Here is a 72,089-nt window from a genome sequence, read left to right as displayed (position 1 = left end):
TGCACTATCTAAATCTCGGCATACACTATCTAAATCTCCAGTAAGGAGTTCTGGACAGTGTATCATTTCATTTTTGTGTTTTACTTAAAATGTGTGGATGTATTTTCCAAAACTATTTATTCGCCTTAATTTTTCACCAGTTCAGCCTCTGCCATCAGCAAAGACAAAAATTACTTTTAAGGATTTTTTTAGTTTGTACAATCAGTGACATATATCATTAAATTCTCTAGTACAATGTACCAGAGATAAATAGTAGGGATAAGAAGCTGTAACAGAGATTTGAAATTATATATGTCTCTACATGGAAGTAAAAAGGAAGAATGAAATCAAAGAAATATTCCCTTGATGGGATCGACATGTTAAACAAGCCTATACTGAGCATAAATTTGAGAAAGATCCCTTCAGTAATTTCTGAGAAATTGCAGTAATCAAATCTCAAAATCCAAGATGGCAGCATGAAACGAGACTTAATAATCTGAAACCAAAGAAGATCTTAAAGGACCGATTATGTTTGGTATATACATTAATGTATATATGAGCAAAAATGATATATACAAGTACCCACCAGGGATGCGATTGATCCTATCAGGAAAGAGACCAGATATCTCATCAACTAATATAATATGAGGTAATCTTGGTGTTTAAAATGGTTATTCTATGATGTTCGAGATCACACCTGACATTATATTTGTTTTTCCTAAATATTGCTCAATCATACAAGAAGAATCATGTCCCCGATCTAAGAGCATGAAATGGCTGGAAAATGGAAAACTAAATAAACCATATAGAAAATTATGCCAGAGTGATTCCTAAGAGCAGTGCTTCACTAGGACCAATAGGCACCATTCCATACCTTGCCATAAAGTTGAGTAGATCAGGTATGCATATTGTCTTAATGGTTCTAAATTCAACTGTGTCTAAAATACATTGTAGATTCCTTTCCTTTCAAGAGTGATTAAAACCAGTCTATATATATATGCCAGATTAGTTAACGACCCCACCAAGTGCAACCCGATTATTATTAACCTTTTTTTTTGTTCCAATGCAAAATTTAGTTCACTTGCATAATGACACTAATTTACAATATTTAGTTTTGGAAATTGAAATAATAAAGAACAAATAACAAAGTACCAGAAGTTGAAATAGAAATCTTCATCATTTATTATTCAAAACTTAACTAAAATCACCATAGGAAAAATGCAATGAAGGCTATTACTCAACATACTATGATACCACTAGTGTATAGAGTACACTAAAGTTATTTCTAAATGGACTTTATGGTATAGTGTAGTGGTAATATCAAGTCATACTTGAAGTATAAAGTTTTCTTTACAAAGGTTCATCACAGAAATGTAACAAATATCAAAGAAGAAATAAACCATGTCCATGATTTTTGACAGAAAAAAAAAGGTTTTTTTTAGCCTTTGATTCAAGTATGCTTTACATTAAGCACCTCATTCACACAAATACAATATTGATCTGTATCCATAGACAAAATAAACAAGTCCGAGTCCAGTCGTTTTTCCTGTTCTGCAATGTATGCTGTCCTCCCTGAAGAAATAATTTTCGGCTGTTTTAAAGTCTCACATAGGTACCAGCACAAATAACTTAAAGAGATTTTTTTTGTGAAATCGTAAAATTCAGTTTAGATCTCTTTCTAAACATTTATAGAATTGTCCTAGTGTTCATGGAAAGTAGAGACACATTTGGTTCCTCTGTGCAGCTTTACTTCAATGTACAGTTGACTTGGAAATTTTTCTATCTGTCAAAGTCTGACCCCTACACCATCAGTATGCCTGCTTAGGCTGTTGTGTTGGAAGAATTCCAAATCTCTTTTTGATTGTGACACGATGCCTTGAATATTTGTCATCAGGGGAAAACCTAGCTGGGTGGGCTGAGAAAGTAGGCTTTCCTTCAGGATCCTCTCTCTGTAAATACATATGCAGAAGTTTCATGAATGACAAATCAAATTGAAGGTTAAACTTACCGTAACACAAAGACTCGTTATACAGAATAGATAAAAATATTTTTGATAACAGATTTAAAAACAGATCGAAATAATGAAAAAGACAAATAGAGATAATTTCTATTGTTTCTTAAAATTAAAAAAATGACACTGTCTAATATATGGCTTCATCCTCTATACTCCAGGGGTTACTATTACTGTTGCTGTTGTTATATATACACCCCTGGACTATCTCAGAGTAAAACTGGAGGCAACAGTCAGAACAGGTAATTTAGTCCTTTGATGTATGTCAAAACAATCATCATATAATAGTACCCTTTGGTTGACTGTGGCTTGAAGCTGGGTTTCACTCTTTATAGTCTTCAAGGAAAGATTTTGCAGGCCTGTAATAGGTCAGATATTTCTCCTGAACTGCCTTCAGTTTTACTACCAGATAGTCCAGAGGTGAATATAATGCTATTTATGCTCATGGAAAAAGTTATAAATAATGTAGCAGGTTTTCATTGTACATAGTGTTACGGTCGCCTTTTAGCTTCGTGCTAGGGGGAATTTCCCTTTAGCTCATTCGGTAGAGCGGTGGACCAGTAAGTCCAGGGTCGCAGGTTCGAGCCTTGCTGGCAGCACACGACTCTCTCCCAATTACATTTGTGCCATAGACCACTCCAAAAGAAAGCTATATGAGATTGCAAGGCTTTGTTGGAGACAGAACCTGGGTTGGTCCGTGTTCGGGGGCGAACACGTTTGATAGGGGGGAGGGGCAGTGGTGTAGCTGGTTTTACAGCGCCGTTACAATAAGCGTACATCTGACAGCCAGTCTAGTAGGTTATTCGCTTGATTGGTAGCTAGTCAGGTTGCATGGTAGCTAGTCAGTTTGCCAACGACATTCAATAAGCTGTGTAAGCACGGCTCTCGTTGGCTGTCGCTTCAATGTAGGGGCGGAGCTAAAACAGCTAGTTGAAAATGTCTGTCGTCGATTACTATATAAAATGATTGGCATCGTAAGCCCCATAATTTAACAAAAGATCCCAGAGGGATCTTGGCGCCCACCAAAGAATTATCTATATCTGACAAAGGAAAGATGGAACTTTTCTCTACTTTTTAAACTTTTTCATACATACTACATATAAAATTTGAGACAGATCGCTTCAGTACCTTTTGAGAAATAGCGGTAACAAACTTCAACTATCAAAATCCAAGATGACTCCTCGGCGGCCATCTTGTTGATCAATTGGTCCCAAATCACAATATGCACAACTAGGCCCTAGGGGAACCTACATGTGAAATTTGAGAAAGATCCATTCAATACTTTCTGAGAAATAGCGATAACAAACTTTGAACATAAAAATCTAAGATGGCTGCCTGGCAGCAATTTTGTTGACCAATCGGTCCCAAATCACGATATGCACAACTAGGGCCCTAGGGGAACCTACATATGAATTTTGAGACAGATCCCTTCAGTACTTTCTGAGAAATAGCGATAACAAACTTTGAATAACAAAATCCAAGATGGCTGCCTGGCGGCATATACATATATACATGTATATGTTTCTGGACAATGTAAGCTAAATAATATTCAGATCGGATGATTTTTGTGGTGTTCAGAGTATTTCAAAATTAATTATCCATTTTCTGGAAATGGGATACAGGGCTAAGTACACAACCATTCATTTTAGTTTTTTTTTCTTCTTCTTTTTGCGCGTCGTAAACCTGTGATCCATGTAAACCTTTTATTCGGGTCTATACAATAAACAATATGAAGATACATGCAGGAATACGGCATGAGTGTTACCATATAATATGTATGCAACTCCTTAACTAATTACATGAGCTGCGCTCTTACAAGGCTTTGCCATAATTCATTTTAATTTCACCCCTTAGAGTAGTGTCTGTGTGAGAGCGAGTGCGTGTGTGGCGGGAGGGGGGGCTATCGCAGATTCGTGTCTATTCAGCCAAGGCCAATGCATTGTCTCTAGTAAAATAATATTTTGCTTGATTGTACAACATAATTACCTTCAACGTATAAACCCTGTCTCCCTTTTCGTTGAGGTAATACATCAGATACATGTCGTCAAAAATATATGAGAACACGGCAAGCACGAGGAGCAATAATAGAATCTTTGTCGTTGGCACGCGTTAAAAGTGTGTGAGTTTCAAGCGTTTTTAAGATCACACAAGAACATTCTAAATAGAGAGTAGGATTATGTAGTCAAAGTCCGGTTTCGGTTGTGGTTCATTTTAGTCACTAATAGCTTAGTTTAAAACATAACATGGACATATAAAGTCCCTGCAGTGTTTAAACCATATTAGAAAATATTTGCTGAAACAAAACGGTCCGAGAAATCCTACCTTCATGAGGTGAGTAACTGTGTACAGTACACTATTGTAAGCCTATATAGCTACTGTATACAGCATTGGCTCAGCATTGAAGTCAAATAATAATGTAGCCATATCCAACGTTAGTAGCTAAAATGCACCATAAAACATGACCTTTTGACAAGATCTCTTACAATATATTTGTTTGTTTAGACGTTCAGAAGATTTTTCTCAATTTAAAAATCAGAAACTGCTGGAGGCGGAGGCGAGCAAAGCAGGTGAACGGGAGGCAACTCCCAGTAGGAAGTTTTTTAATCTCATAAATCTAGGTTTTAAATATGATCTTACACATATTATTATTTAATTTGAACCAAGGAGACAAAAATAGTTTGGACGAGTAATAATTACAAAATAATTTCAAAAACACATATAAACTATGTTTCTGATAAATACATATTAGAAATTACATTTAGTAGATTCTACGTATTCCGCCCTCGGAAACCCATAGTTTAAACTACACTACATAACGTTACGCTCCGTTTATAGACCGTAAAGTGGGTAACCGAAGATGATTTAGTATATAATTTAGGCCGAAATCGGGTATATAACTGTCTGTCTCATTCATTGTTCTCCGACTTTTTGAACAGCACTGGTCTCATTTTTAATAAATAGGCCTATACATTGTCGTTCAACCAGTGAGTTACCGGTAGCCTAGATACCGCCTTAAGGTTCATGTAATGGCTTTAACAGTGATATTTTGCAAGCCTAAAACGCATTACTGTGCTGCAATTGAACAGAACTAATTTCATTAATTGTTGGTATATACCCTGGCTAACTTTCAGTCTTACTGTTGATAAGTAATTTGTGAAGCTGCTTGTAAATTTCAGTAAAATAAGAGAAAAATGTATATTCCATCAATGCAATTCACACGAGTTCTATGTCTTCTCCAGAACTATACATTTTTCTCATATTTTACTGTATTTTACACGCAGCTCCACAAATTACATATCAACAGTAAGCCAGGGTATATACCAACAATTAATGAAATTAGTTCTGTTCAATTGCAGCACAGTAATGCGTTTTAGGCTTGCAAAATATCACTGTTTAAAGCCATTACATGAACCTTAATAAGTAAATAACACCACCGTTGTGGTAGTTGTAAAAACCTAATGATGTAGCGATTTAGCAGACTAGTGCACGGAGTAAAATAAACTGATGTTCAGGTTTAACTGGAATTCATGTCTTTGCCCAAGAGTACAGAAACAAAATAAAATTTGTACATTTAAAACTTGCATGTAAATAGTCTAAAAATCAAGTATGGTGGCTGCAAAATCCACTTCATGCAAATTATCGGATTTGTTTACATACAGAGCTAAAAAAATAGAGCTTTGATATTCCACATTAATACTTCACTTAAAACATCAGCTGATCTACCGATCAATTCACATATATTTATAAAACGGTCCGAAAGTAAACAATTTTGGAAAAATATACGCATGTTCAAATAATTGCCTGCGAGATCGCGAGATAATATAAGTTTTTTAACTTGTGCCCAATCCTTTTTGTATTGTAAAAATTGCAAATAAAATATGTTTAAATCGAAAAGATCGCGAGATTGCAAGGCGACCGCGCACTCACAATATCGTGATCTCGCACTTCAGGTCGAGGTTGAGAGGTGGGTGTGTCAGTGAGACTGAAAAAACTGCAAGAGTTACTCTATTACAAAAGGTGAAATATGCCACAGCCTCCCAGACATATATGATGTACATTCACAGACGCAAAAGCGACAACATATTATATACACACACAAGACGTCCCAACATGACCCTAGCTATTACAGTGGCGTAGGAAAATGAAACGTAATGGGGGAGGGGCGCAAAGGTCCTCAATGTTTCGTAACACTCCCCCCCCACCCCTCGCGCGCCCCGCACCCACAGGAGATACTTGATATACTTTTTTTCATATATCATTACATATAATCCTTGTACTCATCTATAGACAGTGGCGTCGCTAACAGGATATTAATGAATACGCAAAATTGCGTGCGAGTTTGGGGGGTCCGGGGTATCCCCTCGAAAAATATTACGATTTATAATGACTGAGATGAGTTCTACGATATATTTTGATGATTTTGCGAGCGCCGAAGACGCAAAATTTTGTTGTTTCTCCCCCGGGAAAAAATTGTACGATTTTGAATGGCAAAGTTGAATTTTACAATGCATTTTTTTGAATTGCGAGCGCCGAAGGGACGAGCTTTTGGTGTTGGGGGGTCTGGGGGTCCCCCGGGGAAAAAATTACGATTAAGAATAGCTGAGATGAATTTAATGATTTGTTGAATTTGCGAGCGCCGAAGGCGCGAGATTTTGGTGATTGGGAGGTCCGGGAGTCTCCCCCGGGAAAAAAATAACGATTTAGAATGGCTGAGATGAGTTTTACTATGTATTTTGATGAATTTGCAAGCACCGAAAGCGTGAGATTTTGTTGTTTTGGGGGTGCTGGGTTCTGCCCCGGGAAAAATTATAAGATCTTTGCAAAATTAGATTAGGTCACTGGAGACTTCATCTCAGGTGACTTCAAAACTGAGTCCTGCATAGACTTCCTTTCAAGATTACAGAGAAACTGGCACCCAACTTCAAACCAACACATATGTACAGTGAACCACATTATACAATTTCTTTGATGTACGTTAAATGATCTGATTACCTGTGTCTTCTGTTGCCTGCAGTTTCATTGACCGATTTATCAGGTGTAATATAGCCACGCCTCTACCCGCAAACACTTGTGTTTCTATTCAATGTCGAAACAAACAATGCGGTTTGATTGACAGCTGGCGATCAGTTTAATATGAAATAGTGCAGGGATAGATAGTATGTCAGTGATAGTAACCCCTGGCGTATGGAGAAGGATTAGGCTATTACTCTGAGCAGGCTCTTTTCTTAAGTAAAGGTATTTCTTAAATAAAATAATGTGGCATTTTATAATTGTCCCTATGACATACAATTAAGCAAGGAGTTCATCATAATTGCTATTGCTGCCTGGAATATGCATTTTCATGAATAATCATGTAAAAGTCTCTGCTAGCTACTCCCATTTTATCGAAAAATAAGTAAAAAAATTGGTAATAATAGACAATATCGCCTAGCTGGACACTCATTCTCTTACAAACACATTCATTTTAGAGAACAAGAAATGTTAAACAGTTTTTTACAAAGAAAAAAAAAACAAAATAAAACTACTGCTATAATCAAGCTAAAATAACCAGAATTCATTTAATATGGACTATTTCGTTTCATAATGACATGGCATCAAAGATTTGAAAAATATCATGTACTTACATGTATACATGTATATACACGAATAATCATGTAAAAGTCTCTGCTACCCCAATTTTATCAATAAGAAACTGTTTTTCCTCATGTAGATAAAAAAAATTGTCATAATATAGACAATATTGGTCTCTGACCGAATACTCAATCCATAACAAAACATACATTTCTCTGTTTTCGCAAATTCTTTTAGTGATATTGTGCATTTTGCTAGAAAAAATACCTTAAAAAATAAACAAATAAGCCAATTACCTCCCTTTATCCAATCCAAATGAAAACTGTTCATGTGAATATTTAAAGAATATAAAGTTTTTAATTAAAAACCAACGTACCCTTTTAAGTCAGTTGTCATTTTCAACCCTTGATGGTATACAAATGTACATGCATCTGATCATACTTACATAAGATATTTAACAATATAGTATGCTTTAATCAACAAATGCCTTGGAAATGTATAATGCTAATTGGAATTTCATGTTTGGCAATTAGGGTAATGGGTTATATAACTTAATAAGTGCCAATCTTTCTAATTATCATAACATTTATGAGACCTTTTATATGAACTCTATTCGTGGGGCCACAGTGGCCGAGTGGTAAAGATGTCCCGACATATTACCACAAGCCGCCCACCTCTGGGTCACAAGTTCGAATCCGATGTGGAGAATTTCCCAGGTACTGACAGCTGGTCGTTGATTTTTCTCCGGGTTCTCCGGCTTTCTTCCACCATCAAACCTGGCACATCCTTAAATGACCCTGGCTGTTAATAGGATGTTAAACTAATAAAAAAAGAGAACTCTGTTCTACATCCGAATTGGAACACATATGGTACCAGGTAATTAAATTATTTTAAATCCTTGATACTGTTGAAGGATATGAAAATCAGTTAAATAAATCATCACATTAAGGATCTTTTTGTAGCTTTTATACATACGCAGAAATGAATTACCTGGTATACCTTTCATGCTTCTCTTTTGTTTTATTAATCATTTACATGAATAGATAACACAGCATATTTATTTTTTATATTGAGGAAGATTACCTATATATACACACATTTTTTTGTATATACATGTAGGTACTAGTATTTAAAATAGTTACTGTTTCCAAGTGTTATTCATTACAGATGAAAAAAATGTCAAGAGCAAGCAAATCATATACATATATTTAAAAGTCTATACCTTAACCGAAATAGCTTTCAATTTATTAATTTAAAAAAAAAATTATTTTTGATTTAGAAAAAATTTGAAAAAATTTCTCAAATTCAAAATTTATCTGTTTCTAAAATGCTTAAAACTGATGAGGCTGTTACAAGTTTGACATTCACTACTGTATAGTGAGTGTTATAACTAGGTCGCCTTTTACCTAGATACTGTATGATATTAAAAAAACCTAGAAAAACTGTTGTTATCTTGGTATATCAAATTTTATCAATTTAAATTTCATAAATTTCAAATGATGTAGCCATGAGTGTAAGATTCTTTTTATCACATAACTAGTATTAATCAAAACATAGTCAAAATTTCAGTAATTCTGACAGGAAAAAAGGGCATCCATGGTGCTTAGTTTAAAGTGCACCTTGACCTCAATAAATGTATTAAATGACCACCAGATCAGAGTACAGGGGGCACCAAGAAGATATCAACAACTTCCTTTACAAGGAAAAATCTTACAAATTTTCTTGAACATTGTTGATTTAACTATAGACCTATTGAATCCTTGAGAGAATAGCCAGGGCTTAAGCTCTGGGTCAAAATTTGGATTACTTTCAATTCTGTTTATGTAAGAGTGGCGAAATCAGGCTTGAATTCAACCGAGATAATCATACAACATCACCGTCGTCATTAATATCTACGAAGCCACAATAGTGTTCGTCTTACAAAATTTATGACATGACCGTATATAACATTGCTAAATGGGTCAGTGTGATATTATACATGTACCGGGGTATGCTAATTTTCACAACGCGGGTCAATCTGAAGATTCCTGTCGGCATCCTAATTATTACGCAGTAGTTGACTATCACTATACACAACACAGCAAAATTGTGAAATGAATTTTCATTGTTAACATTATTACAGCAATTATTATGTGTCATGTAAAACTGCAGTGCATACAAATATACATGTATCTACATGTAATAATGATGATCATATCCATTGTCAAACTTCATTGTTACTATTTTTCTGGTTTGTTTTCTTTAGTTGTCTAATATTCAGATTACTTAAAGGCGTTTCGGTACCTTCTGAAAGTCATTTCGCCATGTTTACTTTATGATACCGAAAAGACTTCCGCATGTACCGAAATGACATGTAACGAAGCTACTGTGTGTGTGTGTGTGTGTACGCTACATGTGAGCCTACGCACTAACGAAACGACATGTGCATTACTTTATGGTTTAACTACTAGCAATTTAATCATATGATCAAACAATATATTAGGAGATACATATATTCAAACGGCATATGCCTCAAAGGCAGTACAAATGTCAGTTTACGTGCTGTTAAGCCACGATTTAGAACGCATGCATGGTCCTGTTGTCAGACAGTCACTCGCGATGATGATCATAAACAGATTGTAAACAGTAGCCTACCTAACGTTATATTTCAGGCCTACAAAAACAATCAAATATATCTGATAATACTAATATCCACCGATAACGATATTGATGTCTATAACAAGTAAAATGAACAATTACTTACCTGATAATGCCGGATTTAACTTGAACATCAAGGCGGCTTCAACGTTTTTACTCAACCGGATACAAACAATACACATTCCTCACAGGGGGCGCGATAGTCTGCGCCATGATTTTGTGCATTCGAGACGGTGCACACAGCTCCATTTCATTGTTGCACTTTTTGAGCGCATTTTGTAACATTAATGTGATGATCAGTGCATAAATTATTTACGCATTTTAAGATTTTTAGTTAGTTCCACAGAAAATTTCATAAATATCACTCATTTTTAAATGGTACATTTGCCGGTCCAATCGTTCAGAATAGCTCCGAAGGAAGGCGCCTGGGACCCCGAAATATCTCGTCTGTTGTGGAAATTTACCGAGAACCTGCGAAATACCACCATTATTCAAGACTGTATTGGGGTCGTTGTATGTAACATTTCCAAAAATCAGACATACCGTTTTGTTCAGAATTACAAGGACTATTTAAATGTAGAGTCTCAGATTGTTAAGTTTTTTAATTATTTCACTAGGACGAATTAAACAGAAACCAGTGATCAAAATGCCGATTTTTGCCTGTTTGACCTAAAAAATATCACCTTTAATGAATTTTCGTAGCTGACACGATTATTTCAATCGATAGATCACGCTGAGATTAACTTACATTCAAAATTTCAGCAAAATATATCGGTTAGTTTCCTTATTACCCAAATCGCGAAAATAAGCGGGTTGATTGGTTTATTTAGCCGTGTTAACATTTCGTTCTAGAACGAAAACTCTGTTGTAACAGAGTTGTCGTTCTATCTCTTCATTTCATACCTGCGTATGGATCGGTTATGTTGTGTTCTGTGTATGGTTGTGTTGTGTTCTGCGTATAGTTGTGTTGTGTTGCTTTGTGTTGTGTTGCATTGTGTTGTTATGTTGTTTTGTGGTTGTGTGTTTTTGTGTTGTGTGTTGTTTGTTGTGTGGTGTTGTGTTGTGATGTGTGATGTTGTGGTGTTGCGTGGTTGTGTAATGTGTTGTTGTTTGATGTTGTGTTTTGTGAGGTTGTGTTGTGTGGTGTCGTGTGTTATGCTGTTCTGTGTTGTTGTGTTGCGTTAATGTTGGGTGGTGTTGTTGTTGGGTGTTGTTGTTGGGTGTTGATGTTGTTGCATGGTTTTGTGTTGTTGTGTTGTGTGATGTTATGTTGTGATGTTGTGTTGTGTTGTGGTGTTGTAACGTGGTTGTGTTGTTTGTTGTGTGATGTTTTTGTTGTGATGTTGTATTGTGGTTGTGTTTTGTGTTGTATGATGTGTTGTGTTGTTGTGTGATGTGTTGATATGTGATGTTGTGTTGTGTGATGTTGTGTTGTTGTTGGGTAGTGTTTTTGTTGCATGGTTTTGTATTGTGGTGTTGTTGTGTTGTGTTGTTGTTAGTTGGTGTGATGTTGTGTTGTGTGATGCTGTGTGGTTGTGTGATGTTGTGGTCCCGTGTGTTGTGTTGTGTCGTTTTGTAAAAACGAGTTCTTTTGGGGTCACATTTCAATGGGGTCCATTTTCAACGGGTCGGTGTGAAAAGTGCGCTTAAAGTTCAGTTTTCAACGGTTTCGGGGTCATTTTTCAACATTGAAAAATGACCCGAGGTCAGTTTTCAACGGTGGTCCATTTTCAACGTACATCGGCGCATGTATTCAGATAAGATGACACTCAGATATTAAACTATATATATTACATTGTCGTCTGGCATTTGGTGACCTTTTTCTATGGTTTAAGATGGAATGTTGTCACACTTTTTAACCTTTAGTATGAAATGTGATATTGCACGGTGATGTCATAGAAGAATCATTAGCAGTAATTATGGTGGCTTGGTTTGTCTGATTGGTTCCAGTTAGACGACAAAACTACACAACAATGAGCGGCCACACATTTATGTACTTCTCGTACGGCAGTAACTTACTGAAGGAACGGCTTCTACTCCGCAATCCCACAGCTGTCTTCCAGTCTATCGCCAACCTTAAGGTAGGCCAAATTATTCTAAAACTGCTAATTCATCCATCAGTGTTAACGAATCTTCAGGAAATAGCGCTATACACTAGACTAAGACTTCTTCCTCATCAGGAGGTCAAGAATCATCATGGAAATTGTAATTATTCTGTTTGAAAGTATTCAATTGCATTCCTCAAAATGAAATAAAAATCTTATCTAAAGGTTTAAGTTCTCTGACCCATGACGGTAAGCCTCCAAAATTTGCTTGCAAAGACTTCACGAAGATGTACATATATTTCAGGATTATATCTTGCTGGAATGAAAGAACTAGATAATGTTTTCATACATTTATGAAGATAACTCACAAAATTTAATCATCATTGAAGGAAAACAATGACATTGCAGTTTGTAACGTCAACTGAGATTGGCTAACATAACGATGTAATGATGTTATAGAGCAAAAAGATTTTTTGAAAAAGATTATCTATAGTAGCAGATAGAATCAAAAGGATTAATTTGAATATACATGTATTTAATATGTTATGGAGATATACACAAAATTATGTGTGTACCTCTCGATAAACCGCGAAGTAATTGTAAATTATTGATACCAACTGTTTAGAATTATTCTCCACCAAATAGACAGTATCAACTGCTTTGGGATAATTCTCCACCAAAAACCTTTCTATAGAGTTAGAATGTATAAGCTGTTTTGTTTCTGTTTGAAGGATTATAAACTAGGATTCGAGGCTATCGAGAATCCTAAACAAAGCAGATGGCACGGTAGTGTAGCTACCATTGTAGATAACCCAGGAGCTAATGTATGGGGTGGCGTGTGGGAACTCGATGTCAAAGATCTGGCTAGTCTCGATAAGTAAGTCATTTCAAAAACTTAACGTAAAGGAAGAGTCCCAGTGTTTCAAACTCTCAATACAAGATTAGAAGCATAGTTTAGAATAACAAATTTGTTTGAGAATACTACAAAACATTCATCTATACCGGTGTCACATGTGGCATGTAATTTTTTTTTCATATAAGGAGTGGATCCATTAAGTTTTTTCTTGTGATGTTCTAGACAGTCAGATTAAATGAGTTCGTTTAAGCCCTGTTTGTGTTATGAATTGTATTTTTGAATTAATTGCAGACAAGAAGGTATCTACAAAGGATTTGATGTAAAGGTTGTCTCTCCTGAAGGTCAGGAGTTCACCTGTCGCACATATAAATTAGAAAAGATCGGTAACTCTGACTACGATAGCCGACCATCCCCACACTACAAGGACGTGATACTACGAGGGGCCAAGGAACTCCAACTCCCAAAGGATTACGTCGGTTACCTACAGGACATTCCAGATAACGGCTACCAAGGTAGCGTGGAAGTGTACGAGGAGGTCATGAAAATGCTGGGAGAAAGATGATGGCTAGCTGTGATATTTGTGAAACAATATAGCACACAAGATAGGTGTAATGTTTTACTGTTATATATCCAATGATTTTACTTTTAATTAACTTTGATCTTCAGCATTATTTGATTTCCAGCGTTTATTTTATGTTCTGCTGATCTTTGAATATTGTTTTATTCCTCCAATCCTATTGCTTGTATTCTTTTATAGTATTATAGTGTTATTATCACTTTGCAGATATTTCAAGAGTTCATTTGAAGTGCCTGTGTTTTTATCTGTGGATTTTACATAATAGTGTTTCTTTTAATTGTGACGGTGTAATTAACTTTTAGTGCTGATCATATTCCTTTAAACTCTTCAATCGTGCCATTTTGTTAGTGCCTTCCTTAGTGTGTTCTAAATTGTAAAATTGTAATGGTGCATTGTTAGAGATTTATCACCGTTACGAGTGACATTGGTTTTGTCTTTTTCTTGTATCGACTTGAATTCAATGGTTTTGGTATACCTTATTTTCTTGTATCGTCTGGAATTAAATGGTTTGGGTATACCTTATTTTCTTGTATCGACTTGAATTCAATGGTTTTGGTATACATTATTTTCTTGTATCGTCTGGAATTCAATGGTTTGGGTATACCTTATTTTCTTGTATCGTCTGGAATTCAGTGGTTTTGGTATACTTAATTATAGCAAACACCCATAGTTTCTACACAATCAAAGTACTGAAAGTACTGAAGCGGTAGATGTCAATGGTCATAGTATTAGTACAACTTCAAATTAGTAAACGACCCAAAGAAGACAGGACATAAACTAAGGCTGAAAAACAACATATTATTACAAGTTAGTGTTGTTGGTTTTTTTCGTTGTAAGAATTTAAAACATTGATTTATTTTCACACATTCAGTTTTTAGCAATTAAACATGATTAAAAAATATCTGTAACTACAACTTCCACATCCAAATCTGAAAATTATACAATGTATATGTTATTACTGTTATATATAGTAAACAACACTGCGTATCTTAACTTATATCAATCTTGTTATGTACTAGTTGTTACTTAGGGAGATAACTTATATAGGTTATGCCTGTTGTTCAATCCTTTTTCAAATATTATTTTGAAATAAAAGGTGTTGCATGGCCGCCCACGATCGATTTTTGTTTTTTTGGTGCGAATACATCAATCGGCACGCAATACGTATCGGAACATTACTTATTCCATGAATAGATTAATCATGCGACTACAGCTCCACCTTTTGTAAGTTTTACGTCCGATTCCTACTTGTGCGCCTTTAATGTATCATATTTAGGCATACAAAACCCAAAGATAAATTATTTTGGTGTAATAACATTGCATTTCGTATTATCTTTTTAACGATATACAATACTTCAATAGATCTGTTGGGGTTTTCTTGCAATTTCCAGTTTTGCTCTTAATTTTTCATGAAAAATAGAGCAATGTTCATTTCATTAGTTTTTAATTAATTCCTTAGATAACAATGACAAACCCCGAGTACCCTAAAATTTTAGCAATCAAAAATATCTTCATATATCATTTCTTGACTCATGAAAATATTGTGCCGATGAATCACTGGATATGCCGACTTTTGGCACTTTTGTACGTCTACCCCCTTTATTTCTTACCCAATATCAAAGTACTGAGAGTACTGAGGGTTAAAAATGTTAAACGAGAAGGCACGTGACCAGTCAATGCAGGTGGACGGTGTTTATATCGCTCTCGTGACACTCAATATTTTTACCTTTTTCCAATTGGATTTTTTACATCTCTTTCTGGATTATGGAAAATGTGACAATGATTGACTAAAGTATCAGGACTAAAACTCGATAACCGCCCGAAATGTTAGTAAACAAGGCATGTTTTGCTACCATCTAATATGAACTGAACTGTACTCACTATATCTCATACGTACACGATACGCTTTATGCTCCACATACATGTACGTTCTCTCGTATATCGTGCGCCTAGTGAACTATTAAGTACTGAATAAGATACTCTGTATCCTGTGATACTGTGTTTAATCTGCTATCGATCTTTAAACATTAATAATGGCTGACAAAAGAAAAACCCTGTCAACGTCAAGCTCTGACCGTAGCTTCCATCATGACGGTCAAGACCACTCAATGAGGCCCACCAAAAAGGTTGTGAAAAAAGTGAAAACTGGATTGAACTCTTGCCAACCTACATTAGCTTCATTTAGATTTGACAATTCTCATCTGAAGAAGTTCGGAGAGGATATGATGAAAGCGATAAGTAATCTCGAGTCCAAAGCCAGCTGTATTGATCAGAAACTTTCCGGAATGGTTACCACAGAAACCTTAAATGACAAATTTAGCAAAATGGCCACCAAGTCAGACCTTGCCAGGGCTCGCGCTGTCAGTCGCCATAGGCGCCAATGGCGAATTTGAAATGCATTTGGCGATTTAAAAACAGCATTGGCGAAAGAAGAATTTTTCATGAACCCAAAATTTTCCTCCCTCTACAGACGTTTCCATACGGTGAAATTCGCCAATTCTAGCCATACACAACACAGTGGGTCACTGACTTGATAATTAGGTAAACAAAAGAGGTGTGAACACTTCCTGACCACCACCCAGATCCAAGTTCCTAATTAGCTGCCTGGGGCTGTTTCCACCTGGGCTTGGTAGTGTCACACGTGTGTATTACAGCTGAAGTTGATCGGCCGATTGGCCACCATTAAAAAACAATTACCTGGCCTTTGAATACATTTTGTGATTACAGCTAGTGAGCATTACATCAAAAACAAGCACAGCTTACAACTGAAAATGATTTACTCACGTTTTTAATGTTTAATAGGCCTAACTGTCCCCCAAGTCACAAAGTTTGCAATCGTAATGGCCGCCATTTTGGATAAAATCAATAGTCGGTCCGGATCGGTACAACTTCAGGATTTCTTTAAAAATCATGTTTAAAAAAATAAAAAGGGATTTTTATTCTCCAGAATTTTTGTGTACATTTTTGAAAAAAAAAAATACATTATGAAAAAAATATTTATATAGTAAATATAATTGCATTTTAATCAATTAAATTTCAAAGAAATTTTCACTTTTTCTCTCTCTCTCAAATAAGATCTATATTTTATTATTTCAACTCAGGTTTGACACATTTTTTTTTAATTTAGTACTTCTGTTGTGATGAAAATTCAGTAAATATTTCCATTCAATTAAGCCCAGTATTTTATATATATATATATATATATATTATTATATATATATATATTTCAATGAAAGATATATAAAATATAAAGGTATTAGGATTGAAATACATGTTTAATTGGCATTGTTTCCCCTTCTTTTAATCAATATAAAAGATATAAAAAACTGTCCCTGTGAAGAATGCCCAGGTAGATTGACATGCGACCCGCAAATTTCAATTGGCGAATCCAATTTTTGACCCAGTGCTAGCACTGACTTTTTCGTAAGATAGTATTTGATCAACTGAATCAGAGTAGCCTACTTCCGTGTATTTTCTCAAAACGGGAAATACATGCATCATCTAATTACAGTAATTGCAGCCTATGTCCTATCGTACATGTATTCAGTAAATAAAATCTTGTTTCCCGAACGTGTTAGTGCTTATTGAGGATCATATTAGCTAAACATGATACATTTAGACATCTACAACATGTACAAATTGAACGAAAAGTAGGGGTAGGGCGATGGAGAGATGAAAATATTTCTGTATCTGTAGTTTTATACTAGAGTATTACTCGGCAAAATTGGAATGTCTTGATTTAATTTGCATCTCCCTTCACAGTTTAACGGAATTGAACAGAAAATGTTTTAATCACTTGATTGTTATGAAATCTCAGTTTATTCAGTACAAGATTGAGACCGTATCGGCATATATCAGTCCGTTTTTATGAGTTATGTAATGTAAGATAAGATAAGATAAGATAAGTTTATTTCTGGTTCAGGACTTATATGTAAAGTCCTCTATACCAGACTCAGACAAAATATAGAGTTTACAGTTAATACATTTTTATCCGGTAATAATAATAAATTAATGATGTATAAAGGCTTTGTAGTTGTATAAGAGTTCTTGTTCTTTCCAATGTTTGTCTAACGCATTTTTGAAGGAGTTTATATTTGGCGCCATCACTACATTCTCTGGTAGATCGTTCCATATCTTAGTAGCTCTTAGTGAAAAAAAGTTTCTCCTAATCTCATAGTTTGATCTTGTATGGAATAGCTTCCTCCTATGCCCCCTGCTGCTCTCGCGGTCCGTTGCATCTTTCCATAAAGATAAAATGTTACAACATTCGGAGTCATATATTCCATCTAAAATTTTGAAGAGTTCTATCATGTCTCCTCGTATTCTTCTATATGCCAATGTTGGTAATTTCAGTTTCTCCAGCCTTTGACTGTATGCTAGATGTGACATTCCTGGTAGACATTTTGTCGCTCTTCTTTGGACACTTTCTATCATTTCTATATGCTTCTGTAGGTAAGGCGCCCATACGGGGCAAGCATAGTCCAAATGAGACCGAACTAAGCATTTATATAGCGGAATAAATGATTTGATGTCTAAAAACTGAAAAGTTCTTCTCAAAAGTCCAAACATGGAATTGGCTTTTTTTACTTTCTCTGATATATGGGTGTCGAAGCTTAACGTGGAATCTACAACTACTCCTATATCTTTTTCTTGGTCTATATGTTGCAGTGTTTTTCCATTGAGCTGGTATTGTATAATTTCCTCACGTTGGTTTCTTGTTCTCTGTTTGTGTATCCTCATGTGTTTGCATTTATCTGGGTGCATTTTTAGAAGCCACGTTTCACTCCATTTCGACATTGTATCTAAATCACTTTGCAGATCTAAAGCATCATCTTTGCCACGGATAGCCTTGAATATTTTAGTATCATCCGCAAATAAGTATACGTCTGACTGCACTATATCTGGAAGATCATTAACAAATATCACAAATAATAAGGGTCCAAGAACCGATCCTTGTGGAATTCCTGATGTTACACTTGACCATTCGGAATTTTTGCCATTCACTGTTACCATTTGATGTCTTCCTTTCAAAAAAGATGAAATCCAAGTTTTCATCTGCTGGTTGAAATTATATGAGTTTAATTTATTCAGTAAACGGTTGTGCGGAACTGTATCAAAAGCTTTCTGATAATCCATGTATATACAATCGACTACGTCACCTTTATCTAAAGCAGTTGTCCATTTATCCAAAACTTCTAAAAGTTGTAATGTTGTTGATCTACCTGATAAGATTTAGAAACCGTATTGTTTGTTGGAGAAGTACTTGTTTTTCCTCATAAATGTTACTATATGATCCCTTATTAGAGTTTCTAGTGTTTTACAAACAACTGACGTGAGACTTACAGGCCTATAATTTCCCGGTTCACACTTATCTCCTTTTTTGAAAATGGCACACACTCGAGCCCTTTTCCAATCATCCGGGAGAGTTCCTGTTGAAATTGATTGGTTGAATAACTTCGTTATTGGATATGATATTGTACCAGAGGTGTTTTTCAGGAACATCGGGTGGAGTTCGTCTAGTCCGGGGGATTTATCCGGTTTGAGATTTTTTAGGATCTTTGATACAGCTTCTTGTTCTATATTCATTTGTGACATCTCTTCGGCGACTTCTCTTATGTACAGATGAGGGGTCGTGTCCGATTCCTGTATGAATACACTGCTAAAAAACCGACATAACACTTCAGCTTTTCCCTTATTTGATGTAACTTTAGTTGAAGTTTTGTCCGCTGGTTTTGCATATAGTTCTCCAATCTCTGATTTCGACGTAGATTTAGATTTTATATAATTCCAAATTGCTTTTGGATCCGACTTTGTCTTTATCGCTATATTGTGCTCATATTCTTTCCTCAATCTGCGTGTTAATTTCCTTACTTTATTTCTGACCCTATTGTATTCCTTTCTCACGTTCATATCCTTTGTAGTTGCAGCCTTCCTTGATAACGAATGCTTCTTTTTTATGGCTTCAAGTGTTGTTGTATCTGCTGGGAAACTATGCTTGTTGTTCCGACCTATTTTAATGATTTTTGTAGGGACATGGCTTTCTTCTATTTCTTTGACCACCTTTTTGAAAGTGTTCCAATTCTCGTTGATGTTGTTAGAGTTCATAATTATTTCGTCCCAGTTGGTATCACTTATCTCCTCGTTTATCCTTTCATAATTGGCATTTTTATAACTCTTTTTCTTCTTGCTTTGTAGAGCTATCTTTACTTTACAAATGACCTTAAACAGTAGTACACAGTGATCACTTTTACCTAAAGCGCTTTGATATTCAATATCTGATAGTGAATGCTCGTCTTTGCGAATACGGGAATTTTCGTACCGGAGAATTTTCGTACCGGGAATTTTCGTACCGGAGAATTTTCGTACCGGGGAAATTTCGTACCGCAAAACTATTGATATACTTACATGATATAATGTTGTGTTATTAATGCTGTGGATGTATTGAGTTACTCTATGAATTACAATGGACGATTTCTTTTGCGTACAGTATTTAGCTTTTCAGACATCGCGGCAGTCAGTGCTTGGTAGTAAACATATATTACATGACGTATCTAACAGTACTTAGTTTGACACAAATTCAAGTCGTAGATTATCTGCTGAACCAAGTAGATTTTTCTGGTGAACCATGATTTAAAAATCATACAAAATGCCATTTATTTTAGAAACATGTCTTAAAGAAAAGGTAGCTGAGTCACCGGTCGGTTGAGGAGACCGCCTTGTCAATCACCTGTAATAATATATTGACTGACACGTGTGGTGAGAGCTCGCCAGCCAATGATATTCAATGGGGGAGGAGTCATACACTTCACGTGCCTGTCAATTATACCTGACTGACTGATTGATCAAAGGAACAGCCACGTGCACGGGAGCACGTCAATATCAAACTGTGTTCTACAATCGTTACACATATATGTATGTTGAATTTATATATTGCTAGGGTCATCCTGTTTTACAGTACCTCGCAAGTTGAAATATGCGCCAGTAAATTATATTTTTTCTAATGTGTAAATTGACGCAATCCGTTTATTCTCAATCTTCATTGTCTCTCTATTGAACTTCTGTTCGAAAGTTACTTTCTAGGGGTTACAGACCTGTTTTACAAAAAGTAGAAAGGCTTTGGCACAAGCAACCGGTTACTACTAAGAAATTAATTTTGTGATACATACATCTTCATTATGTATAGGGTTTTCGGTTATTCAAGGATTTACAAGTCCTTGGTTTATTTAACATCCTCCTTTAATTAAAAATGACGATCTATTCTTTTTACAAGACAGTCCAAAACAAAAAAGGAAAATCAGCTTTTAAAATGATTACACGTGTACACTATATTTATCATACATTTGTATTTGATTACATTGTATATGATTTACTTTTGATAAAACAAAAATTACAGTAAAAATTGGTGCAAGCAATCAGTTACTAATGAAGATCATTTTGTGTGATACCTATGTCTATACATCCTATGTCTGTAAAAACGAAATACTTTTCAAATACATTAAAAGTGTAAGTGCCCTGTAAGATCATAAACAGACTCGAACATGTTTCATAATAAATTTTACACAAAATTATTAAGCTGTTAAACCCTGTAAAATATATCAAAGGACAATTTTATTTAGGCATTAGCTAGGCCTGTAAATATACCCTAATACTTGATTAAGAGTTGTGTGAGGTTTTTCAGTAAAACTACTAGATTAGTGAAAAATAAAGAATATGCGTATACATTGTTTCAAGAAGCGTTTGACAGATAATTTTATTCATGCAGGTAAGAATACATATTTTACGCAGTGTCACCAGCCCAGTTCTTCCGAATTTATAGACATGTATAATGTATATTGATATAATGAAAATGGCAAAGTGCTGAACAATAAAAAAAATAACAGTTAAAATTTAAATAGTAAGCAATGATTGAGGTTTATGTTGCCATAACTAAGGACAGGCAAACATTTTCAACAATTTCTAGTGCTGTACTGTAACGATAATGACATGCATAGAAAGAATAGTATTCATTGTAAAGATTAGATAGACTTCTTTAAACATTTTTCTGATTAATGTGTGCTATATTGGTTCAAGTATTTGAAGAAATAACTCAATAACCATTATATTATTCAATGTGAGAAATTGATACATACGTGTACGTTTTGGACATTTGACAGGGACATGTTTTCTTCAAAATCGTTTAATAGATCTAACTTTTATTATTATTTTGCTTAATTTAAAACTAGAAACTATTCTTTATGCTGTCCTAAATAGACTTATTACTTGCCGAAATTTATGTCTCTGTTTCGTGCATTATATTTGATTAAGAGATAAACATCAAGGACGAAAATTGTCTGCGATTGAGATATTGACCCATGTCCATCTTTAGCTAATCATGATAACATTTTCATCAGTTTCATTTTGTTCTATATATGTACTTGTAATTCATTAAACAAGCACCCAATTAAACCCCAAGGGCTCTAGATGACAACGTAATTACTACAACGACGCTGACACGTGCCAGCAAGTTAACAACACATGTACGTAGAGACTACGTAGTTTCGTAAACTGAATAATATGTACAGGTCTGTAATCGCCTAAAATAATCAAAATAATGTTGTTGACAAGACTAATCATCAATAGAATTAAATGGAACACTAAAAACGAAATAAAAATTTTCGGTACGAAAATACCCGGACGAAAATTCCCCGGTACGAAAATGTCTCCGGTACGAAAATGTTTCGGTACGAAAATTCCCGACACCGTCTTTGCTTATGATAAGATCTAGGACATTCGGATTGTCTTGACCTCGCCATCTTGTTGGTTCTTGGACATGTTGGAAAAGAAAGTTGTCTTGGAGTTTTTGAATGAACTTGTATTCTTGAGAATCTGTATTCTCGCTCTTTGTATTCCATGTTTCCCAGTTTATATTTGGATAATTAAAGTCTCCCATTATCAAAAGTTTGTTGTGTTTTTTTTCTGAGCGGCTTCTTCCATCAAATCTTGTAATTTTTTGTTGTTGTCCATGGTTCCCGATTCCGATCTGTATATCAATCCTATTAGCAGTTTTGTAGTTTTCCCAGTTTTAATTTCTACAAACAGATTTTCACGAAACTGTGTTTCCATTATTACTTCTTTTGCTATGAACTTGGAATTTATTAACATCAGTAACCCCCTACCCGGGGTTTTTCAAATGTGCTTCTCAAAAGATACATGTAGCTTCATGTTATATTATCCTAGCCCATTTCATAGATCTGACAACATTATTTTTTCTAGTTTGTCGAAACTAGGTCCCACCTACCGTACAAACTTTGATTTTCACCCGGTATAAAGCTTTCGGCAAACCGAACTAAATACAATATCGACAACTACGCAGTTTATCGACTACACTATCCTGATTTTAACGTGAAAAGGTAAGATATCGTTAGACGGATAACATATAGATGGCTATTCTTCATAATCTTAGTCACAAAAGAGTTTTCATGTGCAGTTCCGAATGTACTCATTGACCCGAGGAGGTCCGAACGAATGGCGCATTCGACCACTGTTCGGAACGTCCTTAAAAAAAAACAGTACAATATTTAATGCCTCCAGGACACACATTTTACATCTGATAAGGAAAAAATTATTCGTTCTAACTGGGGTTTTGACTGTGTATTCAACTCATTTAATTCTATTTCCAGAGGAACTGCTATACTTTTCAATAATAATTTTGAATATAAAATTTTACAGAAAGATCTGAACGGTAACATGTTAGCTTTAGATATAATAGTTAAAGGAGAAAAAATAACATTAATTACTTTATATGGACCTAACATTGACCAACCTCCTTTTTATGACGAAATATTTGATATTATAGAAGAGTTTGGAAATGACAAATATGTAATATGTGGAGACTTTAACATGATATTTGATCCTAAATTAGATTGTGAAAACTATAAAAACATAAACAACCCAAATGCAAGAAAGAAAGTTTTGGAATATATAGACACTTTTGGACTAGTAGACACATTTAGAGAAAAGAATCCTGAGACTAAAAGATATACTTGGCGTAGAAAAAATCCACAAAAACAGGCCAGATTAGATTATATACTGATATCAGATAGTCTTTTACCAAGTTTGACTTCTTCAATAATTGAACCAGGTTACCGTTCAGATCATTCTTTCTCAATAATTAACTTGTCTTTTAATAACTTTAAACGTGGTAAAGGTTTATGGAAATTTAATAATTCTCTTTTATTCGATAATGAATTTTTAAACCTTATTAAATCTACAATAGAAGATACCAAATCTCAATATGCAGTACCCGTATATAATATTAATAATGTAAAAGATATATCGTCAAATCTTATAGTATTTACAATAAATGATCAACTCATTTTAGAAGCACTAATGATGGAAATTCGGGGTAAAACTATATCATACTCAAGTCATATAAAAAAAACATCTAATGAAAGGGAAAAAAATTTAATTAATGAAATTAAGGCATTAGAAAAAACAGGGCCAAATAATACATCAGTAAACAAGTTAGAAGATAAAAAGAAGGAATTAGAAGAAATAAGAAAACAAAAAATAAATGGTAGCATAATAAGATCTAGAGCGAAATGGATAAGGGAAGGAGAAAAACCCACTAAATATTTCTTCAACTTAGAGTCTCGCAACTATACTAGTAAAATTATTCCTTACATATCTAAAGAAGATGGAACGGTTATCTCGGATAAAAAAAAAAATTCTTTATGAATCTAAGTAATGTCAATCTTGAACAACTTCTAGAATCTTATACTGTTCCTAAATTATCAGAGCAAGAATCTTTAAATATTGAAGGACCCCTTACAATAAATGAATTAAACAACACACTGCTAAAAATGAAAAATGATAAAAGTCCTGGCTCTGACGGTTTTACAGTGGAATTTTTGAAAATATTTTGGAAGCAATTGGGACCATTTGTTTTAAGATCACTTAATTATAGTTTTAGCACATCAGAACTTTCAATAACTCAAAAACAAGGAATAATTACATGCATTCCAAAAGGCAATAAACCCCGCGATAAATTAAGTAATTGGAGGCCGATAACACTTTTAAATAATATATATAAATTAGCATCAGGCGCAATAGCAGAACGATTCAAAAAGGTAATCAGTAAATTAATTAGCAATAATCAAACTGGATTCATCCCTGGAAGATACATTGGCGAAAACACAAGGTTAATATATGATGTTATGCAATATACAGAAGAAAATAATATACCGGGACTTTTACTTTTAATAGACTTTGAAAAAGCTTTCGACTCTGTATCCTGGAACTTTATTGATAAAACTCTAAAATACTTTAATTTTGGTCCTACAATAATCAAGTGGATAAAACTCTTTAGAAATGATATACAGTCAGCAGTAAATATTGGGGGAAATCTGTCCAACTTTTTCCATATAGAGCGAGGCTGTCGTCAAGGTGACCCCGTCTCTTCATATATTTTTATTTTATGTGCAGAAATTTTATCCATACTACTAAGAAATAATGAAAATATTAAAGGTATACTATTACATGAAGATGAAATTCTATTATCTCAATTTGCTGATGACACATCTGTTATTTTAGATGGCTCAAAAAAATCTTTAGATCAAACTCTCAAATCACTAAATTTCTATGCTAATATATCTGGTTTAAAAATGAATTTCTCGAAGACCCAGGTAATTTGGATTGGCAGTATGAAGTACAGTAATAATACATTTAATTCTAATCTTAACTTAAAATGGGGAACCACACGCTTTAATCTATTGGGTATTGAATATGATGTAGATCTAAGCAGAATAATCCAACTGAATTTCGACAAAAAACTTGCAAAACTAAAATCACTAATTTCAATTTGGAACAAAAGAATTCTTACACCAATTGGCAAAATAGCTGTAATAAAAACCTTACTAATATCCCAGTTCAACCACTTATTTATATCGCTTCCAAATCCTGATAACTTGTATATTAAACAAATTAATTGTCTGTGCTTTGATTTTTTATGGAATGGTAAACCGGATCAAATTAAAAGAGATGTAATTATTAAAAAATATGAGGAAGGGGGGCTTAAAATGATTCATCTAAAATCTTTTATAACTGCTCTAAAAGTATCATGGATAAGAAGAATTTATTGTAAAGAAGGAAACTGGGATATTATTCTAAGATCTCTATTTGACAAACAAAAATTAGCGAATACTGGAATTGAACACATAAAAAAACAATCTAAAAATTGTAAAAATTTATTTTGGAGAGATGCTCTAGAGGCTTGGTGTACGACCTTAAGTTCAAATTATATTTACAAAACAAATATTTTAGAAAACCCTATTTGGTTTAATAATGAAATCAGAATAAATCATAAAGTTATTTTTAAGAAGTTATGGTATGAAAAGGGTGTTATATTTATCTATAACATTTTGAAAACAGACAAATCCATATATAGTCTAGAAGAATTTCGTGAAACGTATAATATTCAGACCAATTTTCTAGAATATCAGGGTATGAAAAATGCCATTAATCATGTCATCAGAAACAATCAACAAAGTTTTGACTCTGAAAAAATATAACTCTTCCTAACATACCAATAAACCTCAAATTGATTTTAAGTTGTAAAAAAGGTGTTCAAAATATATATAATGTATTAATTAAAAATGAAGTTATACCTACTGCTCAAAATAAATGGAATCAAAATTTTGAAATTGATCGGGATGAATGGGGAAATATTTATAAACAACCTTTTAATGATACTACTAGCTCAAAGCTTCAATGGTTACAATTTCGAATAAATCACAGAATACTACCTACAAAAACATTTCTTTTAAGAATTGGTAAATCAAACAACAATCTATGTACATTTTGTAAAACACATCCAGAAACAATCACTCATATATTTTGGGACTGTGAAAATGTATCAAATTTGATTGAACAATTAAGAATTTCTATAATTACTAATAAATTAAGTCTTAGATTCGAAAAACAGGATTTTATCTTCGGCAAACAAGATAGTACAAATACTAATTTCCATATTGAAAATTTGATACTGCTTCTAGTAAAACAACACATTTACAACTGCAAATGTCAAGAAAAAGAACTCAATTTAAACAGTCTAAAAAATCATATTAAATTTGAACTAAAAGCTCACAGGATTATAATATCCAACAGTAATTTAAAGCGGAAACCACAAGCACTTGCAGAATTACAAAATTGGTTAAATGTATAAACAGTAATATTTAAAAAAAAAATTGAAAGATCTGTGACCTAGGTTTACTCCCCCCCCCCTCTTTTTTTTAATTTTTTTTTTGTCCTGTCTTTGGTGTAATTTTTTATCAAGAGTTGTCTCCCCTAGTTCAATTTCTCATTACATCTGTAGGAAGGGAAATAACTCTTGATATACCTTTTATGTGAATGTGTGTGTGTATTTGTTACGTTAATAAGTTACTTGTAAATATATGTATGTACATACGTTAAAATATTCAATTTGAAATATCTCTACAAATGTAACTTCTATTGTACTCGTCTTTCATGTATCTTCTGTATATGTTGTGATGTAAATATTTTTTGAAAAAAAAATGAATAAAAAATGAATTAAAAAAAAATGTTAAACGAAAGCTGTCCTTCTCTCGGCTCTATCATGTATCAAAAGCCGCTTTAGCGACGTCATAGTTGAATAAAACGTATCCCATGTAAGTTGGTGTACCAAAGTTCGGTCAAACTGACATGTATATTGACATTTGACCTACATCTAAATAAAAACTTGTTTTGCCTATATATCACAAAATGTTAATTTTAGGGTAATATATGGAACTATACAATATGTTGTGTCATCAAGCAAAATAAGGTCGATATGACTTGTATTTCCTACACCAATCGTCAGAAGTATTTCCTATTTCTGTCTTCATGGGTGTATTTACTTATTACTAAGCAAATGTTCCGTTCAGCGAAACGTATTTCGATGTAACTTATATGTTGACCTTAGATATTTCTCAAAAGGATATACTGTTGTTTTGATGTCTATTACATGTCATGGATAACTAGGATTTATTTCGTATGTCAAACAGCCCATGTCTGACTATTAATCACACAATAAAACATGGTCAAACTATACAGTAATGAAAAAAGAATCCAGTGGACTGAAATTGTTCAACTTTTTTGGGGCACCAAATAATATATTGCACGCTAGGAACTCTTCAATTGACGTTCTTGGTGTCTGATATAGTTAAAAAAAAGGTTACCATGAAAGTAGGTCAAGTAAACAAATCATGCGGAATTTTACAGACCCACTTTCTGAGTTCTTAAGGCCTTTCACATATTGAAAAGCTTTTTCATACATTTGACCTGTCTGAAGCCCTTTATTCCAGCATACTGCTAGGCGTCTTAGTTTTGTCAAGAAGTCGTTTATGTTTGCCAATTTGAACCCTGTGACCTTCAATTAACGTCAAGGTCATTCATTTCACAAACATCTTTGTAACCCTTTATTTGAGAATACGTTAGGTCTAACATCAAGTTTTAATGCCTTTCAGTTATTGAGAAGAAGTTGTTTGAATGAAAAGTTTATGAACGACAGCGCACGAAGTACGATCACTTTAGGTCACCCTGACCTATCGGGCAAGATGATTTAGGAACATTTGCCCTTCACCCAAACATGCTACATGTACAATATCAGGTCTCTAGTCCTCTTAGTTATTCACAAGAAGTCGTTTAAAGATTTTAGTCTATTTGACTCATGCGACCATGAAGATAGTCCAAGGTCATTTATTTGAACAAACTCGGTAGTCGTTTAAGCTATCATTCTACAGTCCCAATATCAGATTCCTATGCGCCTCTTAATTATTCACAATAAGTCGTTTAAAGGTTTTAGCCTATTTGACCCTTGTAACCTTAAATGAACTTGGTAGTCTTTCATGCCAGCATACTACAGGCCTTATATCAGGTATCTAGGTATCTTAGTTCTTCACAAGAAATCGTTTAAAGATTTAGCCTTTTTGAATTCTGTGACCTTGAATGAAGGTCAAGGTAATTCATTTCCACAAACTTGGTGGTCCATCATTCCAGCATTCTACATGCCTAACATCAGTTTCTTGGGCCTTTCGGATATTGAGAAGAATTCGTTTCAATGAAAAGTTTATACGAACGACGAAATGCGTACAGCGCACGACAATGGACAAAGCATGGAGACTCTAGGTCATCCTGACCCTTCGGGTTAGATGACCTTATGACATTAAAATGAACTAACGATGAAAACGCGGTCCTGCAGGTCGGGCGTGAAAATTGTACCTACTGCCCCTAGTGCATGATCGTAAAAGGCGACTAAATTTAGGATCGTATCATAGCTTCTCTTCTTCCTAACTTAAATTATTTATACTTCCTAACGTCTTCCTTGACACCGCCTCATGTTTGGCCTTCGGTTGAGAGCTCGCCCCTGTGAGGTAGGTTCTGGGTTCTGTCACCTGGCAGAAACACACGTTACACCCTGCTTAGCACTCAGCATTAAGGGAGTAGGACGACTGGTTCGCCTGTTGTCAGTATAATGTGACTGGGTGGGAATGTGTTGCTTATATCCCTGCAGGGATTTCTAGGACAGTTCTAGAACTGCTCCAGAACGGTTCTGGAAAGAGTTCTAGAACTATTCTAGAATTATTCTAAAGGAATAATAAAATCTTTCTACAACGTTAAATGAGACTTTTCTAGAACGATGCTCTAGAACTGTTCTGGAACAGTGTTCTATAATCGTACTAGAATAATGTTCTTGAACAATTCTTGAACAATTTTTGAATTGGAAACTGGAGGAGTTCTAGGACAGTTCTAGAACTGTTCTAGAATTATTCTAAAGGAATTCTACAATCGTCCTACAACGTTTTCTAGAACGATGCTCTAGTACGGTTCTAGAACAGTGTTCTAGAAATTGTTCTAGATTGTTCTAGAGTAATGTTCTAGAACAATTCTAGAAATATTCTGGAATTGAAAACTGGAGCAGTTCTAGAACATTTCTAGAATAGTTTCAGAACATTTCTGAAAAAGTCTCATTTAACATTGTAGAACCGTTCTGGAACCGTTGTAGAACTGTCTAGCACTTTTTAGAGCGTTTCTAGAACTTTCATTAGATAATCTAGAAAGCATGCGCTTTCATGAAGGATGTTGGATGAGAAATAACTTGTAATCAGTACCTGGTAAACTTTTTGGTGGTATTATTTCGCGACACTAAAGGTAAAATGAGCCATAGCGCCTCGTCTGATGTCTGATTGACGCTAGCAAAAAAGGTACCAAATTTAGTCGCCTTTTACGATCATGGCATGGGTATAACAGGTGCAATTCTAACACCCTAACTGAGACGATGGCAACATTGATAATTCCCTTTAACAGTGGGCAAAGGACACATACTGTCATATTTATTACCTTAATGCTTATACAGTTTCTGGAATGCAATATGGCATTGTGTATATGTTAAATCATAACTGTCAGTATTATATGTCCCACTGTTTCAAAACAGATAAGTAGAATTTCTGAAAAATATTATAAACATGATTTTATGATAATAATTTCAAGGCTTGGTTGAAATACGCAACTCATCATCACATTCTACTCTTACAGTAAAGTCGGTAATATTTGACAGTGTACTCTCAGTACTTTGATATTATGGAAAAACAGGGGGTAGACGTAATAAACCTAAAAAACGTGGCATATCCAGTGATTCATCAACTTGAGCTGTTTATGGTGAAACGATGATAACCTGAATATAATTTTAAACATCAAACTTTTAGGGTACTCGAGCAGTGCCTACTTATTCTGTTGCTTAAACGAAAAATTGAAAACTTCAAAAAGTCGTATTTTATGTCAAATTTGATATTAACGTTTCATTTGTGATAAAATGATATTGGATACAGCCAAGTGTGATACGTCGTTAAAAAGGCAATTTTATGTGGTATTTTTAATCATAAGAAAAACGAGATTTAAGTGTTTTTACTATGACTTATGCCAGGTAAAAGGCCCAAAAGGCTTTAAATTTACCAGTGTTAATGTAGGGGGCGCTGTAGTCCTAATAATGGTCCAATAGGGTTTTGAGTATTATAGACATATGTGTATTAATGCAATTAACTAATTTAAATTCAAAAATCAAAAAATTATCGTGGGCGGATTTTCACCCTATATGCAACACCTCCTTTGTTGAAATTGGAATTGAAATTGAATTTTCACACATTTTGTACAGGTCCAGTTACAGAGTATTCTATGTACACATAATACATTTCAGTGCAGAACCTGCAATCCAAGTCGAAGTATTAAAGTGAATAGCCGGGCAAAGAAAGGCTAATGTCGGTAAAAATGGTGTTGATATCCAGTATAATTTCTTATGAAATATATACATTCGGTGCGGGATCGGGAGGGGTGTTTAGCTTTGGTGGAGGTCCACAGTCTAACTCCTGCACTGGAAATAGTCCCATCTCACATTTGGATCCATCATGTTAAACCAAGGGCGAACGTTATCCCCAATCATACATCTGTTGCTAAGATCGCTCCGTTGAATGTAGTGATGTGGTGTATGGGGATCGTTGCTATCCCACCTCTGACAAGTAACTCCAAGTACGGTTCAGGTATAACACTCCCTCCATATCCAAGGTTATCTAGATCAGCTAAGCTCATGTTAAAAAGGTCGTTTTCTGAAGTATAGATTTAGTTTTAATTATTAGTTATTTCAAACGCTATAAAGTATCATTCCGGAAACAAATAATGGAACAACACGTACATTCTCCAATCGGTGGCCCTGCAGGTAGGGTGTTAGAACTGTACCTGCTGACCCTATTGCATGATCATAAAAGGCGACTAAATTTAGGATGTTATTTTTTCTCTTCTTCCTAACTGACTATATGATTCCTGATGCCTCCCTTGGCACCGCCTCACTTTTGGCCTTGAGTTGAACGTTCGGCACTGTGAGGAAGGCTCTGGGTTCTGTCCCCTGGCCGAGACAAACCAAAGTCTATAAAAGTGGTAGTTTCTGCTCCTGCTTAACGCTCGGCATACAGGGAGTGGGACGACTGATTTGCCCGTTGTCAGTATAATGTAGCCTGGTGGGGTGTGTTGCTTGGTGTCTTCGGCGGCATGCTTCAGTGATATATCATTATAAAAAGGACAACAGTTCCACTATACAAGAAGACACTCCACTATACAAGAAGACACAACATGTATATACTGCAATCTCCCACAACACGCACCTCGCACAACATACACGCAACACACCGCATAAACGGGAAGCCGTCCTTACATGACCATAGCTGTTAGTAGGACGTTAATTAATCAAACAAGATTGTTATTACAATGCTATTCGGATTTCCATATCCTGTCCAAAGATGTTCTTTGTGTTGAAAATGATATTATAATAGGATGTACATATATCCCCCCCGAAAACTCTAAATATTCGTCTATAAATGCATTCGACGAAATAGAGGATGAAATGAAAGAACTCCAAAAGTCGACATGTAAGGTAGCTTTACTTGGTGATTTTAATGCTAAAACCAAAGCTCTACAAGATTTCATAGAACCAGACAATTCTCTAATGAATATGTTAGATATTGAAGAAAATGAAGATGTTCTTAGTTATATGTATGACTTCGAGAAACTTACCCAACAGGATGTACCCTTATTGAGATCAAGTCAATGCAAGTGTAATGTTAACAATTTTGGCTATAAGTTACTGCAATTGTGTAAACAAAATAATATGTACATTGCAAATGGAAGAGTCGGAAGGGATAAATCTGTTGGAAAAACTACTTGTAATGACACAAGTGTTGTAGACTATTTAGTTGTATCATCTAATTTCTTTGAATTAATCACTGATTTTGATGTAATGGATTTTGACCCTTTATTCTCTGATGTACATAGTAGAATTGTATTTCGTTTAAGTAGTAAAAATAATACTGAAACTTCGCCAAGAGAGGATTATCTAAACTTATCTAAAGATAATGCTTACATTAAATGGAGAGCAGATAAACAACAGTCCTTTTATAATTATGTACAAGAAGACTGCTGTGAACAATTAAATATTATAAATGAACAGTTAGAATCCTTAACTGAGAAGGAGAATAACAATATCACATCTAAGGATATCGATAATGTTGTAAATAATATCAGTGATCTTTTTAAGACATCTGCTAAAAAGGTATTTGGTACAAAAAATAGTGCAAAGTATATTAGCCAAACCAATAATAAACCTTGGTTTGGGAATGATTGTCATAAAAGGAGGAAAGAATTTCATGCAGCTAAAAATAAATATAAACATTGTAAAAATTTAGACAATAAATCAACGTTAAAACATGCGAGCAAAATGTATAGACAAACATTAAATAAACATTTCATGATGCATAAAGAGAAGAAACAGAATGAAATAAGACATACTGCGAAATCTAACCCCAAAGTATTTTGGAGGTTATTAAATGATATTGGAGGTAATTCAAACGAACAAAACGTTGATATTAAAATTGAGGAACTATATGATTATTTTAAAAATCTTAACAAGGGAGATAATACAGACGAACATTTTGACTTCGATGATGTAAATAATGGTTTGTTTGATGATATATTGAATGATGTAATTACTGTGGATGAAATAAAGCATGCAGTTAAAAATCTTAGTAATAATAAGGCAGGTGGTATAGACTGTATTATAAATGAATACATAAAAAACACATTGGACCTATTTTTAAATGTCTATCATAAAATGTTCAATATTGTTTTAAATACGGCATGTATCCCAGAATCGTGAAAAATAGGTGTAATAAAACATTTGTAAAAAAAACAAACGAGATCCGAAGAACTTAGATAATTATAGAGCGATTAGCCTGGTATCTTGTCTAGGAAAAGTGTTCACATCTATTTTGAATACCAGACTTAATAAGTTATCTGATGAACTTCATATCATTAGTGGTGCTCAAGCTGGCTTTAGAAAGCAACATTCTACTGTTGATAATATTTTTGTTTTACATACCCTTATATCTATATATATATATCACTCAAGAAAAAAATATACTGCTCTTTCGTAGATTTCAAAAAAGCTTTCGACTCTGTTTGGAGAATAGGATTATGGAAAAAGGTTCAAAAAAGTAACATAACCGGGAAAATTTTAAAAGTCATAATCAACTTATATGCCAACACGAAAGCGTGTGTCAAGAAAGGGAATGAACTGTCAGGATTATTTGATTGTAATATTGGTCTAAAACAAGGGGAAAATTTGTCACCTTTTTTATTTGCAATTTATCTAAATGATTTAGAAGACTTTTTTGATGAAAATGACGTCAGTTGCCTCCAAACTATGAAAAGCTTGAGTGATGATGTTGGATTGTTTATTAAGATGTTTCTTATCCTTTATGCTGATGACACTGTTATTATTTCCGAATCAGCAGAAGGACTACAGACCTTATTGAATATGTTTGAAATATACTGTAATGAGTGGAAACTTACGGTTAATACGCAAAAAACTAAAGTTGTTGTATTCTCAAAACGGAAGTGTCAAACACGTTTGCGTTTTTTATTTTGCAACGAAGAATTAGAAATATTGGAATCTTTTGCATACTTAGGCATTTTATTTAACTATAATGGTACATTTGCTAAAGCAAAAAGTAAATTAGCGGAACAGGCGAAAAAAGCTTTATTTGCTGTTTACAAAAAAATTAGAAATATTTCTCTGCCAGTTGATTTACAACTGAAGATTTTTGACATTCTGGTACAACCTATTCTTTTATATTCTGTTGAAGTATGGGGTTTTGAGAATATTACTATTATTGAAAAAATTCACTTGCAATTCTGTAAACGTATCTTAGGTTTGAGACGTAGTACACCCAACTTTATGGTCTATGGTGAATTGGGTAGATATCCGTTGAGTATTGAAGTGAAATGTAGAATGGCCATGTTTTGGTATAATTTAATTTCCACTGATAAATTGTCAAGCAAAATATATAAACTAATGTACCAATTGCATGTAAATGGAAACATAAGTTTTAAATGGATCGATTTTGTGCGAAATATTTTTTATGAGACGGGCTTAAATTTTGTATGGAATATACAGGAATCTTGTACATTGAACAAAATATATTTAAAATTTACCATTAAACAAATACTTAAGGATCAATTTATTCAAAGGTGGTTTAATGATATGAATTTGTCATCAAAAGGTAAAACGTATACAGTTTTTAAAAACGATTTTCAAATGGAGAATTATCTATTGAAACTGAATGAAAAAGATAGAAAAAATATTGTTAAATTTCGTACTTCTAATTTATATTTGCCCATAGAAACGGGACGATGGGCTAATATACCACGCAATGAAAGAATTTGTCCCCTTTGTTCCAACGGTATTGGTGACGAATTTCATTACTTATTTAATTGTACTCACCTATCAGTTCATCAAATTAGGCAAATGCATATACCAAAATATTATTTTACGAACCCTAATCGAACAAAAATGAAAGGTCTAATCTCACTGTGTAATGTACGTATTCTTTCGCAACTTAGCAGGTTTATTGAGAAATTAGAGAAATTAATTTATAATAATTAGATCAATTAAGTCCATTATATTCTGTATTATACTTATGTTGTGTTGATTGTATTATACTAATGCTATGTGTTCCGTCATGTCAAAATGTAATATACTGATTTGACCTCTTGTTACACACGTAAGTGTGTCAGAGAGTAATAAAGAAATCTGAATCTGTCAAATACCAACTCAGGTCAAAATGCGAATTGAGGAAATCATGATGGTAAGATGGTTGTCAGATAATATTTGAGTCTCTTATGCGACATGGTACATAATGTATAATCAGTAGTTTCGTTTTTTCATCATACATGAACAAATTGAGTTACATTTTCATATAGGACCGTTTGATGACGCACGCGTTTACAAACCATTCCAAAATAATCTCATTATCAAAACAGCTTTGGAGAAACTTTGGTAGTTATCACAATATTCACAATTGATACAAGACATAACCTTTACATGTATGTTTTCCTTATAATGAATTATGGGTAGGTTTCTATAAACGGGTTATTAAAAATATCCCAATTTAATTTTTGAAAGCGTAGGAAATTAAAAAGAAAAAAATCTTGATTACAATTTTAAGGAAATTCTTGCTTTATTACCGATGTCTGACGGACTGGGTTATATGCAAATGAATCTTCGAAGGGTTTTTGATGTGCGCATGTTCATTATTGTATACTAGAAGTAAACAAAAATGGCTGAACGAAAGCGTATCAGATACAAAAATTGTACCAGAATCGGCAACAAAGGAGTTAATTGGAATGGAATCAGCAGCATCGTAGAATATTACTAGAAAATGAAATGTCATACAGCGGAAGAGACAGAAGCTATATAAAAATGCAATAAAATAATTTGAGCTCGACATCCAAATAGATAATCATATTAATAGCCACCACATATTGAAATGTAATTCATTATCTATGGCGATAATTACCCTAGAATTGTACCTGCTGTCCATATTGCATGATCGTAAAAGGCGACTAAATTTAGGATCTTGTCTTTTCTCTTCTTCCTAACTGACTTTATCTTTTCTAATGCCTCCCTTGGCACTGCCTCACTTTTGGCCTTGAGATGAGCGTTCGCCACTGTGAGGAAGGCTCTGGATTCTGTCCCCTGGCCAAGACAGACCAAAGTCTATAAAAGTGGTAGTTTCTAGTTTCTGCTCCTGCTTAATAGCGCTCAGCATACAGGGAGTGGGACGACAGGTTCGCCCGTTGTCAGTATAATGTGACCGAGTGGGGTGTGTTGCTTGGTGTCTTCGGTGGCATGCTTCAGTGATATAACACTATAAAAAGGGCAACAGTTCCACTATACAAGAAGACACAACATGAATATACCGCAGTCTCCCAAAACACGCACCTCGCACAACATACACGCAACACGCCGCATACATGGGAGGCCGTCCTTACATGACCATAGCTGTTAATAGGACGTTAATTAATCAAACAAACAAACAAACAAACCTTGAGTGCAGTCGTTCCGTTTCATAATGTTTGAAAGCCTGATAAGGTCTTCCCAGACAACAACATAGATTATCGATAATTTTGCCGATAGCCTATCAATAATCACCAAACCTTTACATAGAAAATTAACAGCATTTTTTAATGTGAATATTCTGAACATTTGTTCTGTACATACATTTAAAACCATTCCGGGATTCAATTAAGATAATGCTGACATCAGATGTTGTGATTTTGGGATTTCAAGCTAACGATTATCTGTCAGTTCTTCTCAATTCAGCATTATTGTCCTTCAAATGGTCCATTTGGAAATGTAGAAATGGTATCAAGTATAACAAAATAGAAATTGCTGTTGATCATATATATAGGAAAGTCCAATACCTATTTCTAAGTAATTTAGAAATGTTTATAAAATCAAAGAAAAAGAAAATTTTATCAATAAATTACGTTCTGAATATTCAAGATAGATTTAAGAATTAAGGAATGAGCTACAGAATTTGAGGATGAATTAAGAATGAGAGAAATGTAATAAATGAGTATGAAAGATTCACAGAATGAACGAATTAATGAATAATATCAAGTATGAGAAAGAATAAGTGAATGATTGGAAGGTTAGAGAGAATATAGGGAAATGAATGTTGAATGAAAGCCCTCTTGTAAGAGGACAATTATGTACGGTTTGCAGAATGTATCTATTTATGTTTGTACTTAAAAATATGAACTGGAGAGGACTTAAACAGGCGTAGCCTGATGTCCGATCCTTTTGATGTATATAATGTCAATAAAATATTGTTGAAATTGAAAATGTACGGATGCTGAATCCAGGGTCCCAACCCTGGCAGTCATTTATGCTTATCATGTCTGGAGAATATATATTTTTTTTTTGCGTTTAAAAAAAACCCAACACACACACAGCATTTTACCAGAGCAGGATCCAAGTCTAGTAGTGTTAGAATCCGAGCATTTGACCACAGGGCAGTAGTCAACGGATGGTGTATAAAAAAGTGAAGAGTTTTACGTGCTGTGACGCTATATATAACGTTTCGGGGCATATACATGTACACCTGGCCAGGGTTGGCATTGTACGGGTACTCCAGGGCGTAGCCAGGGCGGCCCGGGAGTGAGCAGGTGTCTAAAGGTTATATTATCATTAATCACACACTGTGTTGAGTACTACATACTGACAAAATGTAATCAGAACTGAAAAAACTATATCGTTGACCAGAATAATACTGTGGATATTACACAAAACGTTTTTGCAATGTAGAAAAAAATAATTTAAACGAATTTACTCCCGATAAACAATTACACTCCTCACTGTCTGCCGGCAAGATCAGTATTTGATTCAATGTCATTTTTCTTTCGCTCAAGAAAGACCATCTTGTTGACCGATCGAACACAAAATGTATTACACACAACTAGAATCATAGGGAAACATACATATGAGATTTGAGACATATTCTTTCAGTACTTTCTGAGAAATAGCGGTACAAACATCATGTACCCAAATCCAAGATGGCGGCCTGTCAACCATCTTGTTGACAGATCGGTCCCAATATGCACAACTAGGGCCTTAGGGGAACATACGTATGGAATTTGAGAACGACTCCTTCAGTAATTTCTGAGAAATAGCTGTAACAAACTTTAACTATCAAATTCAAAGATGACTGCCTGCTGTCATCTTTTTTACCGATCGGCCCCAAAATGTAATATGCGTAACAAATGACCTAGGGAAATTTACATATGAAAGTTGAGAATGGCCTCTTCAGCGCTTTCTGAGAAATAGCAGTAACAAGATGGTCGTCAGGCCGCCATCTTTGATTTTATTAATTGAAAAGACCAAGTTAAGTGACGCTTCTCGGTGGTAATGTTTTGTAAGCAGTCTCAATCGGAGATGACCTGTCCCGACCCTAATTTTTTACCCCCGACCCTATTTCCCCCCCACTTTTCTACAAAAAAAAAAGTCGGGATTTCGATCTCACAATCCGGTTCCGGCCATTATTTTAGACTGAAAGACACTAAAAAAATCCTCCCGACTTACCAACACTATTTTTTGCCAATCATGATGTAACCCTAAACAGACATATTTTTGCCTAATAAACACACTGAACACAATTAAGAAAGTTCAAAGTAATTTCACATTTAAAGTTCAGATAATGAAGTAAAGGAAAGTATTTATTACAATACATCAAGGACGTAAACCATCTCCTTATAATAGTCCCAATGAAAGTGCTACGTACATCTAAATCTGTTACCGAGAATTATTTCATACTGGAAATTAAGGTCAGAAAGTAGTTAGCGAGCACTTAATGTCTAACAGACATATTTCTAGTTTTGTTTTAGGTCATGGTGACCTATTCTAATCGCCTTTTGTCCGTCGTCGTCCTCGTCCGTCGTGCGACGATAAACAATTTACATTTTAGACTTCTTCTCCAAATTTAATGAAATTTTGCACAAACCTTCTAAAGCATAAGGCCAATCAAAATTGTGAATTATAATACCTCCACCCCCAGGGGGCTGTGGGAGGGACCAAAAGGGGCAAAATTGACTAAAATTTCAATGGATCGAAAGGTCTCAAGGCCCTCTACAAATACTGTGAATTATATGACTCTTTGATCTCGGGTTTTCCCCATGGGAGGGGGTTAAGTTTACTATAGTTTATATAGGGAAAACACATTTTTGAGCATTAGTCAAACGTTGTCAGAATTATCCCTATGAAATGGCCATTAAATTATACTATTACTTCAAAAATCTTCTTCTGAAATTCTGGAACAGGTAGAATCAAATACTCTTCATAGATAGAAAGTTAATAAGGTCCTTTTCAAAACTTGTGAATTATATAACCCTGGGTCTCAATTAAAAGTGGTGAGGGGGTCAAGTTTACTATAGTTTATATGGGAAAAACACATTTATGAACAGTCTTTGCTTAGTTTTCATAGGAAATTAGTCAAACTGGGTTAGAATTATTAACCTGAAATACCTTTTTAACGTCATATATCATAACTGGTTCTGGCCAGAGGGGCGGGGCCAAAAGGGGTCAAAATGGCTAAAATTTCAAAAATCTTCTTCTGAATTCACAGATTTGATGGAACCAGCTACACTTCATAGATTAAAAAGTCAAAATAAATCACTGACTGACTTCAAGGGCCTGATGGGCCAATATATTATGAACTCAGGTGACCGCTAAAGGATTTGTGGTGATGCTGTAACCGTTCGCGTATGACTATAAATGTAGATTCGAAACGGTGAAAATACATGCTTAGAATTTTTACTAATACCTTGGAAATTATGGAAGATTGCTATATATGCCATGATTCCGTAATTATAGTAATTGACTGGAATAATTTTTATGATTAAATCTTTAGTTGAAATAGTTCTTAAAACCATTTATGTTTCTGAATAAGTCAACTTCCATTAATGTTTGCTCGCTTTCTAGTCTGTGTACAGGTAAACAACGTAAACAACATCCTGGTCCAGTGTATTACATAACCATCAAACCAAAGGCATGGCTAAGTATGTATCTATATCGGTGTATCTACTCGTATATCGATTAAAATTTGAAAGCGACCGCACGGTCTGAAAAATAGTTTGTTTGTTTTGTTTAATATCTCGATATTTTGATCGTTAATAATATCAAAAATAAATCCTTTTTTCACATGTTGAAACGTATTACGATATCGTAATAAATGTATCTCAATTAATTCGGTTAGCAACACACAACAAAATCTTTGTAATGATTAGTCATCGGTGTGTGCGTTCGTAAAGCAACATATCCTTGATGCTTTAATTAATAAAGGATTTCTTTAATATTGTTACGTAAAAATTCATTGTATAGTCACAAACTTGTCAATTCACAATGTATTAAAGATATCAAAACTTATTCGTTTCTGAACTCAACAAAAATTCCGAAAATTACACGAAGCCTGCAATCAGAGTATTTGAAACATCGAATTTCACACTTTTAGTTATTTATATTCGAGTCAAAGTTATTGTACGATTAACTTCACTCAAAAGTAATCATAAAACACGAGACCCATTGGGCCTGTATCGCTCACCTGGTTATTCAGATTTTATTTCACTCTCAAGACATACAAGTATGTAACAGGAGGTCACTATACATAATATAAACATACAAGTATATTGGGCCCATAGCGCAACAGTGCATTACAATATGTATTAGTGATGTACATGCTCATTCAATAGTTTTTTCAATTTTTTTCAAAAACTTACATATATTTGTCAGAACAGTAATGTTACATATAGTAAACAGGCCTTTCATTTTGATAACACTATGGTTTCTATAATAGTAACTTGGTATATACATTTCTCGTAAACGTTTCACCATTTCATTACTGCATTGAAACAAATAATGATATTCGTTTCCAATATCAGTAAAACATAGATTACAAGTTCTATTTACTTCAGGGCCCCGGTCCATCTTCCAGTTTCTATAGGTAAGTGCATGTTCGAGGTTCTGAATTTTATGATGATTTGTCTATCTATTGGCTTTAGTTTCACAAGATACTTTTCAAATTCAAAATTACTTTTAAAAATAGAATAAGTACGACCTCTTGATGAATTCTCTATATCATTAAACCATTTTTGTACAAATTGATCTTGTAATCTTTGTTTTACGATAGATTTTAAATATTCTCTATTATATGTACATACATTCTGGAAGTCCCATATATAATTCAAACCAGTTTCTTCAAAAATATTTTTAACATTATGCATCCATTTGAATTCCATGATATTATTTGTTTGCAAGTTTAACATCAACTTATATATATTACTTGAAAGATTATCAGTAGTAATCAATTTGTGCCAGAACATAATAATTCTGTTTTTAACCTCTATATAGTGAGGGAATCTCCCTAATTCACCATATACCATGTAATTACACGTACTTTTCCTAACGCCGAGTATACGTTTACAAAACTGTAAATGAAGCTTTTCTATAGCTGTAATATTTTCGTGACCCCATACTTCTACTGAGTACATCAATATTGGTAAAACAAGGGAATCATATACTTTTAACTGGAGATCAATAGGAAGAGGGATGTTTCTTATTTTCTTGTAAACAGCAAACATAGCTTTTCTTGACTGTTCCAACAGTTTCAATTTCGTTTTATGAAAACTCCCATTGTAATTCATCAATATTCCTAGATAAGAAAACGAATCTACAATTTCAATCTCTTTGTTGTAATGCCAAGTATAATGTTCTGATTACAGGTTCATTGTTTCTTTTCTGAAGGAATTTCAGATTTACCTCTAATTTCCCTATTTGGACCCATTCTTTCTGCTCCAAGGGTTCAGAGCCAAAATTCATACAAACTCTGTTCCCCTTCCCGCAAGGATGTTTCTTGCCAAATTTGGTTACATATTCCATGCAGAACTCTGTGACTAGAAGCGATTTAAAGGATTTACAAGTTGTACCTCTATTTCCCCTATTGCCCCCCCTCCTGCCCCAAGGGATCAGAATCAAAATTTATACAAACTCTGTTCCCTTTCGCCCAAGGATGTTTCTTGCCAAATTTGGTTACAATCCATGCAGAACTCTATGACTAGTAGCGATTTAAAGGATTTACCTTTATTTCCCCTATAGGGTCCCGCCTCTCCTGCTCCCTGGGGGTCAGATCCAAAATTTATACAAACTCTGTTCCCATTCCTCCAAGGATGTATCTGGCCAAATTTGGTTACATTCCATGGAGAACTCTATGACAAGTAGCGATTTAAAGGAAATGTTGACGACGGACCCAGGATGGACGACGGCCGGCCGGACGGACGGACGGACCCAGGACGCTGCGCCATGACATAATCTCATCGGCCGTTCGTCGATATAAGTGATAGCACATTAGTTATAGGGTTATATTACATTTTTTATAATATCACCAAGAAGAGTTTTTAATATGTTTTTCATCACGAAAAGTTACAACCATATTGAGAAGTACAATACTTAATAAAATGCAAAGGTTTTAATTCGACTAGAGCTGAAGATTATATCAGTGCATACGATCAAACTATGAAGGCAAGTTGTGGTCTACAGTTTAAAAACAAATTGACGGTGCTATTATATAACTGCAAGTTTGTTTTCATATAAACATTTTACATTTAAAGTGAACAGTCAGGCAAGGATGGCTAAAGTCGGTAAAAATGGTGTGAATGAATCCAGTATAATTTCTTATGAAATGGAAAAATAAAATCTCTCGTCAAAATCTGTCTAAAACGTTCTCCCGGCTCACTATGTCCGTGGTTACATTTCCACGCAGCCTCGCTTTCAATGCTTTCAACTTTCCTTTACTTTAATGGTCAGAACTGGGAAACTAAGCAGAACTTGACCGTCGTACAAAGGCCAATGAACGCATTTAGACTGGTTTTCTTTGCCCGACTATTCACTTTCATGGAATTCTGTATGTGTTATAACTTCATGTTGTAATATATCATATACTTTTGTCTGCCATTTGATTAATTTCCACAATTTATTTAACCAAACCTAATGGCTTTCAATTGATTGCTAAAGAAAGAAAAGCATGTAAAAAAAATCGGCGAGTTATGGCACATATAAGCAATTATTTTCTGGCAATATCATAAACTACGATGTAAATAGTTATTGCGTTACAAATAGGGATTACGGTAGTTTGTTATCCGCGATAACTAGATACGTATTTGAGATAAACAACGTTTACGTTGTTATATTTATCACACAGCTCTGTAGCATGCCAGGTAGATTATACTAAACATTAATTAGTACCCCTCGCGGGCCCCGCTACGTTTTCAATACGCATGCGTTGTAATCAGAAACTAATCACTTCCTGTTCATATCTTGCCCGACTGTCAGAACAACATCGACTGTCAGAACAACATCGAGTTCCAAAGAAGCAGGATCAAGGTATGGCAGACTACGGCAAAGACTACATGGCTAACAATGCCGATCCCAAGAACGTCCAAGACCTTACTGCATTTGTAAGTATATTTCTCTATTTTATTCCACATGGGAGCTATTCTACCTGGGCTAGGTGAAGAGGGGTTGGAAGTAGGGAGCTAACATATTTGACAAGTTCAAACACGCTTTGTTTTCCCTCGAAACTGTGTCAGGATCGGTAGGTCTGTCGATATCCCATGTATCATTTCTATGCCAACGAATAGGTATTTTTGTGTGTATATTTCAATAAAATAAACTAACTTTGCATTAGGCCTAATTTCATGATTTGCTAATAAAACAACACTTGGCATTTTTGATGTTGCACTTATTTTCATTATAAAAAATATTGTAATATCTGGTGAACTTTATCGTGGAGGACATCACATCAACCGTTGGATTGCTGTAATGTAAATATGTTTTACTATTCTGAGTGAGTGAGTTCAAAAGAATTTATGAGTTTTATTGATATGCGCTTGATGCATTAAGATACAATGTAGCTGTACACTGTAACTACTCTACATATAATACAGGCCAAGGTATGCATCAGATAACTAGAAGCAGACCTATGGTCTACTTAAAAGGGTTGGAAAAAAATCTACTTTGGTGTTGGATCAATATCTTGTCTACACAACTATTGAATATTTATTGAATATGATAAGTCATCACTTCGGACAAAGACCTTTTCAAGATAAAAATGCTGATGACAGATTGACAGATCTAGAGACATGCAATACGCTGTAGCAGGAAAGTATAAGACATAACCTAAAAAGAAGTAACAGGAGAAGAGAAAATGTAGCGGCCAGACCGGGATTCGGACCCGGGACCCTCTGAACACTAGCCAAGTGCTCTACCGACTGAGCTACCTGGTCACCTATGATCGACCCAGTCCAATCCCTCTAATCTCCTCCCTCCTTTCTCGAAGTCTTCGCCCTTGAAGACATACAATCAAGACCCTTCCAAACGCCACCACCATGGGTTATTTAGTTGGGCGCCAATTCTGTAACAGGAGAGGAGAAAATGTAGCGGACAGACCAGGATTTGAACCCAGGACCCTTCGAACACTAGCCGAGTGCTCTACCGACTGAGCTACCTGGTCACCGATGATCGACTCAGTCCAATCCCGCTACACATCGCATAACTAGAAACAGACCTATGGCCTACTTAAAAGGGTTGGGGGAAAAAATCTACTGTGTTGGTGGATTAATATCTGTTAACACAACTATTGAATATTTATTGGATATGATGAGTCATCACTTCAGACTAAGACCTTTTCGAGATAAAAATGCTGATGACAGATTGACAGATCTAGAGACATGCAATACGCTGTAGCAGGAAAGCATAAGACATAACCTAAAAAGGCAAAGACGTTTTTTTTTTCACTACAAGAATTATACACTATACTTAAATTATGCGTGTATAGTTTTTGGCCATGTGGTAATTTTAAAACATTTAAGTATGTATAGCGTAGTAGATTTACTATACTTAAACTCCACCTCTCTGCTTCACAAGGTAATGACTAATGTAAAAAGTCCATGAATTTGAAGAAGTCAGCATATACTAATCTATAGACTTTTTCAAACCATGACTCATTGTATATGTGATTCAGTTATGAATTAAATTAAAATTCCCATAGTGATTAATGTTTCTTAAAAAGCTGAGAAATTGTCCTGTAGTGTTGCTATAGTTTTTGTATGTGATTTATTCACTCCTTGAATGACACTAGGCTGACCATACCCACCACAATTTTAATCTTATTCCATCTCAAATTTTAATTATTCGTTGAAATTATAAAAGTTCACATTTTCTCAATTTATATATAGCATTCTTGAACTTTAATCTTTTTAGTTTTACACAATGCAATATAATGTAAAGCGAAAAGGTTATCTAGTGATCGTAAAGGATATGAAGTTTTCTGTTTTTCAAGTTTGCATCAAAGACTACTAACTTAGACTAGGGGAATATGTTTATCATGATAGCATGAATTGTGTACCACCTGGTTTATGGTATATTCAACAGCAGAAAATTAAACCTCCACTATGTTACTCCCAAAATAAATGATTACCCCGGCGGATTGTCCAACAAAGGACAAAGGGCTTAGTTTTTCATTTAAATATTGCATTCAATACTTTGTACAGCTGTGTATAGTGGAATGTTCAGAAAATGAAAGCTTTGAAAAGCAATTTTCACTGCACAATAAATGTCCATAGAAATTAAAGCCTACCTTTAGTCTCATATATTAAAGCTTTATAATGCTAATGTCAGCTAAAGTCTAAAGGTTTTATTAACTTTCAGTATTTAAAGACAACAGTTGAATATATTGAAAGGTTTGATAACATTTACTATATCAAGTGTACACTTCTACTATCATTAGTAATGGATATTTTTTCTTTGGATAATTGCAATATATTTATTCTCAATTATTACTTACAGTGCTGAAACATTGTTTACTGGTACTTACTATACCAGTCTGGAATTAATTAATTAACATGTAATGTTTCAGATTAATATTGTTCTTTGTTTTCGTATTAATAAAAATTGCTTTTAACCAATGCAATATCTTTACTAAATACTCTAAGAGAGCTTACTTCTAGCTTTGCAGTAGGAAATGGTAGCTATATATAGTTTATATTTTTCTTTAGATTAATCTGGATTCATGCTGTACAACCGTCTTGATTCTATGTTATGATAATTAAACAAATGATTAAGCTAATTAAAAAAGGAAAATAAATAGATCTGCACCAGTTACAATAAAGACCAGTGTCATTTTTTTTCTTTCCAGAAAACTTTGAGATAGCACTAGACCATAGCATAGATGTGTAAATTGCACACCTAAGCATAATCTGCTCAAAGAATCAATATGTATGTACTTATAATCATTCAGGCGAGACTGAAACTTGTGTAGGTATAGCAGGGATATGAATTATTTAGATATACATTATAGGTATAGACAATACCTACAAAGGGTTATTGTCATAAAAGGTATCATATACAGGCAGGTATGTTTATTGCATTACCTTTAAACATATGGCGTGCGGGTGGTTGGATACAAGTGTTTGTCAAACTTGTGGCCACATGTATGTAACAGTCAGTATAGAGTCTAGGTAGAGAGATATGTCAGCAAAATCCATACCATTTGGAACATGTTCTAGCCAATTATCTACTTTCTGAAATTTTAATAATAAATATATATTATAAAAAAGGATGTAACATTGTTAATAATTACACATCATACAACATATTATGTAATAAATTATACTTTCACGGAATATTTCTGAACTATAATTAAGCAAAGGGATTGAAACACATTTTTCTGTGAATAACAATGCGATCTCTCGATCTAATATACAAGTGTTACTGGCCAATCCTCATACGGTATTCTATTGCTGAAATTACAATGCATATTGCCATGACCAAGTACACATATACCTTTATAACTGACAGGTGAGATCTTCAACTGAAGGAGTAACTTCTACAGCTGAGATTTACAATACCTTGTGTACTTGTTGTGTAGAGAAACATTTCATCTTAAAGTTTATGCTTCTATAGTATTCTATATGTGGGCAATAAATTTTAGCTCAAAGTTAATGGAGATTTCTGTTTGCTTAAATCCCTGTTATATAGTGGTCCACAGTAAATACTTTGTACATGTGTGGGGAACTATGGGAAGTGAAACCTTGTGTATAGTGCTGTTACATGTAGTGACATGCACAATCAATACACTAGAACAAACACACCATTGTGGGAGTTCCTTTGTTGGAAATAAAATCAATAATCTACAGAGGGTAGAGCCTAAAGTTCCTTACTTTTAAATTTACTTGTGTATTTGTAGGCAACATATATAATCATGCATCATAAAATCAGGAATGAAAAATTCAAAGCAGTTAAACTCTTATTATTTCACATGAAAAGTAACATCACTACAATGACAAAATATCAACATCTACTCTACATATCTTTTTGATTTATAGGTTAAACTATTCTATTATTGTCTTGAAGATTACAGTATTTTTTTTAACTGTACATTAACTTTGCATTGGAATAATGGAATAAAACTACTTAAATATGATGAAAATCTCAAGCAATGTATTAATGATAGAAAACTAATGATTTGCAAGATGGGCACTGATGATTTAAAATTCCTATACCTTTGTTGTTGTGTTACAGGTACAAACCCTTCTACAACAGATGCAGGACAAGTTTCAGAACATGTCCGACCAGGTGATCACTAGAAATATCCTTTACTCTCTATACTAGGCTTATCAACTTTATTCTTAGGAATTTGATTATATTTCAAGGTAACCAGGAATTTGATTATATTTCAAGGTAACCCATTAAGAGAAAAAGGTCAAAAGTGGTGGGGGTTTAATTATCTGTAAATAACTTGCCTGATTACATTGATCTATTAGTATTAGGTCTACATTTTGGAGTTTTTAATGTAATTCATTGTTGTAAAAGTTGTCCATCAGACAGGTAATAGCAAGATTTAGGTAGGGGTCTTATTTTTTATATAAGCTAATCACAAGTCCATTATATTCTCTTTGATATTAAAAGTTGGTTAAGGGTTCAGATTTCTAGTCACATGTTGTGGAAGAAGTAAATGTTGTCAGATGTATTGGACTGTTTTATGAAGAAATGAAACCAAAGAATCACGTTTAGATATTTTGACGATTTATTGAATTTGTATGCTTAGTTAATTACAATTGTACCTGTGAAGTTAGAACTCCTTAACTGCTTGTACTTGATGAGATGGGAAACCGCATTGATGATCTGGAGAAGAACATCGCTGATCTGATGACACAGGCTGGTGTAGATGACCGTGCATAGCTGAATTTTGTCACTTGACTTCATCATGTATTTTGTATGTCACGATGTGTGTGTGTATCATCTTAACCTCTGGTTGTGGCCTATCCTCTCAGCAAGGAGGCATGGCCACTCTGAGGATGCATGTCCTTAATGACAGGGGATGCATCACCGAACACCGAACATTCCACCCAGTATCTTAGTGTGTGCCTTCAACAGAGACTGGACCACAATCTGTAGCGAATTATAACAGTGGCAGACTCATTTATAGTGGTGTTGGAAACTTCTAGAGACAAAACTTGTTGATGTATGCAAAAAGCCATCACCAATGACGCCATCCTGAATTTACATCATATCAATAATCAAATCAATACTGGGTCTAAAAGGGTGGCAAACTCATCATGTCAATCCTGCCACCCCTTCTCCCTGAAGTGGGACAGCCCACCAAGAACCATATATGTGTATACCAATGATACTACACAGGACCTGTTCACCAGGTCAGAGTGAAGGGAGGGTAAGATTGACAGGCGTGTAACAGTGGATGTGTATTATTGGTGTTTTTGGGCAGCTGACAATGTCCATTAATCAATTTGCATAAAAATGTGATCAATTAATGATAACTTTACTATATATATTTAAAGTTTAAACATAACTGTTATTACCCAGTATTAATCAATTATTTGTTAAACATTTTTTGGGTTTTCATTTTCTTTTGAAAAAACAACAACTGTACTTTGGCGGATTTGGGCAATGTTCTGTTCTTAGATGCAATTAATTTATTATTCAGATAATTTATTATACCATTTATTGTTGTACATTTGCTGTTTCTATTAAAACATCTTTGCTTGTACATGTAGTAGAATTTATTAAAACTTTTCATTTCAATTAACATTTCATTAATTGTCTTTTCTCATGATCCTATTAATATAGTAATGTGGTTTGAAATCTTTTTTGAATGGACCATGCCCCAAGAACATGAACAGTAATTTTTTGGCTTTAGTAACCATTTAGCTATGTTTATAAAAAAAACATGGAAACTGGAAAAAAAAGAAACAACAATCGCAGACGACATTAAAAAAGTAACATCATAGTTAGGCAGCCATCTTGGATTTTGATAGTTGAGGTTTGTTACAGCTATTTCTCAGAAAGTACTGAAGGGATCTTTCTCAAATTTCTTTGTAGGTTCCCCTAAGACCGTAGTTGTGCATATTGCATTTTGGGACTGATTGATCAACAAGATGGCCAACTGGCCGCCATCTTGGATTTTGATAGTTAAAGTTTGTTACCGCTATTTCTCAGAAAGTACTGAAGAGATCTCTCTTGAATTTTATATGTAGGTTCCCCTTGGACCCTACTTGTGCAAAATGCATTTTGGGACTGATCGGTCAACAAGATGGCTGCCTGGTAGCCATATTGAATTTTGATAACAATAGTTTTTTACTGCCATTTCTCAGAAAGTACTGGAGAGATCTTTCTCAAATTTCATATGTAGGTTCCCCTAGGGCCGTAGTTGTGCATAATGCATTTTGTAACTGATTGGTCAACAAGATGGCCAATCAGCTGCCATCTTTGATTTTGATAGTTACCGCTATTTCTCAGAAAGTACTGAAGGAATATCTGTCAAATTCCATAAATAGGTTCCCCTTGGGCCCTAGTTCTGCATAGTACCTTTTCGGACTGATCTGTCAACAAGATGACCAACTGGCCGCCATCTCGGATTTCGTCGTTGAAGTTTGCTACCACTGTTTCTCAGAAAGTGATGCGATCTGTCTCTAATTTTATGTGGTATTTTGAAAAAGTTTGAAAGGCAGAGAAAAGATCCCTCTTTCCATTGTCAGACATAGATCATTCTTTGGTGGGTGCCAAGATCCCTCTGGTATCTCTTGTTCCCTATTAAGGTTCCCATGATATATTATCTGTATAATGAACTACCCGGGTGTGTTTAGTACAAAGTGATTTGGTTGGTCCCCAGAGGTTCAATGTAACCAAGTTTTAATGTGGCATCAAATCTAGACAAAAAGTGAAAAATCAAAGATGTCTGTCTGTCTGCCATCTTGTCTGATAGGTTCTAAAATGCAATATGTACAACTAATATGCACAACTAGGGCTCATGGGGAGCCTACATATGAAATTTGAAACATTATCAAAATCCATAATGTCTGTAAGCCATCTTGATACCCTAACAACCAGCCATCTTGACAGCCAAACAGCCAGCCATTTTCACATCCAAACAGCCAGCCATCTTAAAATCCAAACAGCAGCCATCTTAACATCCAAACAGTCTCAAAATGCTAAGTGTACAACTAGGGATCAAGGGGAACCACATGCACCTTTGAGATAGTTCTGATGAGTACCATTTGAGGAATAGTGGTGACAGGCATTGTTTGCAGAATGATAGACAGTGGATGATTTGATCTGTGGATGACGGTAAGGCTAATAAGCAATATGGCGTCAATTTCATCAATATGCCTCAATTTGAAGAAACTATGATTCAAATCCTCCATAGGAAAGCATTACAGAAGTTGTGTTGCTTGTATGAAGATCCTTCCCCCTAACCTTTGTAATGAATGCTATATAGGAAATGTTTTAAAAGTAGTGGAATTTCTTTGAAATTAAAGACATTTGATGAAACTGGAGTCTGGTATTCAAAGTTTCCAGACAACTAAGTCTTTGGAAAATAAATTTATCACAGACTTAAAAAGTTTAAATATGTATTTATTAAAAAAAAAATGAAGTTGTTTATCACAGCCAAAAAAACACCAGGTAGAACAGTGGTCAGATGAGGTCTGAATTCCTGAGAAGTCCTTTCTGTGTTGCAGCTTTCAACCTGAATACAGAAACAATACCCACTTGATGGTACATGACATACCAGTAATACATAAAGCTCGAGATATATTAGTTGTTGGCTTAAATTTTCAATGAAAATGAAATTTGGTAATTTTGTAAATTAAGGCAAGAATATCTTATTTTCTGTGAAACAGGATGGAATGATATCTATGACAACTGGAAGAACAAGTTACAAAATCTAACAGCAGTTTTGTTTAAAAGCTTTTGGTAATGAGGTCTTGATTGCACTGTGAGTAAAGTGAACAATTTTCATGTTGTATTTTCGGCCATATTAACATAAGCTTGTGTGATGACCAGTATTAAATGGACCTACACAAAGTATTACAAAGTACACAATAGGCATCAAAGAGTAATGATTCTAACTTCATTTTGATTCAATTGATACCAGAGGATAAACAACATAAAATGTTATTCCACACATACTGAAATCCTGCACAGTTGGTAATAAGAATAGAATATAGAAAATTAAGTTCATATTCTGGTTAAGGTAGTCTAATATAGTTAAATAATATTTCCTGATTTTTCCAATTGTTGTTTATTTTTAGGTCACTTGAAGCAATTTCAATAAAATTTTGCACAAACCATTTAATGCCTAAGGCTAATCAAAATTGTGAATTATCTGACCCCCACCCCCCAGGGGGTCTATGGGAGGTGTCAAAAGGAATAAAATTGACTTAAATTTTAAACATTTCTTCTCCACTCACAGATGTGGTGGAATCAAATACTCTTCATAGATAGAAGGTTTCAAGGCTCTCTACAAAATTGTGAATTATATGACTATGGGGTCTCAGGTTTCCCCCTAGGGAGGGGGTTAAGTTTACTATAACAGTTAATATAGGGAAAACATATTTATGAACATTATTTGGTCATTTGTAATAGAAAATTAGTCAAATGTTGTCAGAATTATCCCTATGAAATGGCCATTGAATCCTATTAACAAATTTCCCATGACTGACCCCCAGGGGCCTTAGGGGCGGGGCCAAAATGGGCCAATTAGGCTAAAACTTCAATAATCTTCTTCTTAATTCCCTGATTTGATGGAACCAAATAATCTTCATAGATTAACAAGAGGCCCATGGGCCTTACAGGTCATCTGACTCATGGCACAAAATAACAAAGTCACAGTATAAAGTAGTGGTTAACAATTAATATAAACAATACCAGGAACTCCTTAGTTGAATATGTAAGTTTCTGAAATAGGTAAAGGTCTTTTGTTGAACAAACTTGGTAGCCCTTCATCCATATATGGTTGTAACCCATTCAAGGATTAAGGAGGAGTCCGATTTTAAAGCCAAATTTCAGCAAAGCTCCCATTTTGAACCCCTGCCGTTCTATCCCATTGGTCTTTACCTCAGTCCTTTAAAAACATATATGATTGTCCTCACTTACAGCGCCGTTACAACAAGTGTTCCTGTTTACATTCATTCACTCGATAGACACGTTGGCTGGTAGCTGATCTAGTAGGCTGGTAACTGATGCAGTAGATTAGATTTTAGGTGGCATGTAACGAAGGCACTGATTGGCTAAAGCATCGGCAGCCCGACTGATAGCCCGAGATACTCTGGCCCTGACACCAGACTTAGACATTATGACAGATAGATAGATGTCTGGTTTAGGGCCACAGCGCAGTAGTACTCGAAAACCTGAAATAAGCTGACACCTTTTGGTATCGGGCCAAGTCATCTCCGATTTAGACTGACCACCGAGAAGCACCACTAATCTTAGTCTATTCAACAAATGAATATTATATCTACCCAAATATAGTAATCTGTCGAGATTAAGGTGATTTGCATACTACTACAAAATGGTGACGAAGATGAGGGAAATTTAAAGCTGCGGAAAAGAAACTACTGTGTTGACACTAGAACGTGCATTCGTGATGAAATGGATGGCTATGAGAAGATAAACTATTCATTTGTTGAAAAGACCAAGGTAAGTGGCGATTTTCGGTGGTAATATTTTGTAAGTAGTCTGAATCAGAGATGACCTGGCACGATACCAAATGGTGTCAGCTTATTCCAGATTTTCGAATACTACTGCGCTCTGGCCCTAAACCAGACATCTATCTGTCATAATGTCTAAGTCTGGTGTCAGGGCCAGAGTATCTCGGGCTACCCGACTGATTGCCCCCTGACTGACAAGATCGGCGACAACATTGAGAAGTAGGCGGAGCCAGCGGATCTTTGATGTTCATACCCGACTCTGTTGTACAATGTGTTTGATCACGTTGTGTACTATTTATGTTTTTACAATGTATACATTCAATCACTGTATTAAAAAATCGTAATTGTTTTGTTTCACTTATTAAGTGAATGTTTTGTTCATAAATTATTGGCTATTTCTCTCGACTTCGAAGAGTAGTCATACTGTAGCGTAACGTTATGTATCTACCAACGTTCCAATGGATCAAACTTTTCTTATCTATTCTATCCATTCTAATGCTACATGTAATGTCACAGCCGAATCTAGCTACTGTTGTTCCTTCTGACTGACTTTTCCGCTGTGCAAGGTCCGTTTGGTGTGGAAAAACAAATCAGGTACGACTGACAATAGATTATGTATTATCAGAATATATTCCGATCAAACACGGTTTTGATACATACCTGGATGTTACATGTAGTAGGGGATGTTATTCTAGTTGTAGACTTTGAGTTTGAATGCATTGCCTAAATATTTATAATTTAATTTGATTCATATTCGAGGTAATGTTCTCGGACGTTGACGCATGCACGGCGGTAGTTTACAAAATGTAGGTTGATTTTAGCCGAGAAATTGTCAACACTATAGATTCAAATGCATCTCTCTGATTAAATACTGGTGACAAAGTTAAAAAAAATCTACGCCTACAGCTGGAATAGCATCCCCTACTAACATCCAGGTATGTGTCAAAGCCGTGTTTTATCGGAATATATTTTGACAAAACACAATGGTCGGTTGTACATTGTACCCGATTTGGTTTCACACACCTTGCGGTAAAGTTATAATTAGTCAGAAGCAGGTGATTTCTTTTCCGTACAATTTCTGACTGACTTTTCCACTACAACAGTAGCTCTTTCCATAAGTACTTCACTGATTAGCGCTGATTTAGAGTCTATACATGAGGTAATTAAAATGTATTTGTGTAACCTTTTTACATTATGAAGCTTACGATGCCGATCATTTTATGTAGTAATCGACGACAGACATTTCCAACTGTTTTAGCTCCGCCCCTACATTGAAGCGACAGCCAATGAGAGCCGTGCTTACACAGCTTATTGAATGTCGTTGGCAACCTGACTAGCTACCAATCAAGCGAACCACCTACTAGACTGGCCGTCACACGTACGCTTATTGTAACGGTGCTGTAAAGTTCCCCCTTTTGAGCCCCCCCTCCCCTTTCCCAACAATGTTTCAAAACAAATTTGGTCGTCATCCATCCAAGGATGAAGGAGGAGTAGGATTTCAAAGGTAAAATTAAGAAAATTTGCCCTTTTGGGGCCCCACCCCTCTGCCCCTAGGGGTCAGACCTAACTCATTTGTATAAAATATGATTGCCTGTTCCCAACAATGTTTCAAAACAAATTTGGTTGCTATCCAACCAAGGATGAAGGAGGAGTGGGATTTTAAAGCTAAAATTAAGAAGATTTTAGACCTAACTCATTTATATAAAATATGATTGCCTGTTCCTAACAATGTTTCAAAACAAATTTTGTTGCTATCCAAGCAAGGATGAAGGAGGAGTAGGATTTTAAAGCTAAAATTAAGAAAATTTGCCCTTTTGGGGCCCCAGCCCCTAGAGGTTGGACCAGGCTCATTTATGAAAAAAAAGATTGTCCTTCTCCAATGATTTTTCACACCAATTTGGATGAAGGAGGAGTAGGATTTTAAAGATTAAATTAAGAAAATTTCCCATTTTGGGGCCCCGCCTCTCTGCCCCTAGGGGTCGGACCTAACCCATTGATATAAGATATGATTGCAATCCCCAATGATCTTTCACACCAAATATGGATGTAATCCACTCAAGGGTTAAGGATGAGAAGGCTTTTGAATAAATACAATGTAGTCTTTTGTGCGACGCACGGCGGACAGCGCACGACGACGGATAAAACATGATGACAATAGGTCATCCTGGCCTTCGGTCAGATGACCTAAAAAGGCAAATCTATAAAATCACTGACTTCAAGGGCCTGATGGGTCAATAAATAGTGTTTGTATGTCTTTGTGTCATTATTTATCCGCACTCACTGGTGACGGTTAAGGCCCATGGGCCTCTAGTTAAAGCAGTTTATGTTGGATGCTGAAATAACTTCTTCAGGTTGACTGTTCCACAGTTTCACAATAAGTGGGGACAAACTGTAGGTCAAAGGAAACACTTACTTCTGAAATAGCTCTTTATCATCCTCCAAGTCACTTGAATCCGAATCGCTGGAGTCACTACGTCGTCTGTGTTTCTTACTTTTCTTTTTCTCTTTGTGTTTGTCTTTCTTATGTTTAGCCTGAAAGGCGAAATAATATTGATGTCTAGAACTGTTCTTTAATCCCTTGGTAAACATCTCCGGTTTAAAACAGAGAAACTGAAAAAAAATTTGGCAAGGCACAGCTACATACCGGTATGTTTTGAAAATTCAATGCATAAAACAATCTTCAAACAAGGACATAGTCATTCAGATCCCCCGCCAATGGAGATATCAAAGCTGAAGTAAGTTTGATTGTGGAGACTTATGTGTATGAAAAAAAAACAGGAAAAAGGAAGTTGAGCTAAAGAAAGATGGAGTATAATTCAAGTAGAGCGGGGCTGCAATTGTTGAATCAGGTATACAGCCTTGACATTTATATTAGACTATATACACAAAGATGGGTGGAGTTTTGCAAAGTAACATTTACCATTTACCATGATATTTTCAGCAATGTTTCCATGGTAACGGAAAAAGTGCAAAAAATGAAAACCTAAAAATAGCAAAAGGCACTACTAGACCATAAGACCAATGTGTCTATGAAGTTTCGTGGAAATATCTCTTCTGGTTTTAGAGTTATGCTCCGGAAACGAACCTGGTACAAAAATATGATATTTTCAGCAATGTTTCCATGGTTACGGTAAAAATGCAAAAAATGCAAACCTAAAAATAGCAAAAGGCACTACTAGACCATAAGACCAATGTGTGTATGAAGTTTCATGGAAATATCTCTACTGGTTTTAGAGTTATGCTCCGGAAACCATTCGTACGGACAGACGGACAGACGGACGGACGGAACCCATTTGTATATCCCCCGCCAACTTCGTTGGGCGGGGTATAATAAATGTAGGAAACACTAAGAACAACCTATAATGTTGGTAGACATAAGTCATGATAGCAATGAAAGAAATATTTATAAATTGGTGTTGGATATTATAACATGTACTACAAATAATGATTAAGGTAATGCTTTATTCTTGTCAATTCACAGAATTAACACCATGTCCACCTTCCCACTTCATGGAGGGGCATAAAAAGCATATTTAACACAATTATTAAATTGTTTATCGTTCTTCATCAAGCAACATGAAAAGTAAGATTCAGTTTCACATGTTTTATAGATATGACGACATACCTTTTTCTCTTTCTTGTGTTTGTGTTTTTCCCTGTGTCTGTCTTTGTGTCTGTCCTTGTGTCTGTATTTACGACTAGAAGATGACGTCAGATCTACATACGCTGTAGAGGAAGTACTGGAGGCACCTGTATCAGAAGATTGTTATAAGTCATCATAACAACATTAAAAAATAATTTGTTGCACACTCTAGGTGTGAGATTTCTGACACAAGATGGAGAAAAATGTGATGCATATTTTACCTGGAGGAGGAAGGGCTGGGCCATATTGTTCCTCCTCGACCTCGGGGGGAGATGGTGGCTGTGGGGGAGGGTTGAGTCTCTCCTGTATCCCTTTCTCCTCTGTACTCTCAGAGAGATTCACATTCTCTTGTATGGAAGTTGGCAGATGTTTTGTCAATTCATCTAAAATAGAAGAAATGTACTTTATGTGAGAATATTCATATTTCCCATGTTTGTTCACTATATAACATTATCGAAGAAATTTGACATTCATTTTTGTATGAGTTTTATTAGCTTAACGTCCTATTACTAGTAATAGCCAGGGTCATGTAAGGACGTGCCAGGTTTGGTGGAGGAAAGCTGGAGTACACGGAGAAAAACCATCGACCAGTGGTCAGTACCTGGCAACTCTCCCACATGGGATTCAAACTCGCATCCCAGAGGCGAAGGACTTGTGGTAATATGTCGGGACATCTTAACCACTCGGCCATCGCGGCCTCTCATTTTTGTATAAATGTTATTTTGATGTGTATGTATACATAGACAGTGAATGAGATTGAGGTACTAATTGGACAAATACAAACCTGACACGTCAAATTTGGAAATGACTTGTATATAATGTTTAAAATATCTCGAGGTTATTGATAGCTTTTTATATGCTTCGGAATTTAACAGTTTCGACGAAATCTGTCCAATTAGCATGTCGCCTATGAAATCTTTGGTGTGGTTAATTCTCTCGGAATTATTAACGGCCACTACAATGTAATATGTCCCCAGATGTTCATATTCTAACCCAGAGGTCATACTGAGGTGACCCCGAACGAGGAGTTGTTAGATCTTGTATTGGAGCATATCGATGAGCATCGTAGTGAAGTGGAATTACAAGTCTAATTTTGACACACATACACACACACTGAATTACAAGAGGCCCAGAGGGCCTGTATCGCTCACCTAGTTTGTAATGCCAAGTAATGTTCTGAATACAGGTTAACTGTTTCTTTCCTGAAGGAATTTGAATATTTACCTCTTAATCCCTTATTGGGCCCCACCCCTCCTGCCCCCAGGGGGTCAGAGCCAAAATTAATACAAGTCCTCTTCCCCTTCCCCCAAGGATGTTTGTGGCCAAATTTGGTTACAATCCATGCAGAACTCTAGGACAAGTAGCAATTTATAGGATTTACCTCTATTTCCCCTTTTTGACCCCGCATCTCTTGCCGTCTAAGGCCGGGGGGGTCAGCCCTATCATTTGCACAATTTCAAATCCCATCCCTATAAGGATGCTACCATTGCATTATGAGTGCTCTTTCATGCTTAATTAGTTGCAGAGAAAAAGTCATAGAAATAGCTAAATTGACCCCTTTTGACCCCACCCTTCAGGCCCCCAGGGGGGTCAGCCTCATCATTTGCAAACTTTTGAATCCAAACCCTACACGGATGTAACCATTGCATTATGAGCGTAATCCCATGTTAAGTTGCAGAGTAAAAGTCATTTATATGGAAATTGACCATTTTTGACCCCGCCCCTCAGGCCCCCGGGGGGGTCAGCCCTATCATTAGCACAATTTGGAATCCCCACCATATAAGGATGCTACCATTGCATTATGGGTGCTATCCCATGCTTGGTTTCAGAGAAGAAGTCATTTATATGGAAATAGCGCAATTGACCCCTTTTGACCCCTCCCCTCAGGCCCCCGGGGGGTCAGCCTCATCATTTGTACAATTTTGAATCCCCACTCTATAAGGATGCTACCATTGCATTATGGGTGCTATCCCATGCTTGGTTTCAGAGAAGAAGTCTTTTATATGGAAATAGCCAAATTGACCCCTTTTGACCCCGCCCCTCAGGCCCCCCGGGGGTCAGCCCCATCATTTGTACAATTTTGAATCCCCACCCTATAATTATACTACCATTGCATTCTGAGTGCTATCTCATGCATAGTTTCAGAGAAGAAGTCGTTTATATGGAAATAGCCAAATTGACCCCTTTTGACCCCGCCCCTCAGGCCCCCGGGGGGTCAGCCCCATCATTTGTACAATTTTGAATCCCCACCCTATAAGGATGCTACCATAGCATTATGGGTGCTATCCCATGCTTGGTTTCAGAAGTCATTTATATGGAAATAGCCAAATTGACCCCTTTTGGCCCCGCCCCTCAGGCCCCTGGGGGGTCAGCCCCATCATTTGTACAATTTATAGTTAGTAGCCCATAAGGATGCTACCAGTCAAATTTTGTTGAAATCCAACCAGCGGTTATGGAGAAGAAGTCGATTGTTGACGGACGCCGGACGCCGACGCGACGCTGCGGTATCCCATAAGCTCACCTCGGTCCTTCGGACCAGTGAGCTAAACAAGAGGCCCAGAGGGCCTGTATCGCTCACCTGGTTTGTAATGTCAAGTCATGTTCTGAATACAGGTTCATTGTTTCTTTTCTGAAGGAATTTGAATATTTACCTTATTTCCCTATTGGGCCCCGCCCCTCCTCCCCCGGGGGGTCAGAGCCAAATTTATACAAGTTCTGTTCCCCTTCCCAAGGATATTTGTGGCCAAATTTGGTTACAATCCATGCAGAACTCTAGGACAAGTAGCGATTTATAGGATTTACCTCTATTTCCCCTATTGGGCCCCACCCTCCTGCCCTGGGGGTCAGAGCCAAAATTTATACAAGTTCTTTCCCCTTCCCCCAAGGATGAACTCTAGGACAAGTAGCGATTTATAGGATTTACCTGTATTTCCCCTATTGGGCCCCGCCCTTTCTGCCCCTAGGGGGTCAGAGGCAAAATTTATACAAGTTCTGTTCCCCTTCCCCCAAGGATGTTTGTGGCCAAATTTGGTTACAATCCATGCAAAACTCTAGGACAAGTAGCGTTTTATAGGATTTACCTCTATTTCTGCTATTGGGCCCCGCCCCTCCTGCCCCCCGGGGGTCAGAGCCAAAATTTATACAAGTTCTGTTCCCCTTCCCCCAAGGATGTTTGTGGCCAAATTTGGTTACAATCCATGCAGAACTCTAGGACAAGTAGCGTTTTATAGGATTTACCTTTATTTTCCCTATTGGGCCCCGCCCCTCCTGCCCCTGGGGGGTCAGAGCCAAAATTTATACAAGTTCTGTTCCCCTTCCCCCAAGGATGTTTGTGGCCAAATTTGGTTACAATCCATGCAGAACTCTATGACTAGTAGCGATTTAAAGGAAATGTTGACGGACGGACGGACGACGGACGACGGACGACGGACGCCGCGCCATGACATAAGCTCACCGGCCCTTCGGGCCAGGTGAGCTAAAAATTGACACACACACACACACAGACTGGATTATCATGATATATACCAATATTGTGCTGGATAGGTTCATTCAATGATTTAGACTGATTATCATCATCCTCTTCCTCTTCTTTCTCTCCCTCGTTGTTTTCATCCTCCTCTGATTCAGAGTCTGTGTTACCAAATATTGCATTAAACAAGTCCTGCTCAGGCTTCTCAGTCTGTAAGATAAGGATATACAAATGTAATATAATAACAAATAAATAAAATTTCTGTAAACGTGGAAATTTACGTGAGTGGCAAATTTACACTAATTACGCAAAGGTCGCTTGACCACAAAAATTTCCCCCACATGTAATATTTTTGAAATTTTATAATAAAATTAAATCATAAAGGATTAGTACATGTAGCAACTTCCAATTAATTTTATTTCTTAACCAAGAAATTAATTAATGACTGGTAGAGACAAATTTTAATTTTGAAAGAATGATCCATCTACCGGTATTTGGGTAACCCTATCATTTGTGCAATTTTGAATCCACACCCGATAAGGATGTTACCATTGCATTTTGAGTGCTATCCTATGCTTAGATTCAGAGAAGAAGTCATTTATATGAAAATAGTCAAATTGACCCTTTTTGCCCCACTGCTCAGGCCTCCGAGGGGTCAACTCCATCATTTGTACAATTTTGAATCCCCACCCTAAGGGGTGCTACCATTGCATTATGAGTGGTATCCCATGCTTAGTCATTGAAGAAGTTGTTTATATGAAAATAGCCAATTTGACCCCTTTTGGCCCCGTCCGTCAGGTCCCTGGGGGGTCAGCCCGACCATTTGAACAATTTTCAGTCAGTAGCCAATAAGGATGCTACCAGTCAAATTTTTATAAATTCGGGCCAGCGGTTATGAAGAAGGAGTCGATTGTTGAAAAAAGCCTAATAATATAGGCAGGTTTAGCGGATTTGATAATACGCTACTTTATCTTGTATGATGTACAATGATTTCATGTTGACATCAGAACATGAATACAATAATTACAGATTGTAGGAAAACACTTTTCTTTTGCAAACAAACAACAGATATACGGATAATAACTTGACGGGTAAATTGATAATTACACCTTCCCCGTCAAACGTTAATCTTATAATTAGAGAACAAAAAATGGCCTATCCCGCGTCCAGTTGTTCATGGGTCGCTGCACGGCAGGTATGTATAAAAGCACAGGTGACATTGGTCAGAATAAAGGGGCAATTAAAGTTAATGAATAGTACTCAGAAAGGTATACTATAATGTTATGTATTCAGATTTTACAGTCATACACCATCCATAATATTCTTAGACCTATCAAACAGTTAACAAAGGAGGCAATTAACGGATTTCAGTAATATACGCTGAGGTCATTAGATCACGAAAATAACCCCAACACATATAGTTTACAGAAGGAAATTGTGAAATTAACCTTCCGCCAACATTTTCATGTTTACAGTATATCAGAATAAATGTTATATTTAGTGAAAACTATATACTTCTTCCTCCAAGATTACGTAACAGATATATCAGGATATCCTTCACAGATACTGTGTTATTTTACAAAGGACCATTTTGATAATGACAAATGAATTGAAATTTACACAGAAGAAAATTCACATAATATTACTACATATGCACAGTACATGTAAATGAGAAGAGTGGTCTCTATAGACAAGAGGTCTTTATTCACCAGTCAAATTGGGTTTTAATTATACAGAGGTGGTCACTACAGAAAGTCTCACTGTATTTGCATTAAAATATTTCACATATTGTCACAATATGTACAGAATACATACTCATACACATAAATAATTTCTAAGGCATGATCTGTATCAATCTGTCACTAACATTCCCCAGCTGTCTATAGAGACATATGGAGTATTCCTTAAACACAGATTAACCATACCACTAACTGGTTCACACCTGTTCAGTACTTTGTGGAGTACTAGTGATGGACTCCTCTGTATCTGATGGCCTTGGTTTGGATGCTGGGGCATCCATCAAGTCACTAAACACAGATTTTAGAGGTGCACTCATTTTGGAACGATTCTTGATGTCAAAAGTCACTGGTTTGGATCCTGAAGAAGAAAAATACTTCTACTTCAATAAACTTACCAATCTTCCTCAAAGCTATTGGTTGTATTAAGCTTGAAACCTACTTAATAGTTTAAACCCATCAGTATGTAGTTTACTCTTCATGAATTAAGTTACATACGGTAGTACCTAAACCGAAACACCTTTAACTTTTTAAATATAATTGTAAAATGGGTTTGCTAATTTGTTAATACTACACTTATCATCACTTTCTGAACAAGTTCATTAAAATAAATCAAATATTTCTTTTCATAGCAAGGATTGTATGTTTCCCGACCTCATCCTAATTACTTCACGTGAGTTGACTATAACTGCGCCAGAAGGTAAGATACTGAAAAGAATCTTACACAGTAAATCTGTTTGTTGTAACCTCATCAATATAGATTTTCTTAAGTTTTAAAACACTTCCCAAGGTAATTGGCCATTCAGTTGACAACTTTACTGGTCATGGATTTTTTTGAAATTTTGAGAATAGGTTTCTTAAATAATGTTCTAATGACTTACTTTATATTTTTGGTGTACAAGAACCAGAAGTAGGTGAACTGTTAAGACTATGTTTAGCTGCAAATCGTCTATAGAAGTACCCTATCTTTTAGGGTTTAAGATTATATATTTTTTTCTTAGTGTGCGAAATATAAACATTTCAGTGCCTAATATTATCAGAAAATCATTCCAATACTGAAAACATATCCTTTTAATAGAAATATAATAGATTGCACCATGTAATTTATCATAACATTAGCGATATAAGTATATATTATTTTTCTTGAAAAAACTACCCCACAGTAATTTCAATTTAAGATTACAACTTTACTGGTCATGGATTTTTTTGAAATTTTGGATAGCTTTCTAACATTATGTGCTAAAGGTACTAAATCTCTTTGGTGTACAAGAACTGGAAGCGGGTGTACCATTTTGGTGAAAATTTGATATTGCTAAAAATTGACCCCCAAATTTGGCTATGTTTTAGTTTCAAGAACCTGTAAATAATTATTTCAATTTTTTAAGTTACATATGTTCAATCACATTTTGCGTGAATGTATACTTTTGAAAACATAATATCGGTTTTCAAAATTGAACATTAATTTGATATAGTTTTGGACCTAAAAGGGAACCCTGGTGTACACCTCGGGATGGCAACATTAAACCATCCCTGGGGCCTTTTGAATTTTTTAAAGGTATCTTACAGGTTCTCTGCCATAGTACCACAAAATGCACCTGGGTTTTGTTAAATCGATTCTTGGGCAAAATTCAATGGTAGGTGTAACAGGTCCTTTTCTGCCTCACTCGATGAGTTATAACTGGTATTCATCAAGAAACAAGGAATATCCTCTTTATGTCCCAGATTATTTGGCTTTGCCTCAGTATAAGGGAGATAATTTGAATATTTGTTCATGTTTACACTAAACTTTTCTTTTACATATTACATATATTCCTGTTTTACCCCGAAATTATAAAAAGCAAATGAAGTCAGGAAATAATAAATTGAATACAGTTTGGAACTGAGTAGCTGAAAAAAGTTCAATATTGTAAAGTGACGAAGTGCTATAGTTATATAAAGTACAACATACTTATTTAATATGTACCTAAACATAATAGTACCAGGTATGGCATACTATACAGATTCAGGTAATCCTACCTGTAGGACAGTCCGGTGCTGGTAAAGCCTTCATCTCCTCCGAGTTAGGAGACGCTGTCGGTTCATTAGAGAAGTTGAGGAAATTAAACACAGAGTATTTCTCCCTCTTCACTGTAGGTAACCCTACAACCGAGGATCTGTAGCAAAAGAACAAAATATCATTTACAAGGTCGAAATCTCATGTCATAAATCTGATTAATTCATTAGTGGATCATAAAGTTGTTAAAAAATACTTATGAGTTATGGCTGCTGTAACAGGAGAGAGAGAGAAGTGTTCCTTTTCCATAAATTAAATTCATGACATTCAGCAAATTGACAGCCTCATGTTGAAATATACTTATAACAGAGGTCGTACCCAGCATAGGGATTGGGCACGTTGAACCTCCAGCATAACAGTTTGTGTGGATGCCATTCAAACTCTTCATGTGTCAGCTGACCATACATCTTCATCTCTGCTGCCTTCATCTGGTCAGTCTTGTCTCCCTGGTAATGAAAGGTCAAAATCAAGTATATATCAAATATTGGGAAAATGTCAGTTGTTTGGAGTGCTCCAAATCACATAGAATATTGATCAGTTTGTGTTACCAGATACACACAAATAATAACTGTGGTCAAATTTAATAAGTCTGTAGTGTATTTCAATCATACAGCTAAAAGAGCTTCATGATTACTAATTTTGAGACAAGAGTTTCATGAAAAATTCAAATTGAAGTTTTGACTTTTAAACTTTAAGCTCTATTATGTAATGTGTTAATTTTTGATTATGACCTTGACACAATAATTTACTGACCCCTTCATCCCTGGGAATGTCCACAGTGTCGGTGCCATCGTCATACTTTGCTGATGTGAAACGTGACGCCATCATTCCTGGAAGAGGTTTGTACAGCTTGGAGGCCCGAATGAATTCTTCCTTTTCATGACCTCGATCCCATTCTGTCATGTGACCACTTATCACCTCCTCATATGCATCTATCATTCAAAGAAAGGACTGGTAAAGCCTAAATTGCTTTATATTGTATTATGGTTCAGAGTTAAAGTAACAATATAGTATTCAGTTTCCATGTTTTCAAAAAGAACTACATGTAGATGATTTTGACAACACGACTTAATTTATAACAGTACCAAAAGTATCAAAGTTTACCTAACCATTTAGCTGTCAGAGAAAACTTTCACAAAACACATCTAAATACAGTAAAACCCCTATAACTTGAACTGCAGGGGACCAGGTCAATAGTTCTGACCACCAGTGATACATCTGACCACCAGTGTGATACATCTGTACCACCAGTGATACATCTGGTCACCAGTGATACATCTGACCACCAGTGATACATCTCACCAGTGATACATCTGACCACATCTGACCACCAGTGATACATCTGACCACCAGTGATACATCTGGACCACCAGTGATTGACCACCAGTGATACATCTGACCACCAGTGATACATCTGACCACCAGTGATACATCTGACCACCAGTGATACATCTGACCACCAGTGATACATCTGACTCACCAGTGATACATCTGACCACCAGTGATACATCTGGTCACCAGTGATACATCTGACCACCAGTGATACATCTGACCACCAGTGATACATCTGATACCACCAGTGATACATCTGGTCACCAGTGATACATCTGGTAACCAGTGATACATCTGACCACCAGTGATACATCTGACCACCAGTGATACATCTGGTCACCAGTGATACATCTGGTCACCAGTGATACATCTGACCACCAGTGATACATCTGACCACCAGTGATACATCTGACCACCAGTGATACATCTGACCACCAGTGATACATCTGACCACCAGTGATACATCTGACCACCTGACCACCAGTGATACATCTGACCACCAGTGATACATCTGACCACCAGTGATACATCTGACCACCAGTGATACATCTGGTCACCAGTGATACATCTGACCACCAGTGATACATCTGGTCACCAGTGATACATCTGACCACCAGTGATACATCTGACCACCAGTGATACATCTGGTCACCAGTGATACATCTGCCACCAGTGATACATCTGACCACCAGTGATACATCTGACCACCTCTGATACATGACCACCAGTGATACATCTGACCACCAGTGATACATCTGACCACCAGTGATACATCTGACCACCAGTGATACATCTGACCACCAGTGATACATCTGACCACCAGTGATACATCTGACCACCAGTGATACATCTGACCACCAGTGATACATCTGACCACCAGTGATACATCTGACCACCAGTGATACATCTGACCACCAGTGATACATCTGACCACCAGTGATACATCTGGTCACCAGTGATACATCTGGTCACCAGTGATACATCTGACCACCAGTGATACATCTGACCACCAGTGATACATCTGACCACCAGTGATACATCTGACCACCAGTGATACATCTGACCACCAGTGATACATCTGACCACCAGTGATACATCTGGGTAACCAGTGATACATCTGACCACCAGTGATACATCTGGTCACCAGTGATACATCTGACCACCAGTGATACATCTGACCACCAGTGATACATCTGACCACCAGTGATACATCTGACCACCAGTGATACATCTGGTCACCAGTGATACATCTGACCACCAGTGATACATCTGACCACCAGTGATACATCTGACCACCAGTGATACATCTGACCACCAGTGATACATCTGACCACCAGTGATACATCTGACCACCAGTGATACATCTGGTCACCAGTGATACATCTGACCACCAGTGATACATCTGACCACCAGTGATACATCTGACCACCAGTGATACATCTGACCACCAGTGATACATCTGACCACCAGTGATACATCTGACCACCAGTGATACATCTGACCACCAGTGATACATCTGACCACCAGTGATACATCTGACCACCAGTGATACATCTGGTCACCAGTGATACATCTGGTAACCAGTGATACATCTGACCACCAGTGATACATCTGACCACCAGTGATACATCTGACCACCAGTGATACATCTGACCACCAGTGATACATCTGACCACCAGTGATACATCTGACCACCAGTGATACATCTGACCACCTCTGACCACCAGTGATACATCTCTGGTCACCAGTGATACATCTACCACCACCAGTGATACATCTGACCACCAGTGATACATCTGACCACCAGTGATACACCAGTGATACATCTGACCACCAGTGATACATCTGACCACCAGTGATACATCTGACCACCAGTGATACATCTGACCACCAGTGATACATCTGACCACCATGTACATCTGACCACCCATTATCCATCTTACCACCATGATACCTCTGTCACCATGAACATGACAACCATGATACATCTTTCAACCAGTATACATCTGTCACCATGTTACTCTGACCACCATGATACATTGACCCCATATACATCTGACCACCAGTGATACAAATACCACCATGAATACCCTGTCACCATGATACAATGACCACCATATCTCCTACCACCATGATAACATGACCTACCATGATACGTCACCACCAGTGATACAATTTTGACCACCATATACATCGACCACCATTACTAGACTACCAGTGATACCTCTGACCACCAGAGATACCTCGGGTCTCGCATTGGATAGCATCTGGTCTCTATTTATATGGCTGAACCACCATTTATACATCGTCACCCACCAATGAATACTTCTGGTCACCAGTGATATATTCAATCACCAGTGATACAATCTGTCCACCAGTGATATATATGATCACCAGTGGATATATCTGACACGCACTGCCGGTAAGTACAGCTGACCACCAGTGATACTCCTGATCTACCAGTGATACATCCTGTCACCCAGTATACATCTGGTCTCCAGTGATACATCTGTCCAACAGTATATACAACTGGTCCCACCTAATACGTCTTACCTACCGTGATACATCTGACCACTGCAGTGATACATCTGTCCACGCAGTGATCAAGTCTGACCACCAATGATATATTCTGAACAACCAGTGGATTACATCATACCGACCAGAGATACATCCGGTCCACCAGAGATAGCAGCTGGTAAACGATTAGACACATCTTACCACACAGGATACATCTGCTGGGTAACAAGCCAGTGAAAAAGCTTGTCCACAGTGATCCATTTGGCCACCTTGATACATCTGACCACCAGTGATACATCTGGTCAACCATTGATATTATTCTGGTCACTAAGTGATACATCTGGTCCAACGCATGATATATCTGGTCACCAGTGATAGCATCTTACCACCCGTGATACACATACCAACCAGTGATGACATCTGGTCACCAGTGATATCTGTCACATATATTCAGTCACCAGTGGATACATCTGACAACCAGTGATTTACATCTGACCACCATGATATATCTGGTCTCCAGTGATACCCCTGTGTAACTTTTTTTGTTTCTGGTGACCCTCAGTGATCCATCTGACCACCATTGATTCATCTGACCAACAGTGATACATCCTGTCACCAGTGATACATCTTACACACCATTGATACATCTGCGGTAACAAAGCCAGTAATATATCCTACCACACAGTATTACATCTGTCGGAAAAGCCCATGATTTAGCTTACCACCATTTATATCATCTGACCACCCATGATACATCTGCTGGTAACAAGCCAGTGATATATCTGGTCCATCATATATACTGATCACCCAAGATCCACTGACCACATACTCGACCGCCAGTGATAATACTGACCACCAGGTGAATACATACTGACCATCAGTGATACATCTGTCACAACCATATAACATCTTACCACCAGTGATACATGTGACTACCACATGTTTCATCTGACCACCAGTGCTACATCTGGTCACCAGTGATACATCTGGTCAACTAGTGATACATTTGTTCACCCAGTGATTACATCTGACCAACCAGTGATACATCAGGTCACCAGTGATACATCATATACATCGCACCAGTTGATACATGTGAACTACCAGTGAGATAACATCTGACCACCATGGATACATTTTGGTCACCAGTGATACCATCTGGCCACTAGTGCTCCATCTGGTCAACCAGTGATACACAGACCACCAGTGATACTTCTGGTCACGCATTGATACATCTGACCACCAGTGATACTTCTGGTCACCAGTGATACATCTGACCACCATTGATACATCTGAACCACACAGTTGAATACATCTGGGTCACCAGATATTCATTCTGTCCACTAGTGATTACATTCTGTTCTCACAGTGTACATCTAACCACCATATACATCTGGTCTCAATTAATCCATCTGACGCACTAGTGATACATTCTAGGTTAACCCATCTATACATCTCACCAACAGTGATATATCTGACCACTATGATACATATACCACCAGTGATAATTAAGACAACTCCAGTGATACATCTGACCACGCAGTGGAAATATCTTAACACCATTGATACATCTGATCACCAGTGATACATCTGATCACCATGTGATACAGTCTGGTCACCATTGATACATCTTACCCACAAGTGATACATCTGACCACCCAGTAATACATACCTTCACAATGCTCCGTTTGAACAACATGATATATCTGACCACCAGTGATACATCTGGTCACCAGTGATATAGCTTTTCAATATGATTCATCTGGTCACACCCGTGATATGCCTGTCCACAATGATACAATCCTGGTCACAATATACATCTGATCCACCAGTGATACATCTGTCCCACCGATAGAAACATCTGACCTACATGAAATAATATCTGGTCACCATGAAACATCTGAACCACCAGTGATACATCTGACCACTTATTGTCAGACATCGACCACCATTGATACATCTGACCACCAGTGATACTTCTTCCCCCAGTGATACATATAACAACCAGTAATATAGTCAGTCCACAAGTGATACGTCCTGACCACCATTGATATCAACCTGACCACTAGTAATACAATATCGGTCACCATATATGTCGTCTACAGTTGAAACAGTAACAATATACATCCTGACCGACCCAGTGATAAATATAACCACCAGTGATACAACTTAACACCATTGATATCTCACTATATACATCTCACCACATGATATGTCTGGTCACCAGTTGATATATCTGACACCATATTACGTCTGACCACCATAATACATCTACCACCAGTGATACATCTGGTCACTAGTAATCATCTGTCACCATGATATATCTACCCACGCAGTGATAACATCTGAACACCATTTATATCTCTGACCACCATTGATACATCTGACGCACCATAAAATAACATCTGGGTCACCGAGTATACATCTACGCCACCAGTGATACAATCTGACCACCAGTGATATGCATCTAGCGCGACCAGTGGATACATCAGACACCATAAACATCTGATCACCATCAGATACATCTGAACCACACAGTGATACATCTGACCACCATTGATACATCTTACCACATGATAGTGATGACATCCTGGTTTCACCATGATACATCGAACACCAGTTGATACATCTGACCACCAGTGATACATCTGTCCACCGAGTGATACGTCTTGACCACCATGATACATCTACCACCAGAGATACATCTACCACCAGTGAATACATCTGGTCCACCATGATACATCAACTGTCCACCAGTGATACATCGGACACTCAGTGATAACATCTGGTCCCCCAGTGATACATCTGACCACCCAGTGATACATCTGGGTAACACCAGTAATACATCTGACCACCATTGATACATCTGCTCAACCAATGATATATCGGACCACCAGTGATACATCTGACCACCATGATTACTTCTGCACAGAACCATACTGCCACCAGTGATATATCTGGTAACACAATGATACATCTCACCACCACCACGATGAATACATCTGTCACCAATGATATTCCTACCACTCATGATACTATGGTCACCATTGATACATCTGGTCACCAGTGATACATCTGTCACCAGTGATACATCTGTAACCACCAGTGATTACATACTGACCACCAGTGATACATCGGACCACCTGATAATACATCTTGTCACCATGATACATCTTTCCACCACCAGTGATCCATCTGACCACACCCTGATAACATCCTGTCACCATAAGACATACAACTGTATACACCAGTGATATATACATCTGTCCACCATGATACATCGGTCCACCAGTGATACATCTGTTAACCAATTGACTGAAACATCTATGACCACCATGGACCCTTCACATCTACCATACCAGATGATACAATCTACCACCATATACATTTGACACCATGATACATCTGAACCACCATGACTATTTGACGCACCATAAATTCTGTCACCAGTGATACAAGAGTCCACTGAACCTCTGGTCACTCATGATACCTCTCACCATATACATCTGTCCATTGATAAATCGTGCCACCATATACGTCTGATCACCATATATACTTCATCATGATAGACCAAGTGGATACCTATGAAGACCACCAGTGATACTGCTGACCACCAGTGATAATCTGGTCACCATATTCACATCTGACCACCATGATACAACATCTGGTAACAACCATTGATTACATGCTGACGTCACCGAGTGATACATCTGTTCACCATATACCAGTGATATTGATCTGTCTCTATTTACTTCTACATCTGGCCGACCATTAATACGAAGCTGACCCTACAGTGATCTAACCTGACCACCACATGATACATCTGACCACCAGTGATACATCTGACCACCATTGATACATCTGACCACCATGTTTTTACTTCTGACAACCAGCTGACACATCTTACCACCATGATACCTCGTGTCACCATTGATACGTCTGGTAAACCATGATACATCTGGTCACCAGATGATCGTCACACTGGTATACCAACCCATATATACTTGCCTGGTAACACCATGATGACATCCTGGTCCACCAGTGATACATTCTGAACCACCATGATACATCTGACCACCAGTGATACATCGGACCCACCATGATACGTCCTGACCATTACCACCTTGATACAATCTGGTCACCATTGATATATCCTGACCACCATGATACATCTGACCACCATATATACATCGCT

General features: G+C 36.2%; 3 protein-coding genes across 4 annotated transcripts; 2 read left to right on the top strand and 1 right to left on the bottom strand.

The window, feature by feature from the left end:
* Nucleotides 1-4,148: 4,148 nt before the first annotated feature.
* Nucleotides 4,149-14,790, top strand: LOC138316257 (gamma-glutamylcyclotransferase-like). The gene is made up of 4 exons (XM_069257870.1): nucleotides 4,149-4,321; nucleotides 12,149-12,279; nucleotides 12,975-13,120; nucleotides 13,391-14,790. The coding sequence occupies exons 2-4, from the start codon at nucleotides 12,172-12,174 to the stop codon at nucleotides 13,659-13,661; spliced, it is 525 nt and encodes a 174-aa protein (XP_069113971.1). The 5' UTR covers nucleotides 4,149-4,321; nucleotides 12,149-12,171; the 3' UTR covers nucleotides 13,662-14,790.
* A 28,613-nt stretch (nucleotides 14,791-43,403) lies between these two features.
* Nucleotides 43,404-49,242, top strand: LOC138316256 (heat shock factor-binding protein 1-like). The gene is made up of 3 exons (XM_069257869.1): nucleotides 43,404-43,598; nucleotides 47,722-47,788; nucleotides 48,296-49,242. The coding sequence occupies exons 1-3, from the start codon at nucleotides 43,419-43,421 to the stop codon at nucleotides 48,379-48,381; spliced, it is 333 nt and encodes a 110-aa protein (XP_069113970.1). The 5' UTR covers nucleotides 43,404-43,418; the 3' UTR covers nucleotides 48,382-49,242.
* A 1,814-nt stretch (nucleotides 49,243-51,056) lies between these two features.
* On the bottom strand, nucleotides 51,057-65,008 carry LOC138316254 (G patch domain-containing protein 1-like). 2 transcript variants are annotated; one of them, XM_069257867.1, is made up of 9 exons: nucleotides 64,802-65,008; nucleotides 64,367-64,494; nucleotides 64,012-64,148; nucleotides 62,202-62,356; nucleotides 60,316-60,469; nucleotides 57,012-57,173; nucleotides 56,773-56,897; nucleotides 55,561-55,757; nucleotides 51,057-51,184 (listed from the first exon to the last, which is right to left on the bottom strand). In XM_069257867.1, exons 1-9 carry the CDS (start codon nucleotides 64,985-64,987, stop codon nucleotides 51,133-51,135), a joined length of 1,296 nt encoding a protein of 431 aa, XP_069113968.1. In that variant the 5' UTR covers nucleotides 64,988-65,008; the 3' UTR covers nucleotides 51,057-51,132. The 2 variants fall into 2 exon arrangements, with proteins under 2 accessions (XP_069113968.1, XP_069113969.1); XM_069257868.1 differs by having other exon boundaries at nucleotides 55,561-55,679; nucleotides 64,802-65,007.
* Nucleotides 65,009-72,089: the final 7,081 nt, after the last annotated feature.

The sequence above is a fragment of the Argopecten irradians genome, chromosome 2 (genome assembly GCF_041381155.1).
Source record: "Argopecten irradians isolate NY chromosome 2, Ai_NY, whole genome shotgun sequence".
NCBI classification, from domain to species: domain Eukaryota; kingdom Metazoa; phylum Mollusca; class Bivalvia; order Pectinida; family Pectinidae; genus Argopecten; species Argopecten irradians.
This window is presented reverse-complemented; position numbering and strand designations above follow the sequence as displayed.

What these genes read in the sequence shown, in the direction of transcription:
- LOC138316256 (XM_069257869.1), top strand. Translation starts at nt 43,419, where the DNA reads ATGCGTTGTAATCAGAAACTAATCACTTCCTGTTCATATCTTGCCCGA. An exon ending in TCCAAGACCTTACTGCATTT is followed by an intron (nt 43,599 to 47,721) that starts GTAAGTATATTT and finishes GTTGTGTTACAG; the next exon opens with GTACAAACCCTTCTACAACA. An exon ending in CGACCAGGTGATCACTAGAA is followed by an intron (nt 47,789 to 48,295) that starts ATATCCTTTACT and finishes AACTGCTTGTAC; the next exon opens with TTGATGAGATGGGAAACCGC.
- LOC138316257 (XM_069257870.1), top strand. Translation starts at nt 12,172, where the DNA reads ATGAGCGGCCACACATTTATGTACTTCTCGTACGGCAGTAACTTACTG. An exon ending in AGTCTATCGCCAACCTTAAG is followed by an intron (nt 12,280 to 12,974) that starts GTAGGCCAAATT and finishes TTCTGTTTGAAG; the next exon opens with GATTATAAACTAGGATTCGA. An exon ending in GATCTGGCTAGTCTCGATAA is followed by an intron (nt 13,121 to 13,390) that starts GTAAGTCATTTC and finishes AATTAATTGCAG; the next exon opens with ACAAGAAGGTATCTACAAAG.
- LOC138316254 (XM_069257867.1), bottom strand. Translation starts at nt 64,987, where the DNA reads ATGATAGATGCATATGAGGAGGTGATAAGTGGTCACATGACAGAATGG. An exon ending in GTGCCCAATCCCTATGCTGG is followed by an intron (nt 64,149 to 64,366) that starts GTACGACCTCTG and finishes CTTTTGCTACAG; the next exon opens with ATCCTCGGTTGTAGGGTTAC. An exon ending in CTCCACAAAGTACTGAACAG is followed by an intron (nt 60,470 to 62,201) that starts GTGTGAACCAGT and finishes CTTATCTTACAG; the next exon opens with ACTGAGAAGCCTGAGCAGGA.